This window comes from Electrophorus electricus, chromosome 15 (assembly GCF_041902795.1).
Source record: "Electrophorus electricus isolate QZ-2024a chromosome 15, ASM4190279v1, whole genome shotgun sequence".
In the NCBI taxonomy this organism is placed as follows: domain Eukaryota; kingdom Metazoa; phylum Chordata; class Actinopteri; order Gymnotiformes; family Gymnotidae; genus Electrophorus; species Electrophorus electricus.
In genome coordinates this window covers 18795779-18867867 of record NC_137511.1, presented here as the reverse complement: position 1 = coordinate 18867867, position 72089 = coordinate 18795779, and the positions used below count along the sequence as shown (strand labels likewise).

General features: G+C 40.0%; 3 protein-coding genes and 1 long non-coding RNA gene across 4 annotated transcripts; 2 read left to right on the top strand and 2 right to left on the bottom strand.

Annotated features, from left to right (window-relative positions):
* Positions 1 to 4132: 4132 nt before the first annotated feature.
* On the bottom strand, positions 4133 to 14601 carry LOC145651265 (uncharacterized). Its single transcript, XR_014117108.1, has 7 exons — positions 14485 to 14601; positions 14071 to 14144; positions 12032 to 13870; positions 11849 to 11912; positions 11570 to 11672; positions 8784 to 8907; positions 4133 to 4519 (listed from the first exon to the last, which is right to left on the bottom strand). It is a non-coding gene; the product is annotated as an uncharacterized LOC145651265 (long non-coding RNA).
* A 5004-nt stretch (positions 14602 to 19605) lies between these two features.
* On the bottom strand, positions 19606 to 22355 carry LOC113576857 (neurexophilin-1-like). Its single transcript, XM_081697803.1, has 2 exons — positions 22006 to 22355; positions 19606 to 21441 (listed from the first exon to the last, which is right to left on the bottom strand). The coding sequence occupies exons 1-2, from the start codon at positions 22057 to 22059 to the stop codon at positions 20755 to 20757; spliced, it is 741 nt and encodes a 246-aa protein (XP_081553929.1). The 5' UTR covers positions 22060 to 22355; the 3' UTR covers positions 19606 to 20754.
* Positions 22356 to 36519: 14164 nt separating this feature from the next.
* LOC113576875 (uncharacterized) lies at positions 36520 to 46548 on the top strand. Its single transcript, XM_027009216.3, has 17 exons — positions 36520 to 36589; positions 37094 to 37146; positions 38590 to 38616; positions 39170 to 39273; positions 40110 to 40376; positions 40453 to 40551; positions 40700 to 40829; positions 41958 to 42079; positions 42210 to 42479; positions 42553 to 42651; positions 42755 to 42875; positions 43606 to 43716; positions 44714 to 44898; positions 45073 to 45236; positions 45352 to 45594; positions 45859 to 46021; positions 46207 to 46548. The coding sequence occupies exons 2-17, from the start codon at positions 37101 to 37103 to the stop codon at positions 46303 to 46305; spliced, it is 2250 nt and encodes a 749-aa protein (XP_026865017.3). The 5' UTR covers positions 36520 to 36589; positions 37094 to 37100; the 3' UTR covers positions 46306 to 46548.
* A 20076-nt stretch (positions 46549 to 66624) lies between these two features.
* LOC113576884 (sushi, nidogen and EGF-like domain-containing protein 1) lies at positions 66625 to 71125 on the top strand. The gene is made up of 6 exons (XM_081698269.1): positions 66625 to 67122; positions 67264 to 67393; positions 68651 to 68787; positions 70408 to 70665; positions 70741 to 70842; positions 70947 to 71125. Exons 1-6 carry the CDS (start codon positions 67084 to 67086, stop codon positions 71088 to 71090), a joined length of 810 nt encoding a protein of 269 aa, XP_081554395.1. The 5' UTR covers positions 66625 to 67083; the 3' UTR covers positions 71091 to 71125.
* The last annotated feature ends 964 nt before the right edge of the window (positions 71126 to 72089 follow it).

The window sequence follows — 72089 nt, the reverse complement described above, 5'->3', positions numbered from 1 at the left end:
AGAACTACTTGAGTACTCTTTTTAACATATACTTTCTTACATTTACTTTTAATTTTAAACTTTTACTTTTAATTTAATTTAAAATAAATTATTATTTTAAAGTAACAGTACTTTTACTTGAGTACAATTTTTGGCTACTCTAACCACCTCTGATGTTAACACGTGTGTGACTGGATAGACCAGGTACATTTGTAGACTGGGGTTTCAGTAGTTTTTAGAATTGTCTTGCTGTTTACAGAATCACTTTCTTGCAGCCAACAGGGAGCGGAACAAGCATTTCGCTTCGCTGCAGTGTAAAATTACATGTAATATTTTATTTTCTGAAGATTAAATTAAGTACCTCTAGAGATTGCGTTATTCGAATTTTCCACCTTAAATTGTTCTGCAGCTACGAAAAATTAATGCAAAACAAAATGTGAACAATGCAGTGGTCACGATTATTGGTTTATTTTTTAAATTTACATTTATGGCGTTTAGCTGATGCTTTTATTCAAAGCAGCTTACAAATATGACTGAATACAATCTGAGCAATTTAGGGTTGCTCAGGGTCCCAACAGTGGCAACGTAATATAAGTAAGCTTTATTGAATGTCTGAACTTTGTGTTCTTGACTAAATAAACTAAATGAATAAAGGAAGCTGAATTTCCAGATAACTACTAAAGGCTTTAAACACCTTTGGTCAAACAGTGGTTAAATACATAATGTAAGTTAGGTTAGAAAATAACCTTTAGCTTTAGCTTTTAGTTAAAACCTGGTTTTAATGATTTGAGGGCCCAGCCTATGGCTAGCCCATCTGCTAGGCCACATTTGGCCACCAGAGGGAGCCACAGGGCTGCTCCAAAAGAATTAGGTAGAATTAGCCACACCTGTTTTCATGGCTATGTATGAGTAGCTTATAGGCTCCCCTGTGGTCTTTTTTCTCTTTCCCCTCAAGTGTCTCTACTGCTTCTTCAGCTTCTCACCAGAGTTCTCTCCTCTATCTAGCCAGTACCCTGTTGGTTGAGAAAGCCAAGTTTTAGCTTTCCTTTACCTTAGCTACCTACTACCTCTGTGGGTTACCTGCTGGTTTGACAGGTCAGAGTTGGGGTTGTATTACTGGAGGTGTTCCCCAAGTAGTTACCCAGAGCCAAGCAGTGCTAGTTATTGATTTAGTCTCTGTATTCGTTAGCTTGTGATTTATACTTGGTGTTTTTGCTTTGTTTCTATTGTTCATTTTGAGTTCCCTAGCTGGGTTCTAATATCAGAAAATCATCCAGCAGGATTACACATTATAGTGCTTTAAAACAATTGCTTGATTTGCACAAATGATTGATTAGATTGGGGAAAATTCAAGAAAATTATAATTTCAATAGTAAATCCAAAATTCTATCCTGGTTTCTTCTTTCCTCTCTCCCTTTTACTTGCTATTTGGTCTTCTGGGAATGCAGACATCCCAGGTTAGTTGGGACTCACTCTGAGAGAACTAGACCAGAGCTGGTTTATAATGAGTCTGGCCACTTCCTACTCCTCCTGTTATCAAAAAATTACTGTAAAACCCCAGAGGGTGCCAGCAAGCGAGTCCTCAATGAATGGAATTGAATGGAGCTAACTGGCTTAAAATGAACTTGGCCAGGACTTGGCCAAAAATAAACTTTGCTTCTTCCTTTGTTTATTTGGGAAGTATAAGTATGTATTAAACTAAAAACAGCAATGAAATCTTCCCTTTATGTTTCATTTTTCTATAGCAAATGGATTTTGGGATGTGAACGTTAGCATTTCTTCTACTGAGTGCTTATTGATTGGCAAAATGATGCTTGAGTCATAGCCAGTTATGACACAAAGGTTTTGTTTGGTGGTAACTACCACAGAATTTAGAGAGGAGAATGAGAACAGCCAGTTTATTATCTACAAATTCTCTGGTAGAGTGTCAGCTCGCCAACCAATGAGGTTCATTCTGTAGCAGGGAACTCGCAGAGTTCTTCAATTTCATCTTCACTGGAAGGCATATGGGTTGTGCCCTTGTTCACTTTCCTAACTCTAATTGTCATGAATCTTATTCTCCAATTCATGAACTCTTTGATTGCTTGAATTAAGTCTCCAGGCTGTTTGTGCAGACATTTTCTTAAAAATGACCAGTTTTCAGAACCAGTTTTCCAGTGTGTACAGCAAAACTCTTGTTCAAAGAGGCTTAGCGCTCATGTATTACTCCAATAGTTTCGCCAGCCTGGGGGCAGGGGTATTGTTTAGAGTAGAGCGCCCAATTTCTGACTTTCGTGATCCTGTCTTAATGAAAATCCTGCCCAGTTTTTATGCCGTTCTCTTTCTACAAGGCCTCCTAGTCATGTGTGCTGATTTATTCACGATCGAACAGCAAATGTGTTTCCTGTTGTTCTATAGGATATTGTAAAACAGCGATGTTGCGTTTGCATGTATCTCGTCCTCTGACAGAAAAAGAAAAACAAGGCAGTAGTGTTTCCATGTAATGATGTGTTTAGCAGAATAGCAAAGGAATGTAAGGAACTATGTTTTTTATTTATTTCTTTATTTTTTAGTTTACCTAGATTTTTGCTAGCTTTAGATATTAGCTTCATCACGTGTGCAGAACAAACACGAATTAATTGAAGACCAAAGCGAAACCAAGAAACACAGTCGAAAGCTGGGACTTACAACAATGCAAAAAACAGGTAGATTACAACAGGAAATGTACAACAATAATTGGGATATTTAATGGTGTGTTTGAGTTTGCAGCTAGCTTCCACTGCAGATTAACATGAGCATTAGCTTTAGGTTAGCATTGTTCTTTTGCACATGCAGGTCAATCTGTCATATATATATTTCACCTTAAATATTGTGAACAGCCCAAGAAAAATGTCATATAAATACACATGACTTTTGCTGCCTGGGCCCACTTTTCCCCAGTCTCTGTGATACCCATCCTCCCCCTGGTCCTGCTCCATCTCCTGCCAGGCCAAGCCCCCTTCTTACCTGTGCCCACCCTGCCAGGCTGAGGTATACGGCCCCCTCTTTCTGCATGGTCCCATCCCCTCTTCCTGCATGACCCACTCCTCTCCATATCAGGCCCACCCTGCCAAGCTGAGGTGTGGGTTCCGTCTGCACCTTTACCCAGTGGTGCTGAACAAAAACTCACAAGGATTTATTCCTCCTCTTATTACCGTGCATTATTCAAACCAGTTAAAAAAAAAAAATCCAAAGAATAGCAATAACAAAATGCATGCAGACTGTATTCATGAATAAGTTTCCCCCAATAGCAAACATACCACTGTTCATTACTGCTATCTCCGCCTGAGCTCCGACTGAGAAACAGGCTGGTTCTGTCGCTTACAGTGAGCTGATGACAGAGGTAGGTCTGCTGAGCTGTCTTGCTGTCATCACCCCATTCATTCCACACGCACTGCCATCCTCCACCTCCGTCCCTTGGCCTTGACTTAGGATGTTTCTGGACCTCGTAACATAATGATCTGGGAGCAAAGCACTGCAGACATGGTTGAAACTGCTTTTGGGGCATTTCAATTTGGTACAAAATTTTGAAATATGTTCTGTGAGCCTGTTGCATGAAATATGTTGCATGAGCCTGGCATTTGGGACATTTCCTGAAATGGTCGATGTTCTTGTAAGAACTTTATCTAGGCATGGCCTGTTCCTCAAGACACACCCTTCTATGCACTTACCATAGCATCAACTAAGCAATTTGTGAATAAGGATCATTAGTAATGCAGATATATTCTCAGACTGGAGATTTGGAGTAGCTCTTGATATGGTGTTTTGTGTGCACTAAATTCAGAAAAATGTCAGTGATATCTGAAGTGTGGAACAGATATGTTTGTGTGTGTTAGTGGATAAGGACCTAGTGATGCCTGGAACTGCACATTACCTTTGTCGTGACAGTCCAGGCCATAACGAATGAAGACAACACACTGGCACACAAGTAAAAGACTACACTGGTTTAGCATAACCCACCAAAGGGGAAGAGAAACATCGCAGCGCAACACACAATAAAATGTCAATGAAAACATTTATTTCCCTAGAACAAATACAAAAAAAATAAATTAAAAAAATCGAAATGACTCATTCTAAAAGAAAAATCAATTTTTGTACCAAATTACAAAAGCACCCAGCAGAGGAGAGGAAAAATCCTCTTGTCCCAGAGAACAAAACCCTCTCTCACTCTTCTCTCCAGGGACTGCTGTGTGTTGGGGACAGAGAGCTAAGCCCAGTAATTGGTGCGAGGGCTGCAATTGATTGCACTGCTCGCCACAACTTGGCCAAAGGCCAATTTCATATTCTGTTCTCGTACGAGGAATTCCTCCATTCCTAAAAACTCAATTTCAGAAAAGTATGAGCTATTGATTCTCCTCCAACCCAGTCTCGTTGTGTCACAAACATCACCTCATGCGAACGCTCTGTATCCCTACCAAGCCCGAGATGCCATCGGAGGGAGGATTTTGCTGGGCTCAGGACCGAAGCTGGCCGCATTACATCGGGGGCTCCAGGCCAGGACTCTCGTCCTTTCAAGGAATGCCTTGGGAGGGAATTAGAGAGCTTTGTATCAGCCCTGTTTACAGCAGCTTTCTGTGTCTTCACAAGATATTTTATGAGCCTGCGCTAGGCAGTGCTACTGGAAACACTCATGTTTTGCTTTGTTCTGACTTTGAAGGATTGCACCTTGATGTTTGCAGGTTGTTGGAATGTTGATGTAAATAAAGAGATTGCATGCCTCAAGGTAGAATTACACAGACGTGATCATTCCTAAAAAAAGGATTGTTCAGATATGACAATTAGGCTAATAGTTTTGTGGAAAAAAAACATAAAAAAAACTCCAAAACATTAAGTTCTACAGAGAAGATGGAGATTCTTTTAATGTGTAACAGTATGGCCCCTTCCCCCAAACGTCTGTATGGCCACCTCCTCCCTGTGTTTTACACCTGCTCCTTATTGTGTGTTGTTAGTGTATATGAATATGTGTGTGTCTACGTATAGGTGTGTCGATATTTTAACCAGGTTAGTTCGCTAACCACGTTGTCGTCTTTGTGTCAAATAAAACGTTTGTTGTGTTAGACATGGCTCATCCCCGCATCCTGCTTTGCCTCCGCTCGTCACATAATGTCACTGAAGGGATCGTTTGATTTACTCACCATCCTCAAGAATCAAGAATTACATCTGGAACAAAATGAATCCACCATAAATGAAAGCCTGTGACCTTGAATCTTTTGTGATGTTGTTTTGTGATGTCATTTTTAGCTAGGTTTAAGGGCTATATTAGGTCTCACAAGTTTCTCTCTCTGTCTCTTTGTTTCCTTCTGGGTTTGTGTCTCATGTCCTTTTCTGTTCTCATTTTAACTACGGTTTATCTCCTCGGCACCACACCTTTTCCGAGCCTTCCATGGCAATGACTCTTTTGGGCAACTGGAATGCTATTCCTTTGTATGTCCTTGGGTACTGCTGGCACTTGTGTGTCTGCAGGCCTGGCAGAGCGGCCGGAGAAGGTGTACTGCAGAAAGGGGCTCAAACTGTTCTGCTTCTTTCACCTCTGGATTGGCTGGTTGGACAGCAGAGAGAGATAGAACGCAAGTGAAAGATTCAGAGAATGCCAGTGAAGGAGTTCAGGGAGGAAGACAGTTTTGTAACTTTTGTAATTTTGGCCCTCGTTTTTCTCCACTTGCTGCAGTGACACAGCACTCTCACCCTCTCACCCTTCTCCCGTTCCACCACCTTCTGCTTCTCCTTTATTTTATTTTCTCCAGGCTCTTCTTCCTCCCCACATAGATTTTTTTCTACATCGTCTGTCCATCCTGCCTCCTTCCCCTCGTTCTGTTTCTTTCTCTTTCATTTATCTGTTTCACCTCTCCTACCATTTCTGTTCTTTTTAAAGTCACACCAGGCCGAGTCAGATCATCAGGAAAGGAAAGACACATTAGCAAAGTCAAAATACTGCCGAACAGTTTACAATACAAAATAATTATAGAAGATGTTACTTTGGTACATTTCTGTGCCTTTTCTGTTTGCTTCATTCTGTGGTTTTTGTTGCGTTTAAAGCACCTCTTCTTTATCTATTTATCAATTTGTTCTATATTTAGCATCTCTATTTGTTTCTCTTGAGAAAGGAAGAGTATTGGACCTACAAAATGTTAGCAAAGGGTATAAGATGCACCTCTAAGAGAATCCGATACAAAAATGAGAAATATAGTAAGTTGCAGCATAGAGAACAGGAACACAGAAAAGTCTAGACTGTGCTGGGGAGAGACGGAAGAAATGGTCAGTATCGCGCTGTTGTTAAAAATGATAGAGCAGAGAAGGAAAGATCTATAAATGGGTAAAGGTCAAACGGGCGTGCACTGAACATCAGGCAGCCCCTACCAGTAATAACTCTCTCTCACACACACACACACACACACACACACACACACACACACACACACAGACAGATGGCCTCCACCAGTAATTAGACAGGCTAACAAGATAAGATATTGAGCCAATAAAGGATCCAGCCACTTTCTCATCTCTTTCTTGCTCTCCATCTCTCTTTCACACACACACACACACACACACACACACACACACACACACACACACACACACACACACACACACACACACACACACACAGGCAGCATGTATCCCCTGTTCTCCTAGCTGTCAGTATGAGGTAAGGCAAGCAGGATTTATGACCATGACTTCTATCTATGCATATAGGCTGCATTTCAGCAGAACATGAGAGACTGTGTACGCATGAGTACATGCATGTGGGTACATGTGCAGTTTTGTGTGTGTGTGTGTGCAGTTGTGTGTGCAGTTGTGTGTGTGTGTGTGTGTGTGTGTGTGTGTGTGTGTGTGTGTGTGTGTGTGTGTGTGTGTGTGTGTGTGTGTCTGTGTGTGAGGGACAAGGAAATATTAAAAAAAGAAGTAATGTCCAAAGTAGAATGTGCATACCCCAAAATCAGAAGATTGAATCTGTGTGTGTGTGTGTGTGTGTGTGTGTGTGTGTGAGAGAGAGAGAGAGAGAGAGAGAGAGAGAGAGAGAGAGAGAGAGAGAGAGAGAGAGACAATGAGCAAATGTGTGCTTGCTGTAGACAAATTTGTTTGTCTCTGGGTGGAATTGTGCAGAGGTAATCTATTCCAACTGCTGTCTGTGATGGCTGTGGTCCATGGAGCTCGTATCACTCTGCTATGTCCTCCACCCCCTCGCTACACCCCTCCCCACAGCCCACATTGTATGGCAGTTGTGGTGTAATTGCGGTGGAAGTCAGTTGGACATTAAAATGTTTGCCTTCATGCCTGAGGTCTTTAGTGTAGTGTTCTTATGTACATAGAGCAGCTAATGATACATACAGCAGCTAGAGATACATAGGGCAGATAGAGGTACATAGAGCAGATAGAGGTATAAAGAGAGGCTGGCTGTACATAAAGCAGCTGGATGCTATGGATACTGGTGTGCTTGAAATGATAAGCCAAATGGGCCAAGTTTTAGTCATACTATTTCTTGATACAGTTCTCTTTACATTTACAATCAAAACAACTTATATTTATGACCAAATACAACATGAGCAATTGAGGATTAATTAAGGCACTTGCTCAAGGGCCCAATAGTGTCAACTTTGCAGTGGTGGGACATGAACTGGCACCCTTCCAATTAAAAGCCCACTTAACCATTGAGCTACCGCTGTCCCCTCTACCTAGCGCTGTCCCCTCTACCTAGCGCTGTCCCCTCTACCTAGTGCTGTCCCCTCTACCTAGCGCTGTCCCCTCTACCTACCACTGTCCCCTCTACCTAGTGCTGTCCCCTCTACCTACCGCTGTCCCCTCTACCTACCGCTGTCCCCTCTACCTAGCGCTGTCCTCTCTACCTAGTGCTGTCCCCTCTACCTAGCGCTGTCCCCTCTACCTACCACTGTCCCCTCTACCTACCACTGTCCCCTCTACCTACCGCTGTCCCCTCTACCTAGCGCTGTCCCCTCTACCTAGCGCTGTCCCCTCTACCTACCGCTGTCCCCTCTACCTACCGCTGTCCCCTCTACCTAGTGCTGTCCCCTCTACCTAGCGCTGTCCCCTCTACCTAGTGCTGTCCCCTCTACCTACCGCTGTCCCCTCTACCTAGTGCTGTCCCCTCTACCTAACGCTGTCCCCTCTACCTAGCGCTGTCCCCTCTACCTAGCGCTGTCCCCTCTACCTACCACTGTCCCCTCTACCTAGTGCTGTCCCCTCTACCTAGTGCTGTCCCCTCTACCTACCGCTGTCCCCTCTACCTAGTGCTGTCCCCTCTACCTAGCGCTGTCCCCTCTACCTAGTGCTGTCCCCTCTACCTACCGCTGTCCCCTCTACCTACCACTGTCCCCTCTACCTAGCGCTGTCCCCTCTACCTAGTGCTGTCCCCTCTACCTAACGCTGTCCCCTCTACCTAGTGCTGTCCCCTCTACCTAGCGCTGTCCCCTCTACCTAGCGCTGTCCCCTCTACCTACCACTGTCCCCTCTACCTACCGCTGTCCCCTCTACCTAGTGCTGTCCCCTCTACCTAACGCTGTCCCCTCTACCTAGTGCTGTCCCCTCTACCTAACGCTGTCCCCTCTACCTAGTGCTGTCCCCTCTACCTAGTGCTGTCCCCTCTACCTAACGCTGTCCCCTCTACCTAGTGCTGTCCCCTCTACCTACCGCTGTCCCCTCTACCTACCACTGTCCCCTCTACCTAGCGCTGTCCCCTCTACCTGCTACTTGTCCTCTGTCTCCTCCCTGCAAGGTAACCCCTGGGAGAGAGACGTCTCGTCTCCGTTTTTGCTGACGCCTCTTGTTACCTTTTGTCAGTTGTTAGCTTTTCCCCAGTGAGCCCAGCGGGTCTGATCCAGATTAGACAGTGCCATATGCTTCCTGTGCACTGCTATCAGCTGGCGGTCCTCTTTCCTCTGCTCTGCTGGGCTGCTGAAACCAGGGGGAGGGGCAGTCAAGGTGAATAATAAACACCCACCAACTACAGGATGAACTAGATTAAGTTTGTGTTCACATTTGCATTTACATTTACGGCATTTAGCAGACACTCGTATCATGCATTGTCATTTACTCATAGAATGTATCCAAGTACAGTAGGTTAGAATTAAACATACCAATGAACTAGAATACTGTAGAATACAGGGATGAATGCTGATAACTAGAAGTGCAAAATACATAAGGTCTATCTTAAACAATGATAAGTGCTATAAACAATAAGTGTTAAATTAGTCAGTCAATAAGGGAGCAGTGCCAGTTGTCATTTAAATATTCTGCATTTGAAGACTGCAAGGCGCTCAGCTGTCCAGACAGAAAGTGGGAGTTCAAGTTCAAGTTCAAGTTCAAAGAGGTTTTATTGTCATTTCAGCTATATACAAGTACACAACAAAAACGAGACAGGGTTCCTCCAGGACCATGGTGCAACACAAAACAACAGTGCAACAGACAACATGCTACACAAGTGCAAACAGTCCAATATAGTGCATAAATGTCATTAAATAAACATGAAATAAACAATAATAAATACAGAACAGGACAAATACAAAATGAGTAGACAGTGCAATTATTTAGTGCAGTACACAGTACTGGGAATATGTAAAGTGAGCTGTGCATAGGAGTCAGTGACATGCTACCCTGAACATAGCAGTCACCGGTAGCAGCCAGAACAGCTCAGAGTACAGTGTTGGTTTAGTACAGTACTCTAGCAGCAAGTAGGATAATGTGCAAGACTGCAACAGGAGTGCATAGTTTATTTGTGTGAGGTTTGACTTCAGCAGTCCAATGCAAAACAATGTGTGAGTGTGTGTATAGATATGTATGTATGTATGTATGTGTGTGTGTGTGTGTGTGTGTGTGTGTGTGTGTGTGTGTGTGTGTGTGTGTGTGTGTATGTGTGTGTGTGTATGTGTGTGTGACTATGTATAAGCATGTATAAAAGTGCCGATTTTGGAATCTGAATTGGAATTGGAGTTAGCCAGAGTTCAGGAGTCTAATGGCTTCTGGGAAGAAGCTGTTGCACAGTCTGGAGGTGCGGGACTGGATGCTGGGCTACCTTCTTCCAGATGGCAAAAGGGTGAACAGTTCATGTGAGGGGTGTGTGGGGTCTTTCACAATGTTGGTGGTTTTCCGGATGCAGCGTGTTATGTAGATGTTCGTGATGGAGGGAAGAGAGACCTCAATGATCTTCTCAGCTGTTCTCACTATTCTCTGGAGGGTCTTACGGTCAAAGACGGTGCAGTTCCCAAACCAGGTAATGATGCAGCTGCTCAGGATGCTTTCTATAGTACCTCTGTAGAAGGTAGTGAGGATGGGTGATAGGAGATGGGCTTCCCTCAGCTTTCGAAGGAAGTAAAGACGTTGTTGGGCTCTCTTGGTGATGGAACTGGTGTTCAGGGTCTAGGTGAGGTTCTCCGCTATGTGAACACCAAGGAACTTGATGTTCTTGACGATCTCCACTGAGGAGCCGTTGATGGCAAGCAGGGAGTGATCTCACCTTGCTCTCCTGAAGTCAACAACCATTTATTTTGTCTTGTCAACATTCAGATACAGGTTGTTGACCTTACACCAGCTCACCAGTTCTCACACCACCTCTCTGTATGCTGACTCGTTGTCTTTGTTGATGAGACCCACCGCGGTCGTGTCATCAGTGAACTTGATGATGTGATTCAAACTGTGCATCGCTGCACAGTCATGAGTCAGCAGTGTGAACAGCAGAGGGCTGAGTATGCTGCCCTGGGGAGCACCAGTAGTCAGTGTGGTGGTGTTGGAAGTGCTGCTCCCAATCCAGACTGACTGAGGTCTACCAGTCAAGAAATCCAGGATCCAGTTGCAGAGGGAGGTGTTCAAGCCCAGTAAGCTCACCTTTCCAATCAGATGCTGAGGAACAATGGTGTTGAATGCTGAACTGAAGTCTATGAACAGCATTCTTACGTAGGTGCCCTTTTTATCCAGATGTGTGAGTGCCAGATGAAGTGTGGTAGAGATGGCATCATCTGTAGAGCAGTTGGAGCGGCGCTTAGAGCCAGAACAGAAAATATCTCGATGCTTGTTGTCCATGAGATCTGAAGCAAGGTATTTCAAGCCGAGCCATAATTGAGCTTTGAAGTACTCGAGGTAGGGATTGGGCTTAGACCATTGACCTCATGTATGAAGGGGCTGGTCCATTTTTGGATTTGTAGGCAAACATCAAGGTTTTAAATTTGATGCGTGCAGCTACAGGGAGTCAATGAAGGGAGTGCAGCAGTGGAGTAACGTGTGAACTTCGGAAGATTGAAGACCAGTCATGCTGCTACATTCTGGACAAGTTGTAGAGGTTTGAGGGCTCTTAGAGGAAGACCAGCAAGTAGTGAGTTGCAGTAGTCTAGCTTTGAAATCACAAGAGACTGTACAAGCACCTGGGTAGCTTCCTGCGAAAGAAAGGGTTGAATCCTTTGTATGTTACAAAGGATGAATCTGCAAGACCAGGTTAGATTAGAAACATGAGTTGAGAACAAAAACTGGTTGTCCAAAGTTATGCCCAGGCTACGGGCAGCTTCAGATGATGATACCAGGGAGTTCTCAAAGGAAACAGTGAGGTCATGGTAAGGGTTGGGAGTACCTGGGATGAACAGAAGCTCAGTTTTACTGTGGTTGAGCTTCAAGTGGTGGGCTGTCATCCATGACGCAATGTCAGTCAAGCATGCCAAGATACGTCTGGAGACCTACGTGTCAGAGTGTGGAAAAGAAAGAAATAATTGAGCAGTGGTAGGAGAAACCATGAGAAGATATTACATCACCAAGAGAACGAGTATACAAAGAGAAGGAGGCCCAATACTGAGCCTTGTGGAACATCAGTGGAGAGTCTATACAGTTTGGATGTGGATCCTCTCCATGTCACCTGATAGGACCGTCCATCCAGATAGGACTAAAACCATCTCCAAACAGAGCCAGTCACACCAAGCCTGGAAAGAATGGAGAGAAGAATGTTGTGGTTCACTGTGTCAAAGGCTGCTGAAAGGTCTAGAAGAATCAAAACAGATGACTGTTTGGCAGCTTTAGCGGCATGAAGGTTCTCAGTCACCACTATGAGGGCCGTTTCTGTAGAATGTGCCGGTCTGTAGCCAGACTGATTAGGATCATGCAGCTGGTTCTGGGTGAGAAAAAGAGACAATTGATTAGAAACTGCTCATTCAAGGGCCTTTGAGAGGAAAGAGAGAAGTGATACCGGTCTGTAGTTGGTAACGCTGGAGCTGTCAAGTGTGGCCTTCTTGAGGATTGGTACCACCCTGGCGGTTTTGAATGCAGTAGGCACGTATCCAGAAGATAAGGAGTTGTTGATGATGACAGAGATGAAAGGAAGCAGATCTCTTGCGATTGTCTGGAACAGAGCAGAAGGAATTGGATCATCTGTGGAGAGAGGAGAAAAAGAAGTCAGATAGATAGATGTTGGGGAATGCACATTGGTTGGAGGGGTGCGAACAGAAGAAAAGGACTGACGGATTGCTGCAATGAAGCAGGTTGCAAAGAAGGTTATAAAATCCTCCGGAGTAAGAGATGAGGAAGGAGGGGGAGGGTGAGGATTAAGGAGAGAAAAAATAGGGAAGAGCTTGCGTGGATCAGCTGATGATTAGAATTTCTCTCTGTAGTAGGATGACTTTGCAGATGTTACTTCCAGTGAGGACTTGGAAAGGAGAGACTTGTATGAGCTAAGGTCTGAATCTAGGCGAGATTTCCTCCACCGCATCTCTGCAGTCCTTAGTTCTCTCCTGTGGCAGCCAAGTGTTTCTATTAGCCAGGGGGCAGGTGGGGAGGACTTAGCGGGTCTAGAGGAGAGAGGGCACAGGAGATTCATTGATGAGGAGAGTGTAGAAATGAAAGTATTTGTAACTGTATCCAAAGAGAGAGAGGATAGAGAGTCAGGGTGAGGAAGGGTGGACAAAATAGTAGAAGTAAGGGAAGATGGAGTTATGGAGTGCAGATTGCGACGGAGGAAGGAGGAACATGTTGGAGAGGACTGTATGGAAAGAGCAGGAAAGGAGAGAGAGAAGGATAGAAAGTGATGGTCTGAGAGGTGGAGGGGGTGACTGCGATGTCCGATGTTGTAGTGGTACGGGTGAAGATCAGGTCCAGAACATTGCTCGCTTTGTGAGTCAGAGGAGAGTGGTTGAGGGTGAGGTCAAATGCTGTCAACAGCGGAAGGATGCAGGAGGAATGCAGCTTGTCTGATGGAAGGTTGAAGTCACCAAGAAGAATGAGTGGATTTCCTTCAATGGGGAAATGACTCAGAAGGATTTCGAGCTCATCACTGAAGTGATCTAGGGAACCTGGAGGGCGGTAGATGACAATGATAAGAAGTTTGGTGGGGAAAGACACTGTAATGACATGAAATTCAAAAGAGGTGATGGAAAGTGTAGAGAAGGAAAGTGGAGTGAAACGGCACTCTCGAGACATTAGTAAACCTGTGCCACCACCCCTGCCGAGACGCCTCGGAGAATGCGTAAATGAAAAGGCAGAGGACAGGGCAGCCGGAGTCGCCGAGTTCTCAGGGGTGATCCATGTTTCTGCTAGAGCCAGGAAGTGGAGGAAGTGGAGGGATGCTAATGCTGAGATGAAGTCAGCCTTCTGGACAGCAGATTGGCAGTTCCAGAGCCCTCCTGCCACCACGATATGTGATAGTGTGAAGCGTTGTGAGTCAGTGAGGTTGCTGAGATTGCGACGTCTATGATTGTGTCGAGGAGATCTGTGGGATATGTGGACAGGAATTGTGAAGCACATTTCAGATGCTCGATTTGTGGATGTATGAGATAAAGGATTGAGATAATATGAGAAGATACTTAGCTGAGTTTGTGAAGTCCTGTAGGTGAGATGTAGATGAACTGATTGAGAACACCACCAAACCTTCTCCACATGTTGATTACCACTACAGACACATGTGTCACAGGAGTCATCCTAATTTAACTCAGTTCAATAAGTGCTGAGCCTGCCCCTCAATTCACACCTAAGGTCAGGGCGAAACTACACCTGTAGTGAGTAATTACCGATACCAAGCAACTAACAACTAGGTTTAGACAACAAGCCTTGAATTTCACAGAATCAAAAGTGAGTGAACTCAGAGCCTACCTTAACCAACCAGATGATAATCCAACGAGACAAACCAAAGCACACTGTTAAAACAGTGAATGTAGAGAACGTTCCTGATGTACAGGTTCCAGTCATGGAGAGGTGATTCATGTCAAAACACAATGCAAGGTGAATCTTCAGAGTAAGAGTAATTTTGTACACACATACACCGAACTTATGCGAAATACCAAGGGCTTTAGTGTCAAATTTGTTTTTCTTGCTAAAATGACATGAAAAGGAATGGAAATTTGTTGCAGATATGAGGCTGAATGAAGAAGAACTGGAAAAAGAACTTAAGATTTTGGCATGTATGACACACACACACACACACACACAAAAGAGAACAAGGTGAAAGAAAGCCATTCATTTAAAGCAAAAGTCAAAAGTCAAAGGTAACAAAGTGAAATGTAATACCTGAGTTATTTTGTGTTTTCTTATTCCTTTTCAAAAACAGATGTGTGACACTCAGTAAAGTACCTCTCTGTTAACTTGTTTTCTCTTAGCAGAGGTCCTCTTAAAGACTCACAAACACTCCTCTTTGAAATGAACCCAGAAAGTGGACATAGCCCTCATACTGAAACATAAATAATATGTGTGAGTGTATGTGTACCGTCCATAGGAGGGTTTTAGTTAATTAATAATAAATATGCTGCTGTCACACCACCCATTTCCCCGGATCATTACAGTTCCCAGCATTCCAGTAATGACTCAGAAGAACACCCAGCTAATCATCAACAGTTCACAAGATCATCATTGGACTATTAACTTCACCTGTTAGTCATTCATTCTGTCTATTTTGAACTACCATGTTGGATTGTCCTTTTCTGATTTCAAGCAACCCTCATTTTATCTGCGAGCATCTGGCTTTATCTGAAATGTTATGGCTGTGATTCCTTTTAACTTTCACAAGGGGGCGTGCCCACCTCTATGTGTCGAAGTGATGAGTTTAAAAATGAACAGTAATGAATCTTGAGGCTTTAGAGCTGAAACACTAAAACACACACACACACACACACACACACACACACACACACACACACACACACACCACAGCTGTCCAGTGTAACCTAAAATCCAATGTTTTTTAAAATGTTTTTAAAATGTTTTTTATATTAATGATATTCAAGGATGATAGTAAAACATGCATTATTTGATTTTCAAAGTGATAGACCTCCTTGACAGCACTTCTTGCTCTGTTTGTCTTTTTTCCATACGTTTGGGCTTTAAGACAAGTAAGCTACAGATATGAATAACAGCTGTTTTGAGATATTGTCCAGGTAGTCTTAGACATATCATTTTCATCGATTCTCATCCACTCAGCCCACTCAGCCAATGTACAGGTTCTGTAAAGGTTCTCTGTCCTTGACCTCACTCTACCAATCTGTTATTGTGTATGTTTATGTGTTCATACACTACTTCACATCACATTACCTTAGATGTGTGTGTTCATGTAATCATACATTTCTTCATCCACACACGTGTGTTTGCGTGTTCATACAGCACTCTACTTGTGTGTGTTCTTATAATCATACATTACATCACTGCTCTACGTGTGTGTTGGTGTGTTCACAAACTACTCGTGTGTGTTCATATAATCATACATTACTTCACTACTTTAGCTGTCTCATACAGGATGTAATTATGCTTGCGTATTGTGTGTACATCTGTGTATGTGCACGTCTGATTCTGAACCAGAACGATCAGTGAGAATCCATTTCCTTACTCTTTAAGCAACGCTGATATGTTCTGGTGACAAATGCACCTTCACAGAGATGGCTCTTGTGACCACTTGCCTGTCACAACACACTCAGGAGCTGCTTGAGTATGTACACCACGTCTAGATTATTGACACAACGTCGAGATTACGCACACCACGTGTAGTTCATATACACCACATGTAGATTATGTAAACCATGTCTATATTATATACACTACATCTAGATTATATAGACCATGTCTAGATTATGTGCACCATGTCTAGATTACATACACGTGTAAATGATGTACACCACATCAAGATTACACACACCGCATCTAGATTATGTACACCATATTTGGATTACGTACCCACCAGGCTGCTGTTACTCATCTGTTGTAATACATGTTGTAATAAATGCATTTTTGTCATCGATATTGTTCCCGGACTGTACCAGTCATGAACCCTGGGTAAATTCAGTCTTTAGTGAGCTCTTGAATTCTTTCATTAATGACCACAGGGCAATTGTTAGCTAGATGTATTTTAATATGCAATATATTAAAAAACAGAATTGTAAATACTGTTTATCTAAAAAAGCATATGTGGTCATAAAAGTTCCTTCTGCTCCTCTAAAATGATACCTACTCTAGCTGCTGTTTGAGCAGTGAATGGAAGTCATTTATTAGGAGAGGTTTCTTTTTATATTAACAGAGCATTTTTTAAAATATATTAACAGATTACCAACTTTTTGCTGTTAATGCCCTTCCTCTTACAGTAATTTTGTATGGCACAGAGCAAGTCTAGATAAACTGTACCAATGTGTGTCTTGAAAAGGATTCAGTCTTGAAAACGTGCCAATATATGTCAGGTTACTTTGGGGAATTTGAGATGGCACATGGTGAAGGTCATTGATCTCCTGGGGAAGAAAAATCAGAATAAGAAGTACAGCACTAGCAATTTTACACACACCGATGTCCTCACACTTCTTTTTGGTAGAATGTCACTAAGCAGGTTCTTATGTCCTTAAACTGCATGAGGACCTTTAGCTACTTTCTGTGGCATTATGCTCTCTGTCACTCCTGCCATTTTAATTCACTTCATTAGAATAAAATGAAGCAGCTCCTTCGTACAAAAGCTCCACCGTCTCAGGCAGCCACTGTATCATGTAACCAGTTCTGCATAATGGGGTGATTGAAATCCATTATTTTGACACTGCTATGCTTTGCTATGGCTGGACATTTTCAATATTATTTTTCCACAAATTAGTTACACAACCAAAAAATGAGTCAGCAGGTGTTTCCATAACTGGATTAGTTCAGATCAAGGTTATTTTTTTTTATATATATATAAGTCATAGTAATTGTTTTTTTATTTTATGCTATACTTTCAATTAATCTGATTTATTGTGGTGATTTATCTGAAGCAGGCCAAACTACAATAGTACACCATAAAATAAAACAGTAGCTGATTGTAATATGTAGTAATGTAATGGGCCACGTGCCGATGGGCGTGGAGCAGGACGCACAGACTCCCTCGACAGCGAAAGATGTTTATTAACACAGAATGTGCACGACAATGGTGGCACTCACACACAACCTTAACGATGGACATGACTACACATTAACTGGAAACAGGCTACAGCAACATTAACAGACATCAGCAAACAATGACCAACAACGATGCACACACTAACAGAAGTTTATACACAGACGGACACAGAACACTAAACCCCGTGCAGGTCTGTGCTATCACGGAGGGCGTAGTTACAAACAACACATGCGAACCCCTCTGCAGCGGGCCGTACCACGTGACTTGTGGGGGGAGGAGCATTCCATGACAGAACCCCCTCGGAAGGGGTGCAGCTCCCGAAGCGTCCTATGCCCGGACAGCGAATCCAAACCCGCCGTGCACACACACAGACACCGCACAGCAATGCCCGGTGCCCACCTAACACAAGGCGGGCCAGGAATAGCCAGCCTGGGAGTCCTTTCTGAACGAGGGAGAAAGGCAGAGTCCCTGCCTCTCTCGAGGCAGTCCAGTACGCTCCCCGCGACGTGATGCACCTGCAAACAAACATAAGGTGCTGTGACATGTCCTTGGCCCCAATGGACACGCGGGGGTGCACGTCTGTTCCGCTTCCAGACGTGCAACCTCCCCTAATGGTCCTCCTTTCTGGAGCGCCCCAGAGGCAGTCTGCCTCCGAGGCTTTGGGCGGACCCCAAACTCGCTGGCGAGTCCACGGAAGGGGAAGAACTTGGGCTTTGCCTTCGCTAGCCAGAGACCTAGCCGGCTCCACCAAACCACCATCACTACGGTCCTCGGCGAGCTCTTAGGCTCTCCTCTGTCCTGGCTCGGTAGCCTCGGGCCCCCCCAAGAAATTCCTGGGGGTGTTCCGCAGACACCAGTCGCAGTCCTCTCCCCAATGTCCTGGGATCCAGGCAGCAGCGCGGGGGGTCCCAGCGCACCTCCGTCATTCGACGTGGGTGTAGGCATCCTGTGGTGGTTGGTCATTCTGTAATGGCCCGCGTGCCAATGGGCGTGGAGCAGGACGCACAGACTCCCTTGACAGTGAAGGATGTTTATTAACACTGAACATGTACGACGACACACACAACATTAATGATGGAGATGACTACACAGCAACATTAACAGTGGCTACACAAACATTAACAGACATCAGCAAACAATGACCAACAATGATGCACGCACTAGTAAGGGTTTATATACAGATGGACACAGAACACTAAACCCCATGCAGCTGTGTGCTATCATGAAGGGCATGGTTACAATGACACATGTGATCCCCCCTGCACGCAGCGGGCCGTACCACGTGACTTGTGCGGCGAGGAGCGTTCCGAGACAACTAAGAGGGGTGCTTGATTGAAATATACAATAATAACTGCACCCCTATGAAATCTGTAGTGAAACCAGTGTCCATTTGAAATGATTAATACATGCATTTACTCTACCAACACATTTGGTGCCAACAATAGTTTAATTCTGTTCAGTTTAAATTCAATTCAATTCCATTTCTTTTTTTCTCATCTCTTTCTTTCTGCAGCTGAATTATAATCATCTGTGTGGCTAGCTACTGGATGACATGATCAGCTGATTGACGTGGAAGGCGAACTAGGAGACCTCTAATGGGGTGTGCTTCTTTTGTATGCTTATTTTGTGATTCTTACACACACTGTCATGTGCTTTCTCCCTTCCTAGGATGTGATGTGCAGGTGACAACATTGTGGTCACTGGGAAAAATAAAAAGTGAAATGAATAAATTAGCATTTAATTAAACATTTATGTAAAGAATTAAGTAAAGTGATCTGAAAACACTCTGGATAACAATGAATTTGACTGTAATATCTATTACTTAAAGAGACTCTTGACAGGATTCTTTTTATATGTGAATATATGTGTAAATTCTCTCTAAGACACTAACCCTATGAGCAAAAACGAAATACAACAGAAACTTTTATGTACCCTTCAAAAATATTTCTATAATTTTTGAATATCCAGGTCCAAAGTTTAGACATGAGCGCACTGATAATTTTCTCATCTCAACGGCTAATTCTAATTGGTTAATCTTGCCATTAATCACGATAATTCGAGTGTCAAAGAGGCAGAGACCTAAATTATACGGTTCATGCAATGCAAACCAGACATGACGCCTTCAGATAAAAAAGGTTTCTACAAAGTAACCAAGAAAGGGCATTTTGCTTTTATACTTCCATCTACTCTTTGGCATTGTGTTCTTCTGTCCTACAAAACTATCTACATATTAAAAATAACTAATGAATGAATCAATAAATGATTTAAGAAATATCATTGGTGATTTTTTATTCAAACATTCTCTCCAACAATTGTCTCTCCAGTACAATGCAGTCTTCTCTAATCATACTGGCATTATGAAATTATTTCATTATACATTTCTAATGTCTTCTTCATATGTGATATTAAATTCTGTAAGATATATTTAAGACAAGAATAAGAAAACAATCTTTTTATGATATCAGGGTGCTGTCAGTAGAAACAGGATGAGAAGAGGTGAGGATCAGTCTGAAGCTGAACAGCAACTATTGCTAAATTAGACAATATATGTTTCATTTGCATACATTTACATCAATATGGGTAGCTGACCTTGCAAGATAGGACCATGTATCAAAACACTCTATCTATGCCATAGTCTCCTGAACACTGGTCAGCCAGTTACAAAAGAATCAGGTAAGTATACTGTCATAATTAGTCATGGTATAAACAACCAAGAGCATTATCAGTAACATGTCCAATTCTGCAATATCAATTAACTCTTTCTTAATTAATATTTAAATCACATACATGGTTATGGTTATATACTTTGGTTATATATTGTACAGGTAATAATGATGCGTGGAGGCATTTGTGAATGGTGTACATGCTAAGCAAGAAAAATGTGCCTTAGATTATCTTTGAGAATGTTTTGTTTGAAAATGCCCATCGTTTAATGTTGAAGTACAGTTAAGAGGTGGTCATCTGGTGGTCATCTGGTAAGCAATACCACCAGACAGGTTTAAGCCAAGGACTGTACAGTTGTGATGACCTTAATCAGAATCCCTAATACACAAGTTAAACCTTTCTCCAGTCTTAGAGTTCACTATCTGTGACCACCAGAAACAGAATATGCCTGAAATCTCTCACCAGTGTTTGACTTCTTCCCCATGTCACTGTGATTATTAACCTCCTTCAGCAAAAAGTTATATGTAGTTCTCTTTATTTTGCTAAGTTTATACTGTCTACCCACTAGTACAGAAGAGAAATCGTGTAATGATTTCCTGTTAAATGAAAAGGGTTGAGGGTATTTTTAAAGCAATTCACAAATAGAACAAGAGGTGAAAATGTTGCTGGACCATCCATATTTCATAGATATTATGTTAAATCAAATAACAAAGAGGACATGACTATTTTTGTGTCCAATTTCTCAAATTGTAGTCCATCCTGACCTCAAGTCATGTTTAACCTGAGGGTAGGTAGGGCATTAGATTGTGGTAGTTGTAGTCCGGGCAGACCTTCTGGACCAACCTGTAGTCTGTGCTGTAGAAGGAGATGTAGATACAGATGACTCTCAGAGGTCTGGAGCAGATCCAGGTGACATATCCCCGACTCTGTTCCTGAAAGCAGGTTTTGGAGGGGTCATAGCTACAGGGCATGGTGCGCTTGCTGCGCTCCACCTTCTCGTGGTCTATGCGACAGGTGAAGGACTTGGAGTCCTTGGGGTAGATCACGCTCTGCCGCTCCAGGTCGAACTCCACCGCTTTCGCTGGTGGCACCAGGCTGACCGAGACATTGCCCTCACCCGTGGAGTCGCGACGAAGGTACACGCCGAATGTCCCGTTGCTGTGGTCAACGATCTTCCCTGCGACAAGCAGGTTTAGCCGCACCGTCTTGATGTTGGAATAGAAGTCGCCCCAGCCGAATGACTTCTGAGCTTTTTCAGCATTGGCATGGGGCTGTCCTTTCAGCTGATATAAAGAGCTCAATTTGTGAGTGGGGAGTCCTAGGAGCAGACGGCTGGAAGCTCTCAGTTGGTTGCGCCATTTCCATCCAGACAGGGAAGAAGCTCCGTATTGCATCCCAGCATCAGTGTGTCTGGGCTGGATATGAAATGTCTTGTCCTGGGTGTTTGGCTGGCCAAGAACTGACTAAAATAGAAGGGACCAAAGGCATAAAGAAGCAGATAGAAGCAGATAGGTACAGTTTTTTTTACAAGGTGATTTCTAGAACCCTATGTCCTCAGGGAATAAATCATAAAGCCTTCAGATTAAAAGCAATGTTTTAGAATTAATATTTTTTCTAAGTGTATACACATAAATCACAGATCGTTTTTTATGTAGCTCAGAGACTGATGCGCGAGAATGATGCCCTTTAACTAATGATCCAACCCTATGCGTTAATTACAAGTATGAGTCGTGTCTACTCAGCATTAACAATTAATGGCTGTCTGAAGACCATACCTTCGAGCAACTCGATAAGACTAGTTCAAATTAGTTCGGTTATTAAGTGTTTATTATTTGATTCCAACCAAAACTGTTTGCACCGTGAAATTACATCGTGTTTCACATTATTTCGACTATGCTCACATTTTAACGACAACTACTAAACGTAACTAATATTTTAGAATAAAGTATGGCTTAGAAAAAAATACTCTCTCTTAACGTATTCCAGATGTTTTTCGGTAGTGTAAATGTTTAAGTCGCACCACTTACTAGATACACTGTGACGTTCAGCAAGAGCAGAGCGAATCCCTTCCGCGAGCGCATCTCCTCAGTTGCTTGCAGCTCGCTCGCTAATCGCCATTATTTATGTTTTACACAGCAGGTACAAAAAAATGGGAGTCGGCTCGAGTTCCATGACAAAAATTCAGGTTAGAATTCGAATTTCAAAGCAAAGTGGCACGTTGCAAGCGCAAATGAAGAGGTGAATTAAACTGTTCCAATGATCCGCCCAAGAGGAGTTCTAAAAAGCACATAAAATATAGCATATGTATGCAGAGAAGTTGAAAGCAAGTATGCTATTCTTCACAGTAACAGTGAGAAAAGCTTGTATCTATGTCCACTTTGTTTAATGATGCAGTCGGCACTGTGCCTTGAGGACAGAGAGCGCGCAACTGTGCAGAGTGCAGGACTTTTCGTAGAGCGTAGTAATACTGTGGTCGTGCAATGCTTCTACACCATATGACTCATGACAAAATACAAACCTTACACATGGCACAGAGTTTGCTCATGCTTTCTCTTTTGTGTTGTTGTGTGAGCTACTGTGCTTAGCTTTCTCTGGAGAGAAAATTGCTGCATAACGCTGAAAGTATTTAAATAATCTCGACACCCAGTTCGGACTCCAGTAGTTTTTATTTCGTTTCCAACCCTCACCCTCGGCCCGCATTTATTAAATTTACTCTGGAATCGCCTATGCTCTAATCAGGTTTAGATGGAATGTAGGCTCACTACATGCCAGGCCAGACTGAGATTTACTGGAAAATCATATGAAAGTAAGAATGGTGTCCAATTGTACACCAGGAAATAAACACTGCAGTTGTTTAGTCTGAATATAGGTTATAGTTGAGATATTTCATATGCTGACAATACAGAAGGAGAACAATTAATTGCATATAATGAATGAAAGAGAAATGTAAGCAACAGGTTCATATTTATTAAATAATATGAGCATGTAATCCATGCAAAGTGGGATGTCTATCTTGATAAATAAACACGAGTAACATGAGTTTTAAAAAAAAATTATTTATTTTTCAAAGAATGCAAAAAGACCAGAGAAAGGGAGAGATGAGTATTACAGGAGCTTTTCACATATTCAGCATATTTAGTATGTTTTTATTTACTGTGCAATGTTACATGCATTTATATATGCATATATATGTTTCCTTATGTTCCCTGATGTTCCTTAGGCAGTAAAAAAAAAGCACAGAGACTTATGAAGGTCAGGAGAAAGACATGTACCGCTGTGTGTTATCGGAATCTGTCACACACATCAGGCTTTTCCTGTGAAGTAAATTTCAATAGTGAGTCATAGTTGATGTTTTGTAGTAGACATCAAAGTTGTACATTACCAACTGGGTTGGTCTGTTACCACTCATTTAAGCACAAGCAGTTAAAATTTAAATGTAAAATAATTTAAAATGTAAAATTACATTTAAATAATACTCATTTTTTTCAGACCCTTGCAGACCAAAACATGCTTGATGCCTTTCCTGATTTTGGCTGACTAGAATCTTCAAGCCAGACAGGCTCCCAACAGAGGTCAGTAGGACTAGGAGTGTGAAGACATCATGTACCATTTCAGCCTCTCAAAGTCTTTTAGAAGCTCTAAAAGACAGTGATATCATCAAAGTATACCAGCAAGATATCAAGTGAAAGATCTTCTAGCACTTCCACCATAAAGCACATGATGGTAGCTGGAGCATGGAGTAAAGACCAACAGGTATCTGACACCACTCAAAAAGTCCAAATGGAGTGGTGACAGGAGTCATCTCTCTGTCTCTCTCTCTGCTTTTTAAACACCCCGTAAAATAAAACCAGCAAGTAGCGAGTTGCAGTAGTCTAGCTTTGAGATAACCAGAGACTGCACATGCACCTGGGTCACTTCCTGTAAGAGTAATGGCTGAATCCTTTGAAAACATTCGTATATCTTGAAAGTAGCCCTAAGAGCTCTGTATACTCTCAGGGCCTTCCATGTTCATCTGAACACATTACTCCAGCTTTGTTGACTTCAGTGGTCAAGCAGTCTCCTAATGTAATTTGTCTAGTATGCTAGACACTCCGTGCATATGTGACTCAGCAATCCTGCCCCAGATTTGTGACTACTGTCTGAGCCTGAGGAGATTTTTTCTGCATTCTTACTAGTTTCTGCCATAGGTTTAGGTGAAACAGATCAATCTTTTCTCACTTCACTATGTAGGCAGTGTCATCTAGTGTGGTGGGGTACTTTACAAGTATAACAATTATATCTTCCTTCATCCTTAGAGGTGTCCACTTGGATCTCCTTGGCAGAGTCATGGCTCTCTCTTGGCTGTGAATGACCTGGTACAATTGCTCCTGGCAGGCTATTTTTGTATAGTGTTGTGAAGAGCTTCAAGGGTTAACCCAGATGAAATGTCCACTGTGTCTGCCAGGGTGTTTATGACACCTCTGGAAGGAACATATCTTTCAGCACAGCATCAGCATCAGGGACAGGCTCGGGATCTCTGTGCAAGACATGGTTCGGTTTCTCTTATAAATCATATGCATTGTTTTGCTAGGCAACTGTCTTCAATAAAAAGAGTTGCTCAAGATGGTGCCAATGGGCACCTTATCTCCATATGTTTGCTGAGGAATAGAAAATATCTCATACATATCTCGTCTCCTTTCCTTTCAACAAAAATGTCATGGTCGTCTTGATCATGTCGTGGCAATTTCCTGGTTTCAAACCAGTCCAGTTTTTGTCCAGCCCAGACACAGTGTCTGTCTCTGTGTCAGTCACAGTTGCTCTTTCTGTCTTGGCCCCCGTGACTGTCCCTGTGCCTGTAAGCGTCTCTGTCCCAATCATGTTATAGTCGCTGTCCTGTCCCCATGCCTGTGTTCCTCCAGTCTATTGACCAGTCCCTTATCCTGTGTCTGGTCCGATCCTCCCAACTTTTGTGCTTTTTGTAGTCTGGTCTCCAGCCTATTTGGCAACCCCTGTACTGTACAGACCTTGCTTCTCCTGTTTGGTCTTCTGTACCAGACCCTGTCCTGTACCAGCCCTTGTACAGCCTGTCACTCAGTCCGGCCCTGTCTAGTTCCAAACCCCTCCTGATCTGTACCCTGTACACCTGGGCATCCATTCTCCTGTATTTTCCTCAGCCCAGCCTGGTTTGTCTCTCTTTCCTCCTGCTCCCTCACCAGGTTCTGCTCCTGACATGGATTTTGCTCCTGCCCCCAACTTTGCCTCAGCTCCTGTGTCTTAGCCTCAGCTCTTGTGTCTTAGCCTCAGCTCCTGTGTCTTAGCCACAGCTCCTGTGTCTTAGCCTCAGCTCTTGTGTCTTAGCCACAGCTCCTGTGTCTTAGCCTCAGCTCCTGTGTCTTAGCCTCAGCTCCTGTGTCTTAGCCTCAGCTCCTGTGTCTTAGCCTCAGCTCTTGTGTCTTAGCCACAGCTCCTGTGTCTTAGCCTCAGCTCCTGTGTCTTAGCCTCAGCTCCTGTGTCTTAGCCTCAGCTCTTGTGTCTTAGCCACAGCTCCTGTGTCTTAGCCTCAGCTCCTGTGTCTTAGCCTCAGCTCCTGTGTCTTAGCCACAGCTCCTGTGTCTTAGCCTCAGCTCCTGTGTCTTAGCCTCAGCTCCTGTCCCTGCCTGTATCTAGAACAAGAAGGTTGGTTAAACAAAATTCACTTACTGGAATCAACTCCCCTGCCCTAAAGTATAACAGAAGTGCACAGACAACTTGTTGAGGGAGGATCAATCATTTACAAAAGCTGTTTGAAATATGCTAACACCAATCACAAACCAATAATTAATACCCATTCCTTTTAGGCATGACAGGCTAGTACAAACAATGTATTCAGGAGGATGCGAAAAAAAAGCACAACCTCTGCAATGTGTAGTGAATCAACGCAAAATAATGACCAACGCTCCAGTGCAAAATACTGACTACGACTGTGCTGTGGACACCTGAATGCCAGCAAGCATTCTTTCAGTTGAAGATGAGTTTAACCTCAGCCCAGGCATTGGGCTTGCTCAACTATAATCAGCCTTTTCATTTATTTCTGTAGGGAGGGGAAGGGTGAAGGATAGCAAGTGATGGTCTGAGAGTGGGAATACCAGGATATCTAGAGCTGAGGAAGTTTGGTCTGAGGGATGGCTGTGAGAGTAATGGCTGAATCCTTTGTATTTTACGGAGAAATCTGAAAGACTGGGTCAGGTTTTAACCATAAGTTGGGAATGATAATGAGTTGTCCAAGAAAGAATAAGTTAGGTTCTGGCAGAAGTGCAATGACTAAGAAGGATGTCCAAGTTTTTTGTGAAGGTTCAACAACATGAAGACTTACAGGAGAACAGACTGTAATAGCATGGATTTCTAGTGATGAAGATGAAACGATGAGAAGCATCATTTTTGGGAGAGAAGTAAGGCTGTACCACTGCCCCTGCCAGTTTATCAGAGTGTGAGCAAATTGGGTTTACCTGAGCTATCCTGGGTGATCCAGGTCCCATTTAGCAGCAGGAAGGGGAAAGTATGAAGGAAGGTGAAGCACTTCCAGGGATGACTTAGCATCCCTGTTTTTGACTGAGGAGGCAGTGTACGGTGGAGGTTGCTGGGAGTTGTGACGATTGGCCACCCTCTTAGTGTCTCTGTTTTATTATTTCTCTCTGTCATATCTTTGTTTTTCATTTAATTTCTTGTTCCGCTCCTTGGTTTCGTTTTCTCCGCCCCTCGTCTGTTCCTAAAGTCCAGTCCGTGTTTTAGTTCTTCCTGTTATGTTCACCTGCATCTGATATTCTTTGATTGTCTTGTTTATTTTAGCCTTGTGTTTTGTCTTCTAGTTTGTTGGTTATTGTGGTAAGTTACGTCCTTTGGTCAGGGTTGCTGTATGCTCGTTTCATCATCGCTTTTCTTTTTACTCCAATCGCGTGTTATATTACTCTCAGTGTTGCCTCTGTTTGTTTTACCCTTCGTGTTCCTGTTTCATCGTTTAACTGCTTCCTGCATTTGTGTTCTACCTCTTGCCTGTTCCTGGTATGATCGTTACAGGAGTATAAACTTTGCATTGTGGAGAGTACCTTCACAGTCTGTGAAAGACAAGAACTACGACTGAAGTAAGGTACATGCAAGGTGTAGCATGCACACATAGAGTAAGGGTATGAATAGCCAGAGTAGCAAATTCACTTTATATCTTCAGGTTATGGGCTGATAATAATTCCCTGGATGGAAATGGTTGTTTTGCCTGCTATGCATTCCATATGCAAAATGTGGCAATCTCGCTGTGTGCCTAAGCTTTAGCAAAGATGTAATGTTAATCATCTCTCCACCTTTTATTTACTTTATTTACAGGGTGAATAAAACTTTTCTTAAGATTCTTAGTAAAGGTTCCAATCTTAATATCAGGTTTTAATGGAACATCATTTTTTATATTTTAGACAAATTTTCTGAAATGTTTTCATATTTATACCACTAAAAATTAGTATGTTAAATTTCATAAATTGACAAACTTCCATATATTAAACAATGAATGTAGCTCAAAAAGACACCACCTTTGGAAAATAAGTCAAGAAATTCCTGAAAACATCATTTTCCATTCTAAATTAAGAGAGCACCTTGAAATATATTGCTTTACATTTCATTTGAAAAACAAGAAAACAAACTTGTTTTAAGATTAGCTACTCGATTACTTAGTAATCGAGCCTATGACAAAACAGTGTTGGCCAGTTCAGCGAGATTTACAGCGATTCAGTCTAGTTTGGACAAAACAAACAGAAGATTCTTGCTCAGCAGGGGAAAGAATTTTACTAACCAGGGAGATATTACATGGGTGACTTTGCTTTTTTTTGCAGGCATTGCTGATGTGGTTCTTGAAATTAAGGTGCATACTTTTGTTTAACTTGCAGGAAACAAACGGCAGAAAATAAGTGCACTTATTTATCTATGCTGAAACACAATGGGCCAGCGGCCATGTAAGCTTGAGCAGCTGTGTGCGCTTTGCATACCGACGAAAGAAAATTCGACACTATTGAGTCTAAAAGCTACAGCAAGCCTATTTAGGATAAGTTATAAAGATCGAACAATAGGTCACTCATTAGCAGAAGAGATTAAAGTAAACTAACTACAAATCATATAAATAAATCATAAGTGATGATCTCATCTTTAAGTTAAACAAAAGAAGCTCATAAGCAAAGTTGCAACAAGTCTATGTACAAGACCCAGCTATTGCAAGACAGAGAATTTAGTTGGATTGGAATTTCTTCCTTCTTATTCACTGCAATAACAAGGGCAGATTGATGGGCTAATTTTTTCTAATTTTTTCCAGGAAAGGCTATAGACTTCTAAAGCCATGTCATCATTCTGTCACTAGTGCCAGACCTCTAAATTTGTGTCATCATTCTGTAATTGGTCTTAAGTCGTGTTGTCATTCTGTCATTGGTGCTATAGTCCTCTCAAGTCAGATCGTAGTTCTGTCATTTGTGCCAGGCTCTTATGACCATAAAAGAAATTCTAGCTCTAAAGGTTTTATGCCGATAAGTTTGACAGTTGCCTCTGTTGCACCTTGCAGAAAATAAAATGTTGTGAACTCAATGTGTTTCATCCTGTGTACATTTTAAATATCATGGGAACCTTTGAATTATGAGGTCATTAAAGCCTTAAAAAAAATGAAGTCACAGAAAACAAATGTTTTTTATTCATCACACGATAGATAAATGTGTGATGCCAACTTCAATGATTTGTGACTTCAGTCTTTGACTGGAAGATATTTGATATTTTTCTGTGTGAACCATTCAATCACTGAGGAATGCAATATTCATCACATGCTATCGTAAGCTTGAGCAGTTAATGAGCTTCAGATGCCCCAGACCATGCAATTCAGAGTCTAAGAGCGAGACTTCAGGGACCATATTTAATGTCCACCAGGGGCCATGCTCTTTGAGTACAGTTTTTACATCAGACCATTTATCCATTTATATTTACATGTTTGGCAGATCCTCTTATCCAGAAGAATATACCCTTCCAATCATGTCACAGAGGTACAATGTAGTGTTAGGAGACCTGCCTAAGGGTTTCTTTTGAATGTAATGTTAGAAGATCTGCCTAAGTGTTTTTATTAGTGTAGCATAGTGCACTTGCCTCGGAGAGACAGCACTGTTATGCACTAAACCAGTGTTTCTCATCCCATTCTGCATGGCCCACCAGACGATTCCACAGTTTTGCTCTAACAAGTTCTAACATTAGACTTGGAGCAAAAATGTGGAGCCAGCTGATGGGCCTTAAGTACAAGGTTGATGAACACTGTACTAAACTACACCAACTATACCAGCCACTATACCAACAGTACCACTACATTATACAACACTATATAGTACCAGCCATTTAGTTGTAGTGCTCCATATATGTGATCTTATGTCTGCTTTGGGCCCATGTCCAAGATGAAAAATCCTGATTTGTTTCCAAAGAACAACTTGTTAAATAAAATGTGATATATGAGAGTCTAATGCAAGAACACACCATTCCTCTCAATATATATGAAGAGCTCATAGAGGTGTTTTCAGTGGTGCTGAACTGTCTGTTTACTGATGACCAGTCAGAGTGAGGACCTAGCTGTCTTTGGTCCTAATAGAAGCACATCTGTTTTGTTGGGATTAAGTGAGAGAAAGTTCATCAACATCCAGTCTCTGACATCCTTTATGCATTCATCAATAATACTAAGACGATACATGTCCTCTGGTTTGGCTGAGACATATAGCTGAGTATCATCAGTGTAGCAGTGGAAACTAGCACAGTGTTTATGTATAATGTCACCTAAATGTAGCATATATAAAGAAAAAAAGCAAAGGCCCTAGAACAGATCCTTGTGGGACATCATAGCTAACCTTGTTGTATGCTGAGGAGTCTCTACTTATGTTAACAAACTGGTAGTGACTGGCTAGATAAGATTTAAAAGCAGGAAAGGGCTGTTCCCCTAATCCCAACAACATTTTCAAGTCTATCTAATAAAATGTTGTGATCTATAGTGTCAAATGCTGCGTCGGAGTGATCAAGCGATATAAGCAAAGAGACATAACCCTGGTCAGAAGATAACAACAGGTCATTAAATACTTTAATTAGTGCTGTCTCCATACTATGATTAGGCCTAAACCCTGATTGAAAGACTTCATATATCTGGTTCTGATTCAGATATGAGCTTAGTTGTTGAGCTCAAGATTGGCCTGTAGTTTGACATCTGACATGGGTCAAGGTTAGATTTTTTTGATAAATGGTCTGATTACTGCTAATTTGAATGATTTAGGAATGTAGCCAAGGTTCAAGGAGGGGTTTATTAAATTTAGTAAAGGTTCAATTAGTTCAGGTAGGATTTCCTTAAAAAGTGTGTGGGCAGTGAATCTAGTAAGCAAGTGGAGGATTTTGAGTGTGAGATCAAAGATATAAGTTCTGGCTCTTGGAAAGGTGTAAAGGATTCTAGAGTTGTTTTTGCCGTGGCTGTTCTGTTCTCTAAGTAGCTGCCTGATGTCACGTTAAAACTCTTAATCTAATCTCCAATGTGCTTCATTTTCTCATGAAAGAAATTTCTGAACTCATTACTATTGTGTGATGTTGTAATCTGAGCATTGGTGTCAGTTTTATTCCTAGTTAGATATGCAATTGTACTAAAAAGAAATCGAGGATTATTTTTGTTGTTTTCTTCTAGGGTCCAGAGATAAGCTGTTCAAGCGGTAATACGTGCTTTTATATACTTGAGAAGGCTTTCTTTCCATGCAAGCTGGGAGACTACAAGCTTAGTGTGGTTCCATTTACGTTCTAAACAAAGTGCTTTGTTTTAATATTGTGACTGTGATCATTATACCAAGGTACTAATTATTTTTTCCCCAGTTTTTTTATTCTTAAGTGGAGCAACGTCATTAAGTGTGCAGCGGAATACTGATTCTAAGCATTCAGTCATTGGATCAAGTTTCGTGGGGTTTGAGTGTATCCTAGTCACAAATGATAAGTCTGGGAGATTCACAATAAATCTAGGTGCATTATTCATCTGGAATGATAACGAGGCAAGGTTACTATATTGTGGCTCATACGTAGTTCAAATGAAATTAGGGAATGGTCTGATATGGCATCCAACTGGGGTAATAACTACGTACTCTATGTCTACACCGTATGTCAATACTAAGTCAAGTGTATGTCCACCAGAGTGGGTTCTGTGAAACCAGTTGCTTCTAATATAAAACTAAAGGCCGATCTCAGAGGGACTCGGGCACTATCAAAGTGAATACTGAAATCACCAACAATAATGGCTCTTTCTACTAGAGCGACTAGATTAGAGAGGAAATCTACAAATTGCTTAATAAATTCTGAGTAGGGTCACAGTTAGGCCCTCCTATCTTCCCTGTTCCATGGTTTCCCTGTCTTGTGCTTTGGTTCCATTCCATAGTTTCGTTTTCTCCACCCCTTATTTGGTTTTCCACACCTGTTCCTCGTTTCTAGCCTCATTAAGTTCGTGTATTTAAGCCCTGTGTGATGCCCTGTGTTTTGGCTGTTCGTTGTTTGGATGTCTGAATGTGTTTGAAGCGTACGTTTCACTGTGTGCCACCTTGACTGTACAGTTATCCTAGACTTCGCATTTCTTAGCCTCTCTGTTATAGGCTGCTTCCCCCGTTTGCCTTCATGTGCTTTTGTTTCTTTGTTGTCATGTATTCTCAGAATCTCTTTGTTGGCTCTGTGACCCTGGACTACCCTAACGACTCCGAATCTGGATTTGCCCCTAATAAATAATAAATCGCTCTTCTTCGCAGATGTGTCTGACTCCTTACCGCTCATCCTTACAGTAGAGTCCTGGTGGCCTGAAGATGCCAATTAGAAGAAGAGGCTGGGTGGCATTCTTATCATTGGCTACGTCATTTATGCTAGTAAAAATTATTTCAAAGGGCTCAAAATCATAAGCAGCTTTCTGGTTTATGCCTAATGTGTCAGTTTCAATAACCGCAATGCCGCCTCCACAGCCAGCTAGACCAGGACGGTATACATAGCTGTAGGCAGAAGGGCATGCTTCGTTTAAAGCTATATACTTATTTGGCTTGATCCAGGTTTCTAATAGACAAAGTACATTAATCTATGATCTGTTAGGATTTCATTTATCATGAGCATTTTAGATGTTAGGAATCTAGTAAACCCAGCTTTAGATAAAAGATGCAGGCAGTGTTCTGTGAATCAGTTACTTTAATACTAATTGGGTTGTTAAGACATATTTTTCTTTGTTTTCTGTATTTCTGCTTAGCCTAGGGAACAGACACAGTGTCAACAGGATGAACCTTGAGTGACCAGCAGACAGTTAGTTTAGCCTCTTTGTCTGCTGGCCTCTGTTCTGGATTGTCATAGGTTAACTAGGTCTGTCATAAGACTATGGCTTATGTTACAGGAAAGGAGAGCAGCACCCTCCCTAGTAAGATGGATACCATCCTGCCCTAAAAGGTCGGGCTTGCCCTTGAATGTGTTCCATTTATCTATAAACCCCACATTGTTTTGTGAGCACCACTTAGACAGTTCAGCAAAGATAACCGGCTGTACATTATATTGCCACGCTGCATTGGGATGGAACCAGAGCATACTACAGCATCAGACGTCACCTTTGCTAATTGACACACCTTTTCAATATTATTTTTTGTAATCTCTGACTGACAAAGGCATATATTGTTAGCTCCTATGTGAATAACTATTTTAGAGAAGCTATGCTTGCCTAAAACCTTAAGATTACCTGCAAGGTCCAGTTCCCTGGCCCCTGGTATACAGCTAACTACTGTCTCTAAAGGCCTAACTAATTTCATGTGTCAAAAAATAGAGTCCCCTATCTCTAGAGCTCGTTCCCTCTGAAGGAGAACGGAAGCGGCCATGATGGAAAAGCAAAATGTTAAAGGCAGAAGAATTCCATTATCATAGTTGAAGAGAAGCAGCTGTGAATGCTCTATGGAGCATGTGTTGACAGGTCACTTGACAGGTTAGCTATCAAAGGTCAGTTCATTCAAGATTCAAGACTGACTGACAGCATTTAGTCAGTGCATTTATTGTCTAGAAGCTCTGGAACATTAGACAAAGAAAAAATGCTTTCAGTAATGCTGAAAGGCAGGTGAGTTGACATTTACACACACGCACACATACAGGAATGAACTCGGATACAGATGTATACTATGCAAGCCTCTTGGTTATAACAATCCATGTAAGCCCTGCCTGTCAGCAGTTTGCATCCTGCTGTTATGTGCTGGATGGTATCAGGGGCATTTTTGCTGCTTCTGGAGTCCTGCCTGGTGTGGTAGATCCCAGCCTCTATTGATCTTGTATTCCGAGCTGCCATGATTAGTGCTTTCATGCTGTCTTTCAATCTAGTCCTTTCCAGCCATTGGTAGGACTTCTCCATATCAGCCACTTCCACCATTTGCTGGTGATACATACCGTGCAGGTGTTTTTCCTCCCACAGTGGTCCATGTTCCTCCTCATTTCCATCCTCCTCAGGTTTCTGCTGTCTGAGGTACTCACTAAACACTTAATTACTTGAGGCCATCCACTTAGTGTAGAGTGCTGGATTTGGAATGAAACTCACTGTGCACTGAGGAGTTTCCTTGTCTTTATGTCAGTGGTTTCTATATATATTCATGTATATCCTAGTGAGATGGATTAGTGAGTCAATGTCTTGTTTACTTCTGACAGCTTGATGTCATCTATATGGCTGGTGGTCACGTCATTCCATAGCTTGTGTCTGTAGCCACTCTTGGTGATGATCTCACCGAGGCAGTTCAGGCCTGTGCAGAACAGCAACGGGGACAGGGCATCTCCTTGGTAAATCCCACATTTGATGGTGACTTGTTTTATTAGATTAAAGTTGGCCTCTACGTTTGTCTTCCACAGCCCCATTGAGTTCTTGATGAAGGCTGATGTTACAGCCTGAAGCGTTCCAGAATCCATGTGTAGGGCATTGACGTCTAAGATTTCTTGTAGCCAGTCCAGGCAATACACAGGTTGGTGTGTCTGGTCTTACAGTACGAGTCACTGTTTTATCCATCAGTTGCTGGTACTTGGCTCCCCTGGTGTACTTACCAATGCCTTTCTGGGCCATGCTCATGTTTTGAGCCATGTGCCTACTCATCTTAGCGACAATGATGCCTGACATGAGCTTCTATGTTGTGCAGAGGCAGGATATCAGCCAGTAGTTGGATGGAACTGCCCCATTCTCATTTCTGGGGGTTCTTTAGCATCATGCAGGATGGATTCCATCCATTTGCATCTGGTTCATTTGCGCTGTCCACTTTCCTCTCTCTCTATATATATAAAATTTAAACAGGTGTTTAAATATACACATTCCATAGCTTGAGCCTTTTGAGTTCCAAATGCTAACATTTCATAATCTGCAATCTTCAAAAAACTCCTCTCTAATTGTTTATAGTCCTGCAATCATTGCTTAACAACAACTGCATAGTCTCACAACATACAACCGTCAAATACTCTACAATGCAACAACCACAAAAATCCCTGTTGTTGCAGTTGTCATGCAGTTCCACAATTACTGTTATTGGGCAGCCACTCCCTACTAAACCTCACAGTTATTATATTTTGCACAGTCAACATTCTCCCAAAGCAATATTGGATACTCTAAATTGTCCTATATATATATATGTGTGTGTGTGTGTGTGTGTGTGTGTGTGTGTGTCTAAAGCATACTTGAGTATGAGAAAGGCACTATATAAATGCAAATAATAATAATAATTGTTCTGTATTAATTACAGCCAGTCAGTCATGTTCTTTGTGTAAAATGCAAGTGCCAGTCCAGTATTGTAAATCTGATGGAGCATCTCTCTGATGGTGTGGTGTGTAGTGAATGGTACTGGAATCTTGTTAGGCCAGTTTGCCTGCCAATTCTGTGAAATGATCCAAGGGTTGTGTACATAGCTTAGGGAATGTAAAATGCCTTGAGAACACTATTAAAATTCAATTTATTATTTAAGAAAAATCCAAATTTATTTATATAGAGCTTTTTTTTACAACAGATATTATTATTGTTATTATTATTATTGGCAATAACAGTATTATCTGCAACATGGTGAATGCATGCTGGGTGTGGCGTAGGTGGTATAGAGGAAACAAGAGGTCAAGTTGAACAGATATGTTCTTTACTTTCCTTTGTGTTCTAAATAAACACAAAATAAGTTTAATCAAGTCTCCTGATCCGGAGTAGCGTTGCACCGGCGGGCACTTGTGGTCTCGTCCGCTAATGCGCAGCCCTGTCCCTCTGAACCTGTAGGAATATAATAGGTTGACAGGTGACCGGATGAAATGAGGAGAAGGTGTCTCCTGTCAGAAGACAGGGGCAGAGTGGGGGTGCGAGTGGGGCAGACGGTCCTTGTCTGGAATGCGCGTGTCCCTCCCGCTAGGGGACCGGCCTGAGACTGAAATATTAAAAGAACATTTCTGCACTCATTTATGATTGGTAATGTAGCAACAAAAGCTTTGATGATGGCTTCACGGGAAAAATAACAAATCCAAACAATTTGTGGAATTTTTCTACTGATATTATGGATACTGATGCAACCATAAAAACATTTCTCGCTTCTGGTTCTATTTTCTGTCCTCTTTCACTGCCGCATCTTCATGGGTGTGTTTGAGATATCTGGCCCTAAACAGAAGCTGCAGAGTGAGAAACTTAGAGATTACTTTGACAAAAAGGGCAACAATTTTCCTCTTGCACAGCCAGTTAATCTGCATATTGGAGGTATTCCTGCAGTTCTACTTTGGAATGCAGAACACAAAAAAGGAAACAGAATAAAAATATGTGGGGACCTTTGTTACTACACACACACACACACATATATATATATATATATATATATATATATATATATATATATATATATATATATATATATATATATATATATATATATATATATATATATATATATAGAGAGAGAGAGAGAGAGAGAGAGAGAGAGAGAGAGAGAGAGAGAATTCAAAGGAGAGAGCAGCATGTAACATGGCTCTCATATACAGTGCTGTGGCCAGTGTGTGGGGGGGGCTTTGAGGTTTATTTGACACTGTCCACTCTCAGTGACCTTTATCACACCAATGCTCTGCTGGATTAGATCAAGGTGATTGTGTCTGATTCTACCTCAGGTGCTGCAGTTGAACTTCAGTCTCACTGTGTTACTGCCTCTGCATTGGTTGCCCACTCACTGCTTTGGTGACAGATTGTTCTTGTTTTATTTAATACAACATCCTGTAGATCCTATTGAAGTATCCTATCACTGTCTATGTTTATGATGGTGTCCCTAATGCTTAAGAGACTAAAAGATCACTGTTTTAGGCTTTGAAGGTATGCATATAATAGTGTGTACAGTGGATGTGCATAAATGACATTATTAAAACCAAAAAGTAATAAAACAGGTTGAACCTCTCTGTCTAAACTAACAACAGAGGTAGGTGAGTGAGAAGGCTGTGATTTCTAAGCTAACCTCAGATGTACCTAGTTTATCAAGTTCATCTAGTTTAAAACTGCATATTTCAGATGTGTTTGACGTCATGGTGCATATATAGATCTAGTAGTGGCCTTCCCATCAGGACACTCTACCCAGAAACACAACATATACCCTGGTAAGTTTTGAGATTTTTTAACTTGTTACTTAATTTAATTTTTGATATCTCACAGAGTGCAGAGGTGTCTTTGTTAATATTCTGTTTCTGCTGTATATGGGGAAAAAACCCTCAAACATTATGAAAATTATCATTTACTATGGTATAAATTTATATTAAGATGTGGTTATCATGTGATAATCTAAATGCCGGCTAAATCAGATAAATGCTATAAATACAAATAATCTAAGATTACACTTGAGGAATACATTAATTAACCTTAATCTTGACTATAACATTTATGAACATTAAAATATAACTAATAAGTTACCTTCCTCTTATTTTTCATGTAAAGTGTGTATGATCCTGGGTGATTTCTTTGAAAAAAATTAAGAAAAACAGTTGCTATCTTCAGTGTTGCTTATCTACCAGCCTTGTTGTAGATTTTACAGTCTTAATTAATTATTCACATCAGTTGGCTGATTTAAATCTTATTTTGAGACTTTGTTGTGTTGTGGATTTCAGACACACGATGGGGTTTGCACTTCAGCTGTGTTTGGTGGCCCTGTTGTTTGCCAGTAAGTTCATGTGCTAAAAGAAGTTTAGTTGAAACTAACAATTTTGCTTACTGATGTTGTGTTCAACTTTTTAATTTATTTAAAACCTTCAATAATTCTATTTTTACTAGACTATCTAGTTTCTAATTCTGTTAATTTATAAAGCACCTTTATTTACAGGGTAAATAGTATTTCAGTGTGAATTAATTTTTAGACATTCTGAGATGACATTACACTACAAAACTAGAAACATTTTGTAGTGGTGCCACAGAACAGCAAAAACAGCACACTGTAATCAGTTTATGAGGTGTATCACAACTTTTATTTTGATGAGGCCGTTTCTAATAATTTACTGAAATAATCTTGTGATAGCCATCTGGCCACCACTCCTCTAAATAGCTGTGCTTCAGTGGTTAAGGTGCTTGACCTATAATCAGAAGGTTGCTGGTTCAAGCCCCACTGCTACCATGTTGCTACTGTTAGGGCCCTAAAGTAGACCCTTAACCCTCAATGCTGGAGTCATAATTGTAAGTTGCTTTGGATAAAAGCATCAGGTAAATGTATGCTAGATTGACTTAGAAAAGATTTATTTCACTTTAAATACACAATGCAATTTGTGTAAATTGACTAGGTTATAGCTGGTTTAGCTCAGTACATTATAAATCCATGTTGTGTATTCATGATTCTTGAGGCCAGATCACACCACACTTCACGGCTCTTCACATGGCTGTAGCCAAGAGGGAAAAGGTGCCATGTTTTACAGTACTGAATAATTGGAACATCTACATTCAACACCAAAGACTGGAGGAAATATCAACACTGAAGTAGAATACAGATAATAAAGCAGAATACGGATTATAAAATACCATGCATGATTATTGCATTTGCATTTATTCTAATCAGTCCTGACATCCAGTATCATTGCGGTTGTATTGCCACTTTCAGATTAATGCATTTTACCTTCCATTACCCAAACGGTCCTGGTGACCAGCAGACTGGTTAACAGGTTTGGTGATCAGTAGACTGGTTAACGGGTCTGGTGATCAGTAGACTGGTTAACAGGGTTGGTGATCATTAGACTCTAAGCCACACATTACCAGTCCTGTGAGCACCTTTTCAAACATAGAATGGCACGTTTCAGTGCTTTTATCAGTATACATTACAAAGACAGTACTGCCACTTACTGGTTGTATTTAGAAGTACAACAATACATGTGCTTAACAGGTTGTTTAATTAAAGTGTGTAAATAGAGAGCAAGTATTGAGATATTGGAAAGACCATTTGTATGACCATGTCAAATGCATTCCAGCCACTGAACAAATACATATACACAATTCTCTCCAGCACCACTGTGCACAAACATTTTCCTCTTGAATAACCCAGTGGCTTTAAGATATATACAGAGGTAATAATAAGGAAATAAGTAATTAGTTCATCATTAATTGGTTCTCTCTCTTATATTAGGTGGAGTGGCAAAAGCACAAAAAATAGGTAAGACTGCATAATTTTTTCATTACTGAATTCATGGTTTCACTAATAGTAAAATTATATTATTACGGTTCACTATATATATATATATATATATATATATATATATATATATATATATATATATATATATATATATATATATATATATATATATATATATAAACCTTTATTTTTGATAAATGGTGCACAAACTGTATGAGAACAAATGACCAGTTTTGACGTAATGTGGGATGGGACATGGACATTTAAAATATTTGATTAATGACAAAAAACAAAAAACATTGTTTTTGAAAAGAAAAAAATGTATTTAAAGTCTGTGTTGAGTTGAGATAAAGATTCTGACTTTTGATTAATGATGAAGCCAATTATGGGAATTTTGAGAATTCATGTAATCATATTCATCTTTTATCCAAAGAGCTTGAGTAACCTGGCAGAATCCAAATTTTGTCTAGCCTACTTGTGGTTGGCACTCTGAATTTTAGTGTTATTAATAGTGGTGCAAAAAGAATAAGTAGAAATTTTAACCGTTGTTACCATTTTTATTTTCTTTCAGGACCTATTTTTGTAGAAAATCCTTTTCCTTATGATGGAGCATCTGTACCAATTGAACTTGAGCAAACATTTGTGTATGCTGGAAGGAATTACTCACAACTTTACGTAAGTAGACAGATCACATAATGATGCTCTTTAATATTTGGGGTTTGATCAGTGAGCCATCTTCGCATTAATACCATCATCATTTTGGTCTGGTGCAGGGCTTCAGATCATGGTCCTCATAGAATATCTAATAATGACCCACATGTAGATGCCTAAACATGTCACAACAGCTTGACAATGTTCTTTGTATTGACACTATGCATCTTAACAAGATTCCAGTTATTCTCAAGGTTCCAGTTATACCAATGTGGAAGGTGTTCTGCACAACCTTTCCTGTTATATTGACCTCTGATGTTTGTTAGCACAAAGCTATGATTTAGTTTTATCTGATCATACCAATGAAAGGCTCAAATCAGATTCTTCCATTTTTGGATTGGCAAATTATTTGTTGGCAATGAGAGTGTTTTAAAATCCATGTAGATTTAGTGACCCCATGATGTTTGGGTACAGGATACATACAAAAAAGAAGTAGGAAGGGTTCTTTAAGATTTCTTTCTTTTTTTAATCTGACCAATACAAAGATGTCAGTACAAGATATTCTGAAACTGTTTACATTATACATAGTTTATGAAGTCATTGTAATGACCAATGCATAAAAGAATTTCTTTGATCTCTTAAATAACACATTTAAATGTTGCTTTCATTAAGAAAAACAAAAAGAAATAAGCATTTTCTTCCTAAGAGGTAAGGACAACTAAAAATAAGACAGAGTGTTGAATTATAGCGCATCCCAAAAGAACAGGCTGCAGCAATTTCTGATCTACTGAATGAGAGTTCATACTCTTTGTAGGGTAACAGCATTCATGAGTTTTATTTTCTCATCATCTCTCTTTCAGCTCAGCATGAATGGCTTTCTCTCATTCTTTTCCCCACCTGATGAGTTTTACCCTACTCCTTTCGTGGCCCAAGATGGAATTTTTCCAATGTGGGTCGACATTGAAAACGATGAGGGGGGAGACGTTTGGTATTTCCAAGACACAGAGGGTAATGTTACATCAACAGCTACACTCATTCTTGAGCAGGTGCTCGGAGAGTATCACGCCAGTGTCACCTGGGTTTTCATTGCCACATGGTCGAACACACCACTTGAACTTGAGGCAGCAGTAAGATTCTCTCTTTATTATTACTTAGTCAGTAATTTTGAAGTGCACATTTTTAAACCTCTTCTTTCTCTTTAAGTCTGTGTCATTCCAAGTAGCCCTGATCACTGATGATGAAGGAAACTCTTACGTCCTGATATTCTATGAAAACATTCCTTCCCTTGAAGAATTTTGGCTGGTGAGAAGACTAAGTTCATATACATTTCTACTGACTTTATGTCAAGGTTATGTTATTAAATGTAAGTGTTTTCTATGTTTGATTCAAATCACATATTTGTCATTGGAAATTAATCTGGAAATTCTTTTTTTAAATGTCATGTTTGTAGGCTGGCTTTGCTGAAAATGGCAACACCAATTTCATAAAACTCCCAATATCCGATTCCAGTGCCCTGTCAACAACAAGTAATATTGGCTTCCCTGGTCTCTGGGTTTTCAGCGTACAGAATGGACCTAATGGTAAATGTATTTTATTGTCTACATTTTAGATTGGCAACTGAAGACATGATACATTCAATAATAATGGTTAGAACTACAGTGAACAGCTCTCTCAATATGTGACACTACACTCTATGACCATATGAAAAGCTGGTCCAGAGATATGATTTTTTGGATTTTCTAGATGAATGCACAGAGGCAGCAGTGTTTAAAAAGTTGAATTTGGTGTAATTATTAAAATAAACATTTTACCCAATAGTAGCATTAGCAGTTATTACTCCGTATTTAAATATCAAGGTTGTGTCCATTTTTCAAATCAAATTTTGCATGAAACATTGAGTTACACTGTCATATGTTCTGTAAATGCATATTGTGCATGAGGAAAAATGACACAAATTCAACCCTGATGCAGTGGGTAAATGATATTAGTAAAAGTATAAATGAAACTATTGAAATGAAAAGATTAAGGATAAATAAAAACATAGCATATATAAACAGTGCTCTAAAATGCTATAGCAGTGAGGCAAAAAGTTCATTATGAAATTCACGATCAAAGGATGAAATATACAATGATTTAATATAAATACATACTAATATGAATACAGGTGAGATACAGTTTGTCACTTTTACCCCTCCCTGGCATATTATTACTCCATATTAATATCAATAAAAGTGAAAGAGACAGGTGAGAGGTCCATATTAATAACAGTAAAGGTCAGAGACACAGATGTGAGGTCCCCTGTCTTTAGCACCATTTGTGGAGGATGATGCACTGCTTTGAATCAGCAATATTCTTTTCCTCGCATTTGAACTTTTTAGCTTGTTTGTTAGAGAGTTACCATTTCTACAAAATGTGAAACAAAACTGTAATTACATGTCTGTCATTTTTACCATCTTGTAAACTGGGCATTTTTTGTGTTTGATAATGTAATATTTTGATATGATGTCACCTTTATAACTATGCTGTTGAGCCCTATAGATCAGTGGCATACAGTATATTCAAACATCTATGATATCCAAAATACTACTATTCAAACTTCTGTACATGAATGGAATGTGATTTTCTGCGACTTTGCTTAATACTTCTTCTTTAATTCAAAGAGCTTAAGCAAAAAATAAATATAAGTCTTAACATGTTTTTTCTTCCAGTGATTTTTTTCCCTATTGGACCCGAAGCTCATGTAAATCCTTTCCTTTATGATGGATCGTTTGTACCAGTTGATCTTGAATTTCCATTTTTGTACAATGGAACATATTACACAACACTGTATGTAAGTACTGAAACATACCATTCAAAGATGTATTCTGTTACCATGTTGTGCTCTCTATGGTGGTTCCGGCGTTTCCCTGAGCCTTCCAAACATTTCTGTGTTTTCTAATCATTCTAATCCTTTCTTTTAGCTGGACATGAATGGCTTTGTGTCATTCTTCGAACCTCCTTGGGAATTCTACCCTATTTCAAACATAAACCAGGACATGATTGCTCCATTCTGGTCTGACATTGAAAATGATGAGGGGGGACGTATTTTCTATGAGCAAGCAAAAGAGGGTCCTCTACTAGCAGTAGCTACAGATGCTGTTAAGCAGGCATTCCCAGATACTGACTTTGAAGAAGCTGTCTGGGTGTTTGTTGCCACATGGCTACAGACGCCACTTGAGCTTGCACCAGTGGTAAGAGTCTGTTCTGATAATTCAGTCACTGCTCCCAAAGTGTACAATTTAAAACCCTTTTCTGCTGCTTAAGGATGCATCATTCCAAGTGGTCTTGACTGCTGATGACGATGGACGCGCGTATGTCCTGATGAACTATGGAGACATTCCATCTGTTCAAAATATCTGGGTGGTGAGAAGCCATATAAGCCATATAAGTGTTGGGAACATTAGATTCACACTGTATATTTGTCATGAGTCAGGAATTTCTTCTAGTTGAAATATTATCTTTGTAGGCTGGCCTTGCATTCAACAACTTCAACTTTAGCAGCCTTCCAGTACAAAACTCCAGTGACCTGCCTTTAATAAGTAATGTTGGATTTCCTGGCCGCTGGGCTTTTGAAGTTGGATTTTATGGTGAATACATTTTCTTGTTTCTTTCTTTATGATCAAAGTTCCTACTTGATATGTTTTTTGTAATTTATTAGAGGCAAGTAATGTAGGTTTTGAGGGATATGATTAGAGAACCACTGCAGACACAACAAGCATGTTAGTTTAGAGGATGCGACACAGAAAGGCCTCCTTCCTAAGAATGGGGGGTAAAGATGTGGTTGGAAGCATCTCCAACACATAAGGGCTAGAGGATCTGAGAGGTTCAGGAAAGCACTGCAAGGCAGCACAGAGCCCAATGAGAACATAAATAATCTACTTGATTACAGTTCTTCATATGGGGGTTAACTAACCTGATTACATGTTAAACTCGTATGCAAAGAAATAGCATTCAGATAGCATTCAGAACATCTAGTGAGCCACATCTTGAAGGTCCCTCTGTGTTTCTAGCAGTGGGTTGTGGTGTCTCTGCAGGAGCATCATTGATAAGGGAACAGTATTATGCAGTCATGGAAAAAAAATCTGCTTAATTACATCAATTTCTTTTAATGATAATGAAATTAGAAGGGCAAAGTTGATGAACAAACTTTATTTTGGCTTGACAAAGCCACTGAAGCTGAAAAAGGCTGTTTGGCTGTTTTAGCATTGACAACCCAACAAATATTATTTGCAAAGAATCAGCTAGGGACTGTATTCTCCCTTTTTCTTTCCCTTTGTCTAATCTCTCTCTCCTTCCTCATTCTTTCTCTTTCTTTAGACAGCTGTGCCGCTGTGCAGTGTACTGAGGATGAGGTTTGTGTGGAGAAAACTGGAATTTATGGCTGTAACTGTGCAGAAGACAATGCATGGCCCAACCCTGATACTTTTGGTACACCTTTCAAATTATTACTTTCTTTTCCAGTTCCCAGAATTTGTTCTGTAGGATTTAATTTAAATATTGAACATGAAAATGTACCAGATACAGATAAAGATGATCTCAACAGGAAGATTGTCATTATTTTGATTATGGTAATTAAACTGATTTACAATTTTCTGTCATTAGCAAGACAGCAACATCATCCAAGAGGTCCCTCTCTGTTATTTTATTTATTCAGATACGTTTATTGCATATGTAGCCTGTGCTTCATATTAGTATATAAATGATGTTTGATAAATGCCTAATCATGGTAGCCTACATCACCTTAAAGTTTCTTCAAATAACCATAGTGGATGCAAACATGACTTAATTAGCATTTTTTTTACTGCGAACATTCGTAAATGCACCTAATATCTGTGAAATGTTAGGATGGAAAGCCAGCTGGTGAGCCTCAGAGTGATGGGGTTAAAAACATCAGCTAGTTGTGAACAGGTGTAAGAAGAGGCGGGGCCAGTGATTAGTAGACTGGTGACACTGAATGCTGGAGAGAAGGAGGAGGGGACTTGGATCAGACAACTGTCCTCCCAATTGTGACCAAAGGTGTCAAATATTGACCAAAAAGATCAGATTGTCATGCAATTTTTGGATTAATGATAGACAAGACTTTTATCTGATCATTCACATTTGTAAGAGAAAATGCCAACCAACATCTGGGAAATCTCCTGTATTCCCACTGATTAAATATTCATAACATACCCACTATTTCAATATATCATGACCACTTTAGAGACATAACAGCAAGGAAATGCTGTATCCTGAATTCTGTGTATTTGAAACTTGAATGCAATACATTTTTTACCTTCTGTATTGTTATTCTATTTTATTTGATGAACTAGCAGCCTTGGGAGAAACAAAGATGGTGATATGGAATTTTTGTCTGTTTATTCAGTAGTAGCAGGAAGTACTAACAGTAACCAGAGTCTCTGACTCTATTCTCCATTCTTCTCAGATGCCATTAAGACATGTTCAGGCAGTTCTGGGACAGCATCTTTCTCCCGATGTCAGCTGTTTGAAGCTGGATATCCTGCACAGTTCCTCCACCTCAATGATTACAGCTGCAAAGGAGTGGTGGATGGAGATAGGTTGGTGTTCCACTTTGACAACGATGGACACAATTGTGGCACATATCTTTGGGTAGGGAACAGTGCAAGCTTTTTTGAATGAAATATATTATTTCCCCACCAATGTTTCTACATTTGTACATTTTTAATTTTATTTGTACATTTTTAATCAAAGTATTACAGTATCCTCATTTTAATGCTAATACATATGTAATTATTATGGTCTAAATATGAATCTGTCTCCTAGAATAATGAGACACACTTCATTTATGAGAACATGGTTCAATCGCTCATGGGAGAGGGGGACCAGTCTGTAATCAGTCATGATGGGTGGCTTGGCATTGACATTTCCTGCGTGTACCCGCTCATCCAGAGCATCTCAATGCCCATGATGATCCAAGCCGATCCAAGGTAGGACTATGTATAGCACCTGCACCCATCTTCACATGAGCCGATAGATTTATTTTTCTTTTGACTGTCCTGTGTTATCTCATCCTTATCTCATCCTGTTTCCCCCACCCCAAAGTGTGGTATATCGGTACTTGCCTACTGATGGCACATACCAGATCCACATGGTCCCCTATCCTGATGCTTCATTCAGCACCCCGTACTCTGGTGAAGTTGTTATTGAGGTGAATCAGCAGATCTTTGTGGGTGTGGAGGTGGTTGGAGTTGACAACAGACAGATCTCCATTGTGCTGGACAGATGCTGGGCCACTCCTGTAGCTGACATGAACTACAACATCTACTGGAATCTGATCATTAATGAGTAAGCGAAAGATGTGTAGTTGTATGCCTAAGACTAAGACATTAATACCAAACCATACAAGTTACAAATTGATAGCATATGCTCTCTTATAATTGGTCCATGTTACATCACTCTGTCTTCTTTGAAATCAAACATAAACTGAACCTGGGAAATTATACCATAATGCTAACTTCACTCACTCCGAACTACCTGCACTTCTGTCTTCTGTTTCCTTTCTTCATCTCATCTTCATCAGCCTCTAATTCTTCTTCCTTCTCTTTCCAGGTGTCCCAACCCAGAGGACGGCACTGTGCAGGTCCTGCAGAATGGTGTCGCCACATCTAGCTACTTCTCCTTCAGGATGTTCACTTTCACCTCAAGGTCTCCTAACATCTTCTTGCACTGCCAGGTTCATTTGTGCCTTCTGGAAAATGGGAACTGTCTCCTGGTGAGTTCTCTGCTAGGCACTGGCTAATCCTGGAGTAGACCAGTTCATAAAGACAAACTGTTGTGTTCCAGTGATCTATGCAGTCGATTAGGGATGAACAGCTGAAGTAGGATAATGAACACCTAAATATTCCTCTTGCTCTTCCTCCATGCCTTAACTACTCTGTTTAATTCCCTCCATCACAGCCATGCGATGAAGACTCTGAAGAAGAAGGCAGCGACAACAGAAGAAGGCGACGATCTCTGGACTTCCATGACACAGCTTCCATTAGCATGCGTTTCTGATTTAATCATTTGAAACACTTGGTTTTGTGATAATGGGAATTTTCTGTTAATTTGGTGTTTAATCAAAGTGTTGTAGTTAATTTGAATATTACATTTTTCAGAAATTTAAATTACAGCTATAGTTTTTGAAACAAGCCAGATCACATTGGCAAAAATGTATTCTTATCAGTGGAAATTTGAATGGAATCATACTGATCTGTACTGACTCTTTTAAATTATGAAAATAAATCAGTCTTAAGCATTTTTATTGTATCCATTTTAAGCATCTATACAAATATGTAATTAGTTCACTTTACCTCTTATTGCTTTGACTTTGATGATATCTGTTGTAGTTAATACTTAATTATATTTTAACAGTGTACCTTATTTAGAACCAATTTAGGCTTATATCTGCACACACATCTAAGGTGGTCTAGTTCTTCATCAGCTTTGAAGTTATTAATCATAAGTATATGTTTTCCTGCAGTGCAAGATGCGCTTTTGAATTATACGACTGTTTTTAACAAATTCCCAACTTTGTAAAGTTGCCACTGATTTTAAAATAAATAAATATCAAGCAGCAGCATATATGCAATATTTAAATCAAGCTGCTAAAATAATTTTATTTTCAAAGTAGTAATATGCCAATGTCATGATTAGTCCCTGGTTTCCCTATCTTGTGTGTTTTGGTTCCATGCTTCAGTTTCGTTTTCTCCTCACCTCGTTTGATTGCTTGCTCCTGTCCCTCGTTTTTACCTTCGGTTCTTGTATTTAAATCCTGTCTTGAGCCCTGTGTTTTTGCTGTTCATTGTTAGGCTTCATTGAGTTTATGATGTTTGGTTGTATGTTTATTTTGAATCATAGTGTTTAGGTTTGTACTCCGTGCCTTGGTGTTTCTTAGCCCTGAGTTTTCCCTAGCCTTAGTTATAGCCTGCTTCCCCGTTTGCCTTCGTGTGTGTTTATTTTGTTTAATCATGTATCCCCGTGCTCTCTGTGTCCGTATGACCGTGGACTACGATAACGACTCTGATTCGGATTTGCCCATAATAAATCTCGCTCCTCTCCGCACGTGTCCGCTTCCTTATCGCTCAACGTTACAGCCCATAACAAAAGTGTGTGAATATGCACTTTAATTTGAAGAGAATATTAAGTTCGAATATTATGTGAATATTAAGATTGTGCTGTGAAATGTAAGGGTAAACCATCAGCTCTCCAGCCAGCACTCACAGGAATATTTTATATTGCTGCTCTCGAAAAGTTATTATAAAGAGCATAAGGTATCTGAAAACAGTATTGTCTTTGCACACATTTCACAAGCTGTCTCGCTACATTAGGTCTTTCTAATACATGAAAAGAAAAATAAGATTTTCTTTTTTTCCGCTAGGGTCTTACCAGTTCTGTCTTTAACAGTAACATTAACCCATTATAGCACTTCTACACACTAATTTGCTCCAAAGAACAGTCAGTGCCATTCATCTGTTAAGCTGATTAGTAAACGTTTTTACACAAAGACATTTGTATATTGTGGGTTGGCATACATACAAGCGATGTGTTAAATATGCTGGTAAATGATCTCTTGTCACTAAAATGTATGGATCCAAAAGACAACAAAAGAGAAAATGAGAAGACGACCCAAAAGACTACAGGAGCCTACACGATCAAACGTAATGTACAAATGAGGTATTGTAGACAGGCTGCTGTAGTCTTTTGGGTCACCACCTCTTTTTCTCGTGTGTGTGTGTGTGTGTTGTAACAAATGTTAGCACATTTTTATTCTGTTTCCTTTTTTGTGTTCTGTGTTCCAACGTATAACTGCAGGAATAGTTCCAATATGCAGATTAACCGGCTGTGCAAGAGGAAAATTGTTTCACTTTTTGTCAAAGCAATCTCTAAGCAGGATATCTGATGACAGGATATCAGCAAGAGCTGAGCTATCAACTCCTATGCCCTGCCAGTCATCAGATATCCTGCTGGCATGATAAGATGGTCTGAGAAAGACATAGAAACCACTTTTTGAAAGTGGTCAGCCAATCCTAAACATCCAGCAGTTGTGTGGTCAGAAACCAAATAAGGCATGGAGTCTTCAAATGTACCTATGTAGTATGTCTCTAATAAACAAAATATTTCCAAAAATGTGGGTGGTGTGTGACTGTCTCTGCAAAGTCAATTAAACTTAATTTTTCCTACCGCAAAACATGAAGGCAGAAAAAGCCTGAAGCAGTATGAAATGTAAACAGAAACCTCTATTTATGAGCTACAGAACAAATATTATGTAGATGAGCCACAGAAGAGACATTATATAGATGACCCACAGAAGAGATATTACATAGATGAGTCACAGAAGCGATATTATGTAGCTCAAGAATGATTAGCCATAAATGTAGGCTTCCAAATTCAAAGCTACATATCCGCTCGGACATTGCAATCATTGTGACTGCTGGATATATGATATGCGTAACATTACTATCATTGTGATTGCTCAATATGTTTGATAGAGTTATGTATGATACATGATGAGTTATTTCAACCATCTTCATCTTCCTTTAAGTCCCTTTCCCGAAACCAATCATTCTTTCCTGGCCACAATCGCCTTGATGTCCTTTTCAGTCCACTGCTCCACTTCAGACAACTGCTGCTACTGCCACTGGATGATAAGAGCCACACAAACGATTATGCTACGCTAAACTCCACAAACAGTGGGCCTGGGATAATGTCCCTCCTAAAAGACGACTGCCGAGGCTTGGAGAGGGAGGCATAGCAGACGTCTGTTAATAGCTGTTTGGTAAGCAAACATAGTTAAGTCCCGAGACAAGACATAGACCACAGTTGGATGGGTTCCTCTTGAAATCACCTTGCTAAGACAGAGCTAAACTGAAAGTAGTTACTATAACTGCTTGTTATAGTAAAACAACAGGGTTTGTGTAATCAATATGGTTTCAGCTTTTGTAGCCGTACAGGTGATAGGGAGTAAAGGCCTGACCCAGAGGAATCAGTTCTCTTTTGGAGGAATAGAAAGTGCTCGATAAGGACATACATGTCTCATACATTTCTTGAAAACACATACTGATCTACAGCATTGCAGCATTTTGCAGTCTTCTGACTCCTTTGTGTACTAGCACAAATAGCATTTGTGAGCTGTACCTGCTATGCTGGAGCGCACCACATTCCGTTACCCTATAGGAGTTGAATTTGACATGCTTGAATAATGATTTTCATTAGGGAGATGGTTGTGGTTGCATGGCAACTTGGGGATGAATAAAATGAAGTCAAACATAAGGTTGCATGCAGTTCAATTGATCTATAATGAAAAACACGAGCAGAGCAAAGAGGTGAGTGATGAAAACTATGACACACATGTCATCATTCCCAAACACACAGCCAAGAAATTCAGGTAAACAGAAAAATTAAATAATAAGACCGAATGCAACCAAAAAGGACATCACAGAAGGTTCTAGAAGCATGTCATCAGCCACTTGTTTTAACATAAAGCTGGCACTTCAAGTAGCAGAACTAATATTACCACCCTCTCCCACTTCCTCCCAGTGTTCTCGTATGAGCTCCAAACCCTGCTATCTTTATGGCTGCCTCGCTGATAGTCCCGTTATACACCCATCTAGGATCTTTTACGCATCACATTTAGGGCGAAGTGGCTAATGTGAGCTGAGTGCTCCGGAGACAACGGGGAATGTTTGCGTTCGTATATTTAGCTCTGTGCAAGTGGAAGACAAGAAAAACCAAACAGAATGATAAGAGGAGAGATTGATGAAAGGTAAAGGGTCGATAAGTGCACAGGGTCAAAGGAAGGTTGGTGGCAATAACAACTTCAGTTAAAAAAAGGCTGTGATAACACAGCCATGAATAAGACATGAGGGGAAAGAGAATGTCTATTTCCTGAGCCGGCGACGGTGGTGTCGTGCTGTACATCTCTTTGACCATCCTCTATATCATACAAATTCGGCGCATCATAAACAGGAAACACTGGTGATTTATTAATTCCCATCAAACAAAAATTATTAAAAGGTAAACCTGCTACATAGCATTTATATGTTGAGCTGGGATGAGAGGGTCCAACCCAGAACATTTCAGGAAACATAAAACTGGTATTGAATTAAGCACATATTATTTGACCGTTGTCACATCCGCAGACCAGAGCGTTCCCTGTTTCCCAGGCAACCTAGTCACTTCCGGGTTTTTGTCAGTCTCCATGTTTCCATGTCTCCTCCCCTTTGTCTCCAGCTGTTCTGAGTTTCTCCCTAGTTGTAGTTCTATTTAAACTTTGTTTCTGCGTCTCTTGTTTGTCGGTCATTGTGTTTCTGGTAAGATCCCGTTTGTCATAGCGTCTCGCTCCTATGTGTTTTTGGTTAGATCTCATTTGTCCTCACTCATTCTCCTTGGTGACTTCAACCTTCCATCAGACAAGCTGCATTCCTCCTGCATCCTTCCGCTGTTGACAGCATTTGACCTCACCCTCAACCACTCTCCTCTGACTCACAAAGCGGGCAATGTTCTGGACCTGATCTTCACCTGTACCACCACAACATCGGACATCGCAGTCACCCCCTCCACCTCTCGGAAACATCACTTTCTATCCTTCTCTCTCTCCTTTCCTTCTCTTTCCATCCAGTCCTCTCCAACATGTTCCGCCTTCCTCCGTCGCAATCTGCATTCCATAACTCCATCTTCCCTTACTTCTACTATTTTGTCCACCCTTCCTCACCCTGACTCTCTATCCTCTCTCTCTTTGGATACAGTTACAAATACTTTAATTTCTACACTCTCATCAATGAATCTTCTGTGCCCTCTCTCCTCTAGACCCGCTAAGTCCTCCCCACCTGCCCCCTGGCTAATAGAAACACTTGGCTGCCACAGGAGAGAACTAAGGACTGCAGAGAGGCGGTGGAGGAAATCTCGCCTAGATTCAGACCTTAGCTCATACAAGTCTCTCCTTTCCAAGTCCTCACTGGAAGTAACATCTGCAAAGTCATGCTACTACAGAGAGAAATTCTAATCATCAGCTGATCCACGCAAGCTCTTCTCTATTTTTTTCTCTCCTTAATCCTCACCCTCCCCCTCCTTCCTCATCTCTTACTCCGGAGGATTTTATAACCTTCTTTGCAACCTGCTTCATTGCAGCAATCTGTCAGTCCTTTTCTTCTGTTCGCACCCCTCCAACCAATGTGCATTCCCCAACATCTATCTATCTGACTTCTTTTTCTCCTCTCTCCACAGATGATCCAATTCCTTCTGCTCTGTTCCAGACAATCGCAAGAGATCTGCTTCCTTTCATCTGTCATCATCAACAACTCCTTATCTTCTGGATACGTGCCTACTGCATTCAAAACTGCCAGGGTGGTACCAATCCTCAAGAAGGCCACACTTGACAGCTCCAGCATTACCAACTACAGACCGGTATCACTTCTCTCTTTCCTCTCAAAAGCCCTCGTCTCTTTTTCTCACCCAGAACCAGCTGCATGATCCCAATCAGTCTGGCTACAAACTGGCCCTCATAGTGGTGACTGAGGACCTTTATGCCACTAAAGCTGCCAAACAGTCATCTGTTTTGATTCTTCTAGACCTTTCAGCAGCCTTTGACACAGTGAACCACAACATTCTTCTCTCTGTTCTTTCCAGGCTTGGTGTGACTGGCTCTGCTTGGAGATGGTTTCAGTCCTATCTGGATGGACGGTCCTATCAGGTGACATGGAGAGGATCCACATCCAAACCATGTAGACTCTCCACTGGTGTTCCACAAGGCTCAGTATTGGGTCCCCTTCTCTTCACTTTGTATACTCATTCTCTTGGTGATGTAATATCTTCTCATGGTTTCTCCTACCACTGCTATGCCGATGACACTCAATTATTTCTTTCTTTTCCACACTCTGACACGTAGGTCTTCAGATGTATCTCGGCATGCTTGACTGACATTGCGTCATGGATGACAGCCCACCACTTGAAGCTCAACCCCAGTAAAACTGAGCTTCTGTTCATCCCAGGTACTCCCAACCCTTACCCTGACCTCACTGTTTCCTTTGAGAACTCCCTGGTATCACCATCCAAAGCTGCCCGTAGCCTGGGCGTAACTTTGTCCAACCAGTTGTTGTTCTCAACTCATGTTTCTAATCTAACCTGGTCTTGCAGATTCATCCTTTGTAACATACGAAGGATTCAACCCTTTCTTTCGCAGGAAGCTACCCAGGTGCTTGTGCAGTCTCTTGTCATTTCAAAGCTAGACTACTGCAACTCACTACTTGCTGGTCTTCCTCTAAGAGCCATCAAACCTCTACAACTTGTCCAGAATGCAGCAGCACGACTGGTCTTCACTCTTCCGAAGTTCACACGTTACTCCACTGCTGCGCTCCCTTCATTGGCTCCCTGTAGCTGCACGCATCAGATTTAAAACTTTGATGCTTGCCTACAAATCCAAAAATGGACCAGCCCCTTCATACATGAGGTCAATGGTCAAAGCCCGATCTGTACCTCGAGTACTTCGAACCTCAAGTACGGCTCGGCTTGAAATACCTTGCTTCAGATCTCATGGACGACAAACATCGAGACTATTTTCTGTCCTGGCTCCAAGATGGTGGAATGAACTCCTGCTTGCTGTCCAGACAGCAGAGTCCCTTGCAGTCTTCAAACGCAGACTGAAGACCCATCTATTTGCAGAATATTTAAAGAACAACTGACACTGCTCCCTTATTGACTGACTAATTTAGTACTTATTGTAGGGCACTGTTTATGTTGTATAGCAAAGTCTAGCACTTATTGTTTATAGCACTTATCATTGTTTAAGATAGACCTTATGTATTTTGCACTTCTAGGTATCAGCATTCATCCGTGTATTCTAGCTCATTGGTATGTTTAATTCTAATCTACTATACTGTACTTGGATTTATTCTATGAGTAAATGACAAAGCACTTTTGTAAGTTGCTCTGGATAAGAGCGTCTGCTTAATGCCGTAAATGTAAATGTGATGCAAAGTGAGTTATGCTCAGTTTACATTGAACAAACCAAGGTGAGATGGGTAGCCTTAATCAGCACGTCTGGCTGAGATGCCTGCTACAAACCAGCTCACTACAAAGCAGCACATCATAATGCAAAAATGACTTCCATTCGTCTCAGGCAAGCTATTGCAGGTTTCAGCGCTGGCCCTTATGTCCAGTTATACTATGTGGGCATGTGAATGTGGGACGTGGACACTATACCATCACACCTGAGTTTGCTGGACATTCCATTCCAAAACCACTGAGGCTAACGGTGAGTGAGCCCTCCTTTGCAGCTATGACAGCCTCAGCTCTTCTGAGAAGCTTTGTGACTTCCAGGAGTGTGACTGTAGGAATTTGTGACCACTCAACAGAGCACTTGTGAGGTCATGTGCTTGGCTATGGCCTGGCTCCCAACTGATGTTCCAGTTTTCAGGTGTTCAGGCCACTGGAGTTCCTCAACACTTGTCTTTATGGATCTCTTTTTGTGCACCGGAACATAGTCATGTTGGCCTTCCACACACTTTTTCTAAAAAGTACGAAGCATATGATTATTTACAATGAATGCTATAGCATTAATATTACCCTTCACTGGCACTAAGGAGCCCAAACCTCAAAAAACAGCCCAAGCTTATTATCCATCCTCAACTAAACTGACATGATGCATTCCAGTAGGTGGTGTTCTCCTGGCAGAGAACACATTTCCACTGCTCCAGAGTCCAATAGTTGTATGTGGGGCAGTGGTCACTCAGTGGTTAACCCTCTGAAGTCTAAAAGCTTTTTTTCTGTTTTTCATATTTTCTAAAATTCACTTTAAAGGTTCTTACTTGTAGCATGATACCCATATGTCTCATATCAAAATGTTCAGACCAATCTCTTCCTAATGAGGTATCATTTGACCTAAAGCATTGCAAAAGAAATAATATGGTCATAATGCTGAAAATATGAGGTCCAGTTTTAGATGTCTATCATATTCCATGTGATAACATAGCTTTACTCATGTGAATGTGTTTGAAATAAGTGTTTGGTTCACAGAATTTAGCCATCAATCTTTTATTTTCCTACTCTTCTTCATCAAAGGAATCAAACCCCTGGGGCTCTAAAGTTCTGTTACCGTTGTCACTACTTTCCAAAATCGCTGCAACTTCAGCAGCTGTAGTCTTGTTGAACAATATTTCACCTAGTTTTCTGGCTATATGTGGATTGATCAAGGAAGGAAATGTTTCTGATGTGAAGGGTTAATCTTTAGTGATTTCATGATTGTTTATTGGTTAGTTTCAGACAGATTAAATGCACAAATTTAACAATTAAATGCACGAATCACACATGGTTGACACTGACTGATAACCGTCGTTTGTTATACAGTGATCGGGCAGTTCGCTGAAAGTGTTCACTTGGACCTCAACTTTTCTTTGGTGACCTTAAAGACCCACCGCACTGCAAATAAAAAAGTGCTGTAATCACTCAAAGCAAATTTATCAAAATGAAAACACGTGCGCTACATTTCTGAAAAGCATGCAACCTCAGAAACGCTGCAAATCCAACTACAACACAGTGGATGTGTTTTCAGAGGACACATGGAGGGGACGGACTCCTGTGAGACCACCGGTAGCTGAGTAGTTGATAAAAATAATTATATTTGTGATTCCCACTGTTATATCGTAATATTAGTTAGGCTGATACAGAATGAATAACTGACCTATAGATGCTCCTCATTCTTACATATTTACTGTTATTAGGTTGTACAGACTGCAGCCTTAAAGAACACTGATAATACTCAGAAGAATGTAGAGGAGTGCCATTAATTGACACATGTTTTTGTAAAAGGTTAATAGATTAGGTTTCTCTCCTATTTTGAGTGAGTTATGTAGGTTGTCAGCAATTCTTGGGAACACTATAAGATACACATACTATCACAAAACCTACTTAGTCTTGAAGAGTAGGTTCCTTTTACATCTGTTTGAGTTAAAAGTATACAGTATAGTACAGTACTTATCCCCAAACAGTGTGGCTGTCTAGTGTATGTAGAATAGTACAGTACTTATCCCCAAACAGTGTGGCTGTCTATTGTATATAGAATAGTACAGTACTTATCCCCAAACAGTGTGGCTGTCTAGAGTATGTAGAATAGTACAGTACTTATCCCCAAACAGTGTGGCTGTCTAGAGTATGTAGAATAGTACAGTACTTATCCCCAAACAGTGTGGCTGTCTAGAGTATGTAGAATAGTACAGTACTTATCCCCAAACAGTGTGGCTGTCTAGTGTATGTAGAATAGTACAGTACTTATCCCCAAACAGTGTGGCTGTCTAGAGTATGTAGAATAGTACAGTACTTATCCCCAAACAGTGTGGCTGTCTAGTGTATATAGAATAGTACAGTACTTATCCCCAAACAGTGTGGCTGTCTAGAGTATGTAGAATAGTACAGTACTTATCCCCAAACAGCCGTGTTGAAGCATGAGGTCCATTGAAGCCATCTGGATTAAAAGAGGGCATCCCAAATGAAGAATCCATTTCCTTGGAGTCATCTGCTGGAGAATTTCATTCTACATCACATCACCAGAGCGGCTCATACAGACAGAGTCCAGTGCGCGATCTATGAAGTCCAATGACGGTGAAAGGACCTTAGTGAGAGGTTATTGACTGAGTCCCCCCCCCCCCTTCACAGATTGCACCTTGGAGCAGACTGAAGTTCATCAGATATATCTTGGAGAAAACAAGGCCTGCCTAGTTCGTGCATATTGAATAGCCTTTGTGTTTTCACAATTGGGAGAAAATAATTTAGGAAATATAGGAATACATAGGATCCACCACAAATCAATTATAAAATTAAAAAATAAAGAAATGAAGAAATGAAGGAATAAAAGTTAAGAAAATCATATACTCAGTAATTTCTGCCTTCTTGCCTTAGAATGAGATTTGTAAATCAATGCTGGGAGGGTAGAGCAATTGGATAATCAATTTAATTACTTTCCTTATTTCTAGAAGTTACATACTACTAATTTTAATATATTGTCTAATTAGTTCGCATAGGATTTTGGGAAAACACAAATGTTTGGAGATTATATTAAAATCATCAGACATTATTGGTTGATTATCATTTGACGGCATAGTACAGTAGATTAAATGGTAAGTGGTTACTTTGTGAGAAGTCTAATGGATTTGAGTCTAATTGAATTTATGGTCTCAGTTTCTTGAAATGTAACCAGGCTGGTAAGTTTTTCACCTTCCCATCCATCAGTTTATGACCCCTAAGAAGAGGGGGTTGAAGGTCAGAAGAAAGGCCATCTTGATAGCTAGGCCATTTATGGCTTTGTTGTTCAGCATCACAGCACCAGTGTGTCCTAGGTCTGGTCTGTGGCCCGGGGGTAGGAGAGAGCCCTTTCCTGACCAAGTCAAAGTTTCATCAGGGGAATAATTGGTAATCTACCTTCACTGCACATTCAACCTTCCTGCATTCTCTGTTTTGACTTCAAACTGCAGTTGCATTTTTCCATGGTGCTCTCTGTTTACCTCAGATGGGTTTAGCTTTAACTGGAGCAATCTCATCCAGAACACTAACACTTTTTGAGTTAAAGCTATTCAGCGATGCATCAACAGAACTGGATGGTTTGTATTGTGCCGTGCACATTTTTCTGATAAAAAGTGTAGACAGGCCCCCATGACAAAGAACACAGTAACAATCTGACAAAGCTACCTCCTTAACAGAGGATGATTTGAGACCTTTTGAAATAACCAAATGCAGAGTGCAACCATGAAAGTGTGTACTCTCTATCATATGCTGAAGAGAGCCCAAAATAGTTCAATATGTTACACAGATCAATATGTCACAGAGATCCTTGGTGATCCTTGGCATCCCTGGGATTGTCAATATATATAATAAATTCCCTAGCCATTACAAAATGGTTGAAATTATTGGAAATAAAAGATAGCAAATCTGTAAATTCATCAGTAAAACAGTATTGTAATTTGGAGACCTATAGACCCTTACTAGTAATATTTTTGCCATCCCTGTCAGAGCTGCACAGACGTAAAGTAACCAAATGAAAACTGATTGCATTAGAAGGAACCATACAATAGAGCAGCTATACCTCCCCACCTTTATAGCTGGTTGGAGAGACAATTAAATACAATTGAAGTTTGGTAGTGCTAACTCAATTAATATGGTTGTGGAAATACATGAATTTAACCATGTTTCAATTAAAAACATAAAAGTAAGCCCATGGGATATAATAAATTCACTAATTAAATGAGATTTGTTCATGAGCGAACTAATATTAAGATGAGTTAATGACCTTTGTGCTTTGCACCAAATGCTGTGGTTCATATGTTACATAATGCAGATTTGCCATATTTACAGTATCTGAGATGTACTCCCTATTTTTTCTGTTTTTGATAAGCACTCGGATGGGAATGCTGGATCCAAACTTCTTTTCAAAAAGCAAGTACCGCTAATGTCATCACTGTAACAGCAGGGACCTGCAGCAATAAATCAATCAACCTCTCAATCTCTATTTGAGATTGAGAGGGTTTTTTTTCATTATAGCAAATGATGGGTGGGGGTCCTGTTGGCGATGCTGTAGAAAGTGGAACTACCTTTCCAGTGGAGGTTGGGGCACCACAGGTGGTGTGGGAGCTTGATGATTCTTATGGGAGGGTTTGAGGTAAAAGATGGGGATTAGGCAGTAGATGATGGTGGAGAGGGAACTGATCTGATTTTATGCTGGACCCGAGGGCTGACTGACATGGAAAGCGACAGCCTTGTCCCACATGTTTGGGTTTGGCCCCAACCCGGACCCACTGTTCTCCTTCAGCCTGATTTTGACTGCCTGTGTCTCTTCACTGTGACCTGGAGAACCTTTTACTTTTTCTAGCCCCATTGTCTAAACTACTGGTCTGTTGAGTAGGTTATTTATGCTCTTGCCTCTGATGTCAAAAACTTTGAATTAATACTTTTTGTCTTTGCACTCCATGTGTACTGTGAATTGGGCTGCACACTTCAGATGTCCCCCTCTGCCACTCAGTGCAGCCAGTGCCTCAAAAAGCTTTTCCTTACAGTTTTGAATCTTCACCGATTCAAAAGACTGTGTGATGAATCTTCACTCATGATTAATGATTAAAATCGGGGCGGTGCCCCAATTAACCTTATCAACTATGACTGACAATTTATTAGTGTTAAAACTGCTACACAGGCTGGCTCATGAATGATGTTTGGTTTTGGAATAAAGTTGGCATCAAACTTAACCATAACTACATTATAGTCTGTTTTTTCTCCTTCTGCAAATGTGAAAGTGCTCTGCACATTCTACTTTTTATCCAGCTTGATCACCATCTGATAGCGAGTGAAGTGTTTCTTTTGGCCCACTCCCCTGGTTTCTCGAAAACAAAAGCTCTCCGGTGCATTAAACTTCACCATTTTTGACTGGAAGACAGTTCACCAGCTTCTGACACCATGTAATAAACTTGGGCTAAAGGACATAAGACTTTGTCATTCCAAGTTTCCTTTTGATGATGGAAAACTGCTGTCTGCACATACATGCTCTCAGTTCTGCTCAACAAGCAACACCTTTTTGGCAATGGCCCTTATGAATGCAAATTGTCGTGAATAGAGCCTACTATGTCACAGTGTTTCCAAAATCAACACCTACAATTTAGTATTATATTTAGTTAGGCAATCCATTTCTCGATGGATTTTTCTTGACAGTTTCTCAGTTTTGCCATCGTTCAAGGTTTGGTCTATTATCAAGTCCCCTAAAATATGTCACAAGCATGGGGCGCCCCTGTGAGTATTTCATGTGGAGTTAAATAAGTATTGCAGTTAGTTGTCATTCTTGCTAAATGTAAGGCATGTAACCATATTATTTTGGATCCACTATCTGCATATACTTCAGCTATTTTGGCTTTTAAAATTCCATTGCGATGCTCAACTCTGCCTTGTGACTGAGGATGGTATACATAGCCTAGCCTGTACCTTATTCCTAAAACATGAGCAAATTTGTTATTTACAGTGTTAACAAAGTGTTGGCCATTATCAGAGCTAGTTTCATCAGGTATACCAAAACATGGTATTACTTCTCTTATTAAAAACTTGGCTGCTGATCCTGCATCTTCTTTGGGTGTTGCATGTGCTTAAACCCATTGGCTAAAAATATCTACAACCACTAGTATGTATCTATATTTTCTATGCACTTTCCCATGTTTACATAATCCATTACTATAAACCTAAATGGTTCATCTGGAATACAGGAATACACCCTAATGGCACAGTCAATGACTGTCTATAAATGTACTCTGTACAAACTGCACTGACTGAAGTCAATAGCCTCTAGACAAACTATTCACCCGCTCAGTGGTTAAGGTACTTTACTTGTAATCTTTAGGTTGCTGGTTCAAGTCCTACCACTGCCATTTTTGGGCCCTTGAGCAAGACCTTTAACCTTCAATTGCTGAAGCTGTACTCAGTCATAATTGTATGTTGCTTTGGATCAAAGTGTCAGCTAAAAATTTAAATTTCATGTTACCCTGTTTTATTCTTTATATATTATTATTTGTTTTCTTGGTTCTGCTTAATTTCTTATTTTAGTTTTTGTTCCTCAGAATTCGCTCATTGCAACTTATATCAAGCAAACTCGCCTGAAGTTTCATCATATGGCTGGCAATAAACCAGTCCAGAATTGTCATCAAAAGTAAGGATGGGACTACTGCTACCCAAAATTCCTACTTCTGAAAGGCCTACATGACAAGACCTAGACTCTTTAATCGAGCCAGCTCAGAAAATCAAATTCTGCAGATCAAGAAACCTAGTAATTTAATCGTCATTGGCCCACATCACTCATGCAGGTTTGAGCCAGCAATGCGATGGAAACGTCTCTCAATCTCACAGATAAAAAAAAAAAAATCAAAAGGTGGGGAGTTGAACCCCAGCCACTTTGTTACAAGGCAAACAAGCGCCTGCTAGACTGCGGCAGCCATTGAGCAACCTGTGTTTATATCACAATTCAAAGGAATGGAAGACAAAAAATGGGTGGAAAAAATAAACAGCATGCTGAGCGCAGAAAAAAAAGGAAAACAGCTCTAAAACTTCCCAAACAAAACCAGGGAGAAGCTTTATTGACTAAGGGAAACTGCGGGGGAGAGAGAGAGAGAGAGAAAACTGGAGAAGGGAGGGGGAGTGTAAAAGCACAGGCACCCACGAAGAGCAGAAGAGAAGTGTAGCACAAGGGCTCATAGACCTTGATACCCAAAGCTACCAGCTAGGAGCTTGGCTCAACACTTTAGCAAAGACCCAGTATTAAGTGACTGGGTCACGGGGCTTATATAGACCAAGCACAGCTGTTGTGCATCAAGCCGGATTGGTAGTGTGCCTGACTTGCTGCCAACCCTTACACTGCATCTATGACAGAAGGGTCAACATAGAAGCATAATCACAGCCATCACTGTCACTAGATTCTGAATAAGAATTTTCTTGACAATTTTTCTTGTTGGAATGTTTCAGGAGCACATTTTTCTTTCTTATGCAATTCAGTTTTAGCTTGGAGCACATTGTTAAAAAACTGAGTGTGTTTCCTGAGCACTATTAACAGTATTCTTTTAATGAGAACATTCTTGTAATAACTGGCTAATGTGGTTAAACATCTGAATACACCCTGGAGGTAATTTTTCCTCAAACATTTCTGTAAACCTTTGGACGTAAATCTCTTTCAAATGCCCCTCTAGCAGCATATGGCAAAGGTATAGACAAATCTGTAGAAAACACCCATGTTCTTAGACCATGTCAGACCTGCCTGCATGGCCTTTAACATCCATGACCAGGAAACATCTGTGTCCTCCAGTGGGGAACTTCTCACCCATAGAGTCCACGTGCAAAGACAGAAACACAAACACAAACAGACTCTTGGCAGTCCAGTTCTTTTTCCAGAGGTTTCACTTAACTCTGAAAATAAGTAAAACCTTATTGTAATGTTATGTGCTGTGTCCAAACTAACACAGAGGTAGCTGAGTGAGAATGTCATTTTTAAGAGAAAATCAGTTTTAGCTGGCATATCAGGTTCATCTAGTTTATAACTGCATATTTCACGTGTCTGACGTCATGGTGTACATATAAATCTCATGGTGCTCTTCCCCATTGGGACTCAGAAATAAACTGTACACCCTGGTAAGTCTTGATCATTTTTAATTTGATATTTAATTTGCTTTTCAATATTAGAATCTCACAGAAGGTTAAGGTGTCTGTGTTTAAAATACTCTATTCTTTTTTTGCTGTATGTGCAACAAAACCCTCAGATATTATGATAGAATTTACTATGAAATGGAATTATAAGCATAGTTATGTATTAAACTAAGACTACACCTTAAGAAAACATTCATTAACCTTAATGTTGATCTTAACAGCTATGAGCAATGAGTTGTGACTAAGAAGGTGCAGGGGGGTTTTTTATAGCTTGGTAGTTAGTTTTTCTCCTTTGAATTTAACTCCATTTAATTGACATTAATCACCTAGGTGTAGAGCCCCCTACCTCTTAACTATCACTCTGTAGGTGAGTTTGTATCCGGATACACAAATCTATTTAGGATGATCAGAAAGTTTACACTCTCAGATTTACTCAGGCATGCTTTCTTTCTGCTACATTTCAATAATGATTAGTTCTATAACTAGCAAATTAATTATCTTATTCGTCCTACACTCAGATACGTTAGTAGAACTTTTCCCTTGAAACAGTAAATATCCAACCAAACTGTACAACAAAATGAAACCAAAAAGAATAAGAATTAGTACTTTTTTTAGTAATTTAGTTACTTGTTAAAGTAGTGTAAAGGCTTTCATGTCAATTACTTCAAATCAAATAATTCTCATCAGTTAGGATTTCTTTATGTTAGTCAGTTTCGTTATCTCACAAAATGAACTAAGCAGACTCACATTGTTCATACCATGAAATGAAATAAGCACAAAACATTCAAACCATATATTTCTAGGGACTGTTTGTCCATACTAATGTGTATTTCCTAGTAAAAAGAAAAATATCAATACAGCTGATGAAGAGTAAAACCTAGTGTACTCTATTCTATTGTCCTATTTTCGGGTCTGAAGCAAAGCTTGGGTGTGTCAAAGCCAAAAAAACACAAAAAAAAAACCACAAAAAAAACCCACCAAACAAAATAGCTGCTTCACAGAGCAACACTAACCGATAAATATTATGACTCACTCAGTTACATATGAGTGGGGAATCCAGTCCAAGAGAGTGTATAGTGCTTCTAAGAGCTTCTGTAGTGCTTGGCAAGAGGAAATCTCAGCATCTCTGTAGCTATCTGTGAAACCCTGGCACACTTAACCAATGATGTTGTAGACACCACAGGAAGAAAGGTCAATCCAAGATCCAGAACCAGAGCTTCCCACATCCAAAGCCCTGATAGGCTTGTATCTGGAAGGGGGAGGAAAATAAGACAAAGAAGCTTGTGGTGCCAAGAAGCTTGTGGTGGCAGGGGGGTGGCTCAACTGCTCACCTGGAATTTTCTGGGGGGTGGAGCGGGGTTAGGGGCTCCTGGGTCGGCTTCTCTTGGGGCTGACATGCTGTTGCTGGACGAATACCCAGATGGGATGGTGGGCCTCAGGCTGTGCACAGGGGTCTGTCTACTGGGCTTTGCCCATGTCCGCCAGGGCTCCAGTGCCTCCAATGCGAACAGCTCCTCGGAGTGTAATGTATCTGTGCCCTACTCACCAGAGACAGGTGCACCTCCTGTATCATAACCCGTTTCTCCAAACAACTGACTCACACTTGCATGCTGCCTGCAATTGTCAGACAAATGAATGTTTTCTTATTTTTCATACAAATTTGGTGTAATGAACAGTGGGTGTTCACATCATTTTCAATGTGAAATGAAGGGGGAAAAGTGTTGCTTTTATCTTCAGTGTTGCTTAAGTTGAAACTTTGTTGTGCTGTAGATTTTTAGTCTTAGTTGGAATTAGCCACATTATCTTGGTAGCTGTAAGTCTTATTTTGAGACTTTGCTGTGTTGTAGATTTCAGACAACATGGGGTATCCACTTCAGCTGTGTTTGGTGGTCCTGCTCTTTGCCAGTAAGTTCATATACTGAAAGAAGGGTAGTCAGTTGAACACTACCTGACAACTGACTAACTAGTGTTGCTAACATATTGTGTTCAACTTTTTAAATGATTAAAAACCTTCACTAATTCTATTGCTATTAGACTAGTTTCCAATTCTTTTAGTTTGTATACTAAAGCTTCTTCCTTTATGGATAAATTCTACGTGAATGTAAATACTTTAGAATTTCTGAAATGACATTACAAAACAGAAAAAGCCCCTTGTAATCAATGTGAGATGACAAATTAAGTGTATCAAAAGCTTTTATTCTGATGAACACTTTTCTAATAATTTGCTAAAAGATTGGTGTTATCCATTTGTCCAGGGTTGGCCCGAATAATTGTAATATTAAGGTAATTTGATTGTTATGTTTTTAGTGCAGAAAATCTAATTAGTTCTGACAACCAATGTCATCATGGTTATGCTGCCACCATCAGATTAAGGCATTTTTACCCTCCATTACCCAAACAGGTCTCGTGATCAGTAGACTGGTTAACGGGTCTGGTGATCAGTAGACTGGTTAACGGGTCTGGTGATCAGTAGACTCCAAGCGACACATTACCACACATTATTTTAAATGTATGCTAGTATTCAGATGTTGGAAAGACCATTTAAAAAAATGTATTTGGGCCAATCATGTTGACCCAGCAACAAACACACACATACAATTCTCTCCTGCACTGCTGTTCACAGACATTATTTGAATCTTCAAAAATTCAGTGGTTTCAAGATATATACTGATATATTTATAAGGAGATGAGTCATTAGCTGATCATTCATTGGTTCTCTCTTAAATTAGGTGAAGTTGCACAGAGACAATTAGCAGGTAAGATTGCATCATTTTTTTAGTTAGTGATTTCAGACTTTTAACTAATACTACAATCAGAATTATCATATTTTGACAGTATGTCTGCTTGATTTTTGCTGGTGCATTCATTGAGAACAAATCACCAATTCTGTCTTAATGTGGTAGTCCACAGATTACAATATATATTGAAATAGACTATTTGATTCAAAAACAGGACCTTGCTTTTTGTTTCTTTCATTTTCTTTTAAATTTCTTTAATTAAATAGTACTACAAAAAAATAAATCTTTAAAATCTATGTTTTGAGGTGAGATTGAAATTTTTACTTTTGATTAATTATGAAAATACAAACAGGAACAATTATAAATAAAGGGAAAAGAGCCATTTCAGAGTTTTTCCCATATACTTCTTTAATCAGTTTTCAGTGAGAGTGGCTTTGAATTATTAACTGTTTCTAATACTTTGCTAGATGTTAAGGGAGAAATAAAACTATAATTATCCCTTTCTGTAGTTTCCTTTTACTTTTTCCCAGTTTGTAACTCACTCCCTATACACAGAATATTTAAGATATACTCTAGCATTTTTCAAACTAGTCTTTATATATTTTATCTGTAGCACATTGTTTATTACCACAGGCAAGACTTTTGAGCCATGCTTGACTCAAACACACTCATCATGGAATATGCAACAATAAAATGAATTTATATAGTAAGAAAAAAATCTGGGGTTTTGTTTTATCACATTCATTTTTAATCCAAAGTGCTTGAGTAGACTGCAAGAATACAGACTGGCTTTCTGAATACTTATGGAGGGCCCTATGAATTTCAGCGTTACTAACATAGGTGCAAAAAATAAATAACAATTTCTACATAATAGCTGTTAATTTTTTTCCCAGAATTTATTTTCCAACCTGAAGATCCTTTTCCTTACTACGAAGCATCTGTACCAATTGACCTTGACATTCCATTTGTGTATGCTGGTAGGAATTACTCACAACTTTACGTAAATAGACAGATGAAGTCACTCTTTACACAGTGTCCACCAAAATCACTGGCATCTGCAGTTCATATAAGTGACACAGTAATGTCATTTTCATTCTAGGGGTAGGGCTCTAAGGTGGAAAATCTTGGAGTTTGCAAAAGCTTGGGGTTTGTTCAATGAGCCATCTTCACATTAATACCATCATCATTTTGGTCTGGTGCAGGGCTTCAGATCATGGTCCTTAAAGAACATCTAATGATGACCCACATGGAGAAGCCTAAACATTTTCTCCAAAACATTTCACAACAGCTTGGCAACATTCTGTGAATTGATATTATGTAGCCTAGCAAGATTCAAGTGAAGCTAAACAGATTCATAATCATATATCCATTATTCCGTGCAATTCAATGTGGAAGATTGCTTTTGGCAAAATTACCTCTAATGTTTGTTACCCCACAGCTCTGATTTAGTTTAGTTGCCAGTACACTGTAGTGGGTAACAATACTACCACCCTGTGGAGGACAGGGATTCAATCCCCCATCCAGGCCCTATGTTATATCAATTACTGCCCTTGGGTAAGGCTCCTAACACTACAATATGCCTAAAATTGTAAGTCTCTCTGGGTAAGACTGCTAAATGTGTAAAATGTAAATCTGACCGTACCAATGAAATGCCCAGGGTAGACGCTAGCATTTATGCTTTGAAAAGGCTTTCAAAGACTTTGCATAGTGACAGTGTCTTTTAAAATCTTTGGATACTTAGTGACACAAAGATGTATGGGGACAGAATATATGTGGCTTTGTCCAGGCAGGCATTTAATCGTAAGAAGTATAAAAGCATTACTCTATAGTCCTGTTATTGGCAATGAGTATTTTTAATATTGCAGCCATTTTATACCCACTATCTAATTTGTAACCTTTTGGTATATTTTGTTTAGTTGTTTTGTGATTATTCTTCATGTTAATAAATGAACAAAGTCATTTGGTAATTTTGGTCATTTTATACTCATTATCTAGTTGATAATGATTTCCAACCTTTTGTCTTATTCCGAATGGTTGTTTCGTGACTTTTCTCCATGTGGATAGAGAAAATGATGGTAATAATGATAATAAGTTATGAATAGCCCATCCTAGTGTCCCATTGTCATGGATAATCAGGCTCATGTCTTTATTTTGCTTTGCTCCCTAGTTGTTCCTCCCCTTGTTTTTCCACCTTTAATTTGTACATGTCTTGTTATGCGAGTGAAACTGGAAGTTGGAAGGGGTTCTTTAACAGTTCTTTGAACCAATATGTTGACTGAAGTTTTTTTTTTTTTTTTTTTAATCTGGTCAATGCAAGAAATTCTGTATAAAATCCATTTATGATGTACATAATTTGTTAAGTCATTTTTTTAAGAATTGTTTTCTATTTCCCATGAGGTAATAATCACTAAAAAAACAAAAAAATAACAGGCTGCAGCGATTTCTGATCTACTGAACGAAAGTTCATACTCTGTGTAGGTATTCATGAGTTTTATTTTCTTATCATCTCTCTCTCAGCTCGACAGGAAAGGCTTTGTGTCGTTTTCTTCACCCCCTGATGAGTTTTATCCTGACCTTTCCGTTGCCATAGACGGATTTGTTCCATTGTGGATTGAAAATTATGAGGGTAGAAACATTTCCTATACACAAGCAACAGAAGGTCCTCTTATAACACAAGCTACAGACTGTCTGAACAAGTTGTTCCTAGAGTATAACTCCACTGTCACCTGGGTCTTCGTTGCCACATGGTTTATCACATATCTTGAGAATGATTCAGCGGTAAGAGTCTCTACTTATCATTCCGTCGCTGTTTCCTAAGTGCACAGTTGTGACCCTCTTTTTTATCTTTAAGAATGTGACATTCCAAGCAGTCCTGATCACTGATGATGAAGAGAACTCTTATGTCCTGATGAGCTATGTGGACATTCCTTCTGTTCAAACCTGGCTGGTGAGAAGCAATGTTAATATACAATTTTGCTGACATTGTCAAGATTATGTAGTCAAATTTAAGCATTGAGTATATCATATTCACACTGCTTATTTTGTCATGGATCTCAAAATTCTTTTTGTTTAAATGTTATATTTGTAGGCTGGTTTTTCTGTGGACAATAACACCAATTTCATGAATCTCCCAGTAAACAACTACACTGACCTGTTATCAACAAGTAATGTTGAAATGCCTGGTCTCTGGTTTTACAGTGTTCAGAATCGACCTAATGGTAAATTTATATTATTATCTTAATTTTGAACTGACAAACTGATAATCAGGTTGTGATGCATTCAATAATGATTGTAACTGCAGTGAACAGCTCTCTCAATATTTGCCAATTCAGTCTTTGACCATGAAAAGCTGCTTCCAAATGGTCCATAGTTATTCGATTCCATAGACATTCTGGCCCATAGATATTCCTGTACATAGATTTTCTTGTCGAGAGATATTCTAAATTTTGGGATTTTACTATATGGATGCACAGAGAAAGTAGTGTTTACAAAGTGGAATTTAGATTTATTACTAGCAAAATAATACTTTACCCAACAGTAGACTTGGCAGTTATTTAAATATGGAGTAATTATATCATTTAAATTAAGTTTTGCATGAATCATTGGGATACATTTTCACAATACATTCTGTAAGTGCATATTGTGTATGAAGACAAATGACCCAAATCCAGCCATGATTCACTGGGCCAGGAGTATTACTAAAATAATCAAGAATACATGTGAAACTACGTGATTAAGGAAAATATTAGGGAAAGGTTTTTATACTTTTCTTTAAAAACATAGAAAACCTATATATAATGCTTTAAAATGTTATAGCATTGGGGTCAAAGTTGTTTGACTTGATTAATGATGTTATTTGTTTATATTAATATTGAAACATATGGATCAATAAACTTGAGAGAGACAGTTCCAGTGAAATATAATATATTTAAATCCTTTATTCTAGACAATATAGACTACTATTCAGACAAATAAATAAAAATTAATTTAAAAAAAAAATGAACAGAAAGTGATTTTCTGTGCCTTCGATTCAAGTCCTTGAGGATCTGAGATGTTCAGAGAAGCTTGGCAAGGCAGGACAGAGCCCAGTCAGGAAATCAATAATCCACTTAATTACAGTTCTTCATAAGCTTAATGGAAGCGTAACCATGCTGCTGTTAGTCAGTTAAACCTGTATCCAATGAAGTAAACAATTAAGATGTAAGTATGCAGTGTCTCTAGTGAGATACATCTTGAAGCATACTCAGTCCTCCAAGCAGTGGGTATTGGTGTCTCCGCTGGGGCATGATTGATTAAGGAGCAGCAGTGTGCAGTCATTGGAAAAAACAATCTGCTTAATTAGATCAATTTGTTTTAATGATTAGCAAATTCAATTCCTTAAGTCAAAACTATTCCAACCAATACAGGTTTAGATGGTTAGAACTTTTAATAACTGACCTATGAAGTGTAATTTGCCTTTTTTCTCCTTTCTACAGTTGTTGGGCTTCCAGATTTCTTTTATCCAATACAAGCCGCAAATCAGTTAACTTATTTTTCCAGCGATGGGAATTCCCTGCCACTGAACCTTCCAGGAACTTTCCTTTACTTTGGAAACTTTTACGACACACTATATGTGAGCAATATTTCCAATACAGGTTTATCAATATAAATTTTGTGTTTTAAAGCATAAGTTTGTCAAAAAAAATTGTACACAGTTTGCCCCAAATTTAATTGATCAGCAAATGTGTTTGGTCACACGCACGCACGCATGCACGCACATTCACTCACACACACACGCGCACACGCACACACACGCACACGCACTCACACATGCGCACACGCACACACACGCACTCACACACAGACACACGCACATGCACGCGCACCCACGCACTCACACGCACGCGCGCTCACACGTACGCACACACACACACACACACACACACACACACACAAACACACGCACACAGCATTCCATTGTCTCCATTCTTATGTAACGGAACACAGATGTGATGGTGTGATTTAGGATGTAGTAACATGCACTTAAATCTCTAAAAATAAACAAAATGACATCTTATAGTTGACTGTTGTCATCTTGGATAAATGGGGACATTTCTTTTGAAGGTAAAATTGTACCAAAAACTTCCACTTACAAACTAAATTAGTAAATACAGATCATCAATGTTATTTTATTAAATCATGTATTAAAAATTAGATTATTTAGCTTAATTTTAAACAAAGATTTGAAATTAAATAGTTTCGAATTTTGCTGGCTGCATTATTATTAGTCTGTTTGTCAAGTTAAAAGTATAACATTTTTATAAAGTTTTGGGGCTTTTTTTCTTTGTCAACAGATGTCAAATTCTTTTGGTAATGCCTCAGACAGCGTTTCAAATGTTTAAAAAAATAAGAATATTTATCAGCTAATAAATATTAACCAAGAAAACATTTAATTTAAAAAAAAAATCATGATCAAAACTGTAACAAATCTTTTCAGAGCACTGGAACTCTGGGTTATTAGCAAACCCACAGTGCACTGAAAAAAAAACGTGAGCGCCATTACAAACAATGCAAGAACATGCTACAATTCTTGGCACTCTTAGGAGTTGTTATGAAGAAATTCTAAATGAGGTATATTTCCATTAATATTTTACTTTAATAAAGTATACATTAGCCCTTCTGTTAGGTTTTGAGGTGATGGAGTCAGTACTAATATAAAATAACAAACCCTTTGTCAATCATGATCATAATAACAAAATATGTGAACAAATAGATGAAACAAATGTGAAATAAATCATAAGATAGTGTCTATGAAATAGCTTCACACCTGAAGATGCTCATCTCCACTACTAGTGCAATAATAAAGAAGTTTAAAACAACTGGAGCCATATTGAATTACATGGAAGATGAACTGATGGATGACATTCATAGTGAGGAGGATAGTGAGGAGGTATTACTTGTTAGATAACTACAGAGGCTGATTGCATCATGGGTCCAAATGTTTAAAACTAAAAACTGGTGCCATCTCCATACCAACATGCTATTTAGAAGATATGCCAGATATGCCAAGATAGAAGACATTTTAAGGGCATTAAATGCAAGTAATGATTATGAAAAGAAAAGTTTAATTCTTTTTTTGTTTTCATTAACTACCCTTTGAAAGTAGCTCAGAACAATGAATCAGAATGAAACACTGCTGAACCTCAACAGATGTCTGAGCTATTTTTGTTTCATGCTATTATTTCCACCTCAGATCAATGAAAATGGTTTCCAGAGTTTCTTACCAGTCTCCAGTTGGACCAACCCTGACCCATATGCTAATGGAGACATCATTGCAACACTGTGGACAAGCTTCAATGCTGATCTCATCTACTATCAGCAAGTCACAGATGGTCCTCTTCTAGCACGAGCAACAGTAGAAATTAACAGCATGTTCCTTGGACTGTACTTCTCTGCTTCCTGGCTCTTCATTACCACTTGGGTTGCTGTACCTTATTCCTCAAACACAGGGGTAGGAGTCAATCCTTGAAAAATTCAGTCACTTCCTATAGAGTGCAGTATTGATGATATCTTTCTGCTTTTGAAGGTCGCGACATTCCAAATGGTCTTGGTTGGTGGTGAAGATGATGAGCTCTCGTTCCTTCTGATGAACTATGGAGACATTGCCCCTACTGGCCAACCCTGGCTGGTGAGCTTCGTCCTGCATCTTTAACTCATTTTATTGTATTACACAACATTATAAGATAAGGTAACCAGATACATTTCTCTGGTTCTGTTTCTTTATTCTTTTAGGCTGGCTATAGGTCAGAGAGCGGCATCTATAAGTACACCATTGATGAACCCAATCCCTCTGATCTCTCTAAAAGTACAAATAAAGGATTGCCTGGCCAATGGGCTTTCCGTGTCGATGAAGAAATGGGTGAATTTACCATCTGATGATTAAGCTGATGAATAATGAATTCAATGGGGAGTTGTACAACTAGGGGATAGCAATGTTTTTCGATCCTTTCTTCTATCTCTATCTCTCCTTATCTCACCACCCTCCTTTAGACGACTGTAGAACACTGCACTGCACTAAGGATGAAGTGTGCGTGGAGAAAACTGGAATTTATGGCTGTGACTGTGCAAAGGAAAATAAGAGGCCCAACTCGGAAATTTTCGGTACATCTTTAAAACGATTTCTTTCCTTATTATTATTTGCATTTACATTGACCTATTTCCCTTTTTCTGTAGGACTTAAGATAACTGTTGAAAGTACTTAAATGTACTGTTTCAGATACTTAGGGGTGTGCTCAACTTCATCACAATGATGAATTTGGTAATAAAACTGATTTCCCTTTTTTTGTCATTAACAATACATCAACATTGTGCAAGAAGTCCCTCATTTAAATAATTTAAACAGATATTTTAATGTAGCATACCATAATAATTATAATTTTTATTATCATTTTTGCTAGTATTTTAATTATCATGTTATAGTGTATTTTACATTACTTAATGACTTTAAATGAAAGTAACTTAATTACTTTAAATGATAGACTTTAAACTTAATAACTTTAAATGATAGTACTGTTATCACAAAACAAGGAGACTGGATGCATTTGCAGAGCTTTAATATATAGAGTTTTTATATAGTTAAAGAGTCTAAAGTCAAAACAAGAGAGAACAAAGCAATGAAGTGCAGACAGGGCAAACCAGTAAACAAATAAAGGGAAAAAAAACCCCTCTCAAACAGCAAGCAACAAACATGCATACCTGAGACTTCACAGGTGAGAGTCAGAGTGGAGGGTTTAAATACACCAGCAAACTGTGAACAGGTCTAAGAATAGGGAGGATTTGTGATCAATATATTGACATTTACATTTTTGGCATTTAACAGATGCTCTTATCCAGAGTGACTTACAAAAGTGCTCATAGAATGTATCATAGACAGTA

Excerpts from the sequence above, each read along its gene's own strand:
- LOC113576857 (XM_081697803.1), bottom strand. The coding sequence starts at position 22,059 with ATGCGCTCGCGGAAGGGATTCGCTCTGCTCTTGCTGAACGTCACAGTG. Across the intron at positions 21,442-22,005 it reads TGAACGTCACAGTGTATCTA|TCAGTTCTTGGCCAGCCAAA; the intron begins GTAAGTGGTGCG and ends CTTCTATTTTAG.
- LOC113576884 (XM_081698269.1), top strand. The coding sequence starts at position 67,084 with ATGAGCTATGTGGACATTCCTTCTGTTCAAACCTGGCTG. Across the intron at positions 67,394-68,650 it reads TGTTCAGAATCGACCTAATG|TTGTTGGGCTTCCAGATTTC; the intron begins GTAAATTTATAT and ends TCCTTTCTACAG. Across the intron at positions 70,843-70,946 it reads CTACTGGCCAACCCTGGCTG|GCTGGCTATAGGTCAGAGAG; the intron begins GTGAGCTTCGTC and ends TTATTCTTTTAG.
- LOC113576875 (XM_027009216.3), top strand. The coding sequence starts at position 37,101 with ATGGGGTTTGCACTTCAGCTGTGTTTGGTGGCCCTGTTGTTTGCCA. Across the intron at positions 39,274-40,109 it reads GGAATTACTCACAACTTTAC|CTCAGCATGAATGGCTTTCT; the intron begins GTAAGTAGACAG and ends TCTCTCTTTCAG. Across the intron at positions 42,652-42,754 it reads CTGTTCAAAATATCTGGGTG|GCTGGCCTTGCATTCAACAA; the intron begins GTGAGAAGCCAT and ends TTATCTTTGTAG.